Raw genomic sequence first — 72,089 nt, forward strand, 5'->3', positions numbered from 1 at the left:
TTATTTCTCTCCCTTTACTTGTTCAATCCTCTTCTCCCCCACCTTCAAATCTAATCAATGTATCAGACTAATTCTTCCTAAAATATTTTCCTTATATTAAATAGGTCTAAACCTATATTCCGTTATCCCAGCATTCTATCATGCGAAATTCTATCATTTTTTTTCAACTGGTATTTTTTTTTCTCTTGAAAGCATGCAGCCCAATATTTTCCTTGGCATCAGTGAAGGGTCAGCTCAGTAGAGGAAATGGTACTATGAACTCACAGGAGACCACGCAGAACCTTTTGTGACAGCTGAAGCAATGCATCTCGGAGTAGGTTGGGCTTCAACATGTTATTCACCCTATCCTGGGGGTGGTGAAGAATGGGGTGGAAAATGTGTGGGAGATGATTTGTTCTCCTACAGATTTCATGGACTTCATCTATGGTCAGATAAATATCATCTGCTTTCACAAAGTTTCAAAGCAAGCTTTTTTGTCCTTATATTAATTTATGCAACTTGGAAATGCACACATTCTGCCTCTCATTATATATAGTATGCAAACATCTGATATTTGAAGAATGTATTAACTTTAGTAAAAGCCAAAATCTGTTGAGATGGAGGACAATAGAAAGATACTAAAATTAAAACATTTTCTTTTAAATGTTACGGTGTACATGAATAATGTGCATGTACATGTATATTTAAATAATTCCAATTTGTTTTAATTTGAGACTCTAACTATTTTAAACTTTCAGTGATGTACCCATATTTTGTGATTTCCAACTTAAAGAGATATAGCCATATACTAATTTCTAGCAAGATAATCCAAGAATAAATTCAGAAATAATGTAAAGATACTTCAGAACAACAAAGACAATTAATAGAAATTGAATTAACAGTGAATTTCATCAGCTAAACAGCTTACTGTCATTTTATTTTTAGGTAAAACTTAAAATTTATTTTTAACACAAATCGCTTAATGAATCATGTTGGGAGAGAAAAATCAGAACAAAAAGGAAAAACCATGGGAGAAAAAAAAACAACAAAAAGAAATGAGCATACTGTAGACTTACAGTTAGGAAAACAAGTTAAAAAATCTTGACTGACATACTTGTTGATTTTGTGCCTCTAGATAAGTTACTTAAGCTCTACCTTTCTTAAATTTCCTTATCTGTAAAAGGAAGATGATATTAATTGCTTTTTGATGCATTAATATTGATAAAAATAGCTTTACAAACCTTAAAATGCAATATAAATTCTGTCTATTATTTATTACTTTTTCACCATCATGAAATCATTTTGACCTTTAAAGCTTTATAATAATTTGAACTTTGAAGGTACTATTCCATTCATACTTTTCTGTCATTATTTTCCTTATTATAGACCTACTTTTATTCTGTTATTCTGGTTCATTTCTGTTATTGTTTTGTCAAGACCTTGTAGGTTAATTGATAGAGGATGAAATGTATAAATTAATTTTTGTCATGAAAATGGGGCATGGGAGTGTAGAAACACTGAACCCCATATATATTGGTGTTTTAGGACTATCTTTACACAGGACACCAAATGTTGGGGAGAAGAAACTTGAATCCCCAAAGTATATTGAAATCTTGGGCTGGTATCATAGATTGTCTCAAAAGAATTTGTAGATTTAGATCTTCTCCAAATCAACAGGAAAAGATTCTATTATTATGCCATTGATAACTTACCATGGGGGGCTTTAATTCTAAGGCTCCTTGACAACCAAGAGGAAGGCCAGAAGCTCCAGGAGAGTCCCTCCCTTCCCTACCTCTGCATAGAAAAGCCCAGCATGCATTTCCCAGACTCCTGAGTTCTGAGGCCCTCCTTTTGCCTTCTGGGCATGGTGTTTTAGGTCAACCCAGTTGCCTGACTCCTTTCTTTGGGAACCACAGTCTTTCTTAAAAGTGTCCTGCTTTGACTCAAGTACATAAACTGTTGTACTTTCTTCTACCTAGGGATCTATCCCTTGTCATCATCATCATCATTACCACTACCATTAATCATCATTATTATTCTCAACAAGCATTTATTAATCAATTGATTAATGTTAATTAACCAGGTACTATGTGCTAAGTCCAAAGGATACAAAGAAAACCAAAAACTTGGTCCCAACCCTCCAGGGATTCATTTTCTTATGGAGGAGACAATGTACGAAAGGTTATTTGTATATGAATATTTTTTGTATCGACAGAGGAGATAAAAAGAAAGAGGGCAGGGAAGAATAGTTTAGCAAAACTAACATACCAGCCTTAATTGATAAAATATTCAATATTTTACATTTATTGTTCCCCATTTCTGCAGATAAGGGAGAAGATACATTTTTTCATCTGTTTTTTGAATATGAACTCAGTAAATATAAAGAATTCATATCCTACATATAATTTAGTCAACTTATTTATCAGAGTAATGATTGTAATATTATCATTAATTTGTTAATTCTATTACAAGATTCCAGAATAGTTAAAAAGTGTCAGATAAATTTATACATCCTGGGAAAGTAGATGGGATAATAAATTATTACTTTATTTCTCAGATGAGTAAATTGAGTCACAGAGAAAACAAGCTACTTATCATGGATCATATGCTAAACAAATATTACAACTCAGCCGTTTTCATTCAAAATATCTCCAAGTGAAATTTTATCTTTCTCCCTAAACACTCCCCTTCCCGATTATCTTCACTGGTACTCCCATTCTCCTAGTCCCCCAGGCTTGCCACAAAGGCATCATCCTCACCTTCTCATTATCTCTCCCTTTCCCTGCTCTAACGCATCTTTGCCAAGGCCTATCGATTTCACATGTTCAGCCTCTCTCAAACTTGGCACTGCCACCATCTGATGCATGACCCTATCAGCTCACACCTTTGCTATTTAAGTGTCTACTGGTAGATCTACCTGCCTCAGGTCTCTTATTATTCTATTTTATCCTCCAGATTTCAAAGTGATTGTCCTTAATGCAGGAATGAACTCATCCCTCTTCCTCTCACACTGCCTTCCTGTTACCTCTGGGGCCAAATACAAATCCTCTGGCATTCTGAGCCCTTGATGACCTATCCCCCTTTAACTTCTTACACATCACACCTTCCACCCCAACTGACTCTGATCCAGTGTTATTGACCTCTTTGCTGTTCCACAAAGAAGACATATTGACACCAGATAATCTTTCTGGCTGTCCTGCTGCCTAGGATGCTCTCCTTCCCCTGCCTTTTTCAAGTTCCAACTAAAATCAGAGCTTCTATTGGAAGGCTTCCCCCCTATCTCTTATTCTTAGAAGCTTGCTCCATTAATTATTTCCTATTTCTCCTGAATAAAGTTTAAATGTATGTTTGTTTGTTTGTTATTTCTCTTCTTGCCAAGAGATTGTGAGCTCCTTGAGGGGACATTATATCCCCTGTATATCTAGTATTTAGTATGGTGTTTATGCTAGTCACATAATAGATGCTTAATCAATCCTTACTGACTATGAGAAAAAGAGGAAAATGTTACTATTTTGGTATTTATGAATATCTTATTGCTGCCTGGACCTCTTTCAGACATATACCTAGAAGTGGTATTTTTGAATTAAGGAGTATGTATCTTTTTTTTTTTTGGCATGACTCCAAATTATTTTACAAATGAATTGAACCGATTTGTGGCTCTAACAAGCCAGTGTACTTATCTTCCTACAGGTCTTCTGTAATATAGATTATTACATTACTGTCAATAGTACTCCCATCCTTCCAGTCCCCCACGCTTGCCTCATAGGCATCATTTAAGCATGATGTAGGAATAAAGAATAGGAGAGGCTACAGATTCCATGGAGGCCTCATGTCTTTATAGAAGGAGCACTCTCCTTATTAAAATAATTGGCACATGCGGGGCACAACCCCCACCAAGGAACACTGAAAACCCTAAACTTGGTTCTATCTTATTAAATCAGGAAAGAATTTTTATTGAAGTTGGAATTGTTCCAGTTATGCAAGTATAGTCAGAGCATCAACTTGCTAAGATGAAGATCTTCATGGTAAGAAGGAAGAATGATAAAAGGGTCTATCATAAATTAAAGCAACTTGATTCTGAATTCTTTAAAGAGATAATTGCTATTCAAATGAGGAAAGGAAGAAAAAAAGTAGCATACATAGTAATTTTATCAAAAAGTTTAATCAATGTAAATTAATTGCCACATCAAGAAACCCAAAGAGTCCTAGAAAGTGCCATATTTAGCATACATTTGTCTGAGTTGTCAGATAGTGAGATGATGCCTAAAGCAGATACAAAGTGGAGTCATTTTGCTTCACATCAGATTGACAGAGAAGACAGAAAAGGAAAATGACAAACGCTGGAGAGGATATGTGAAAATGGGTTTTTCATTATCATTTTGAACTGTTCTTGCCATTCAGAAGAAGAACGTGGGACTGTGCCCACCTGTGTGTAAAACTGCTTTTATCATTTGACCCAGAAATATCACTATTAGGTCTGTGTAGAGATCAAAGAGAAAAAGAAAAGGGCTTATATGTACCAAAAATTACTTAGTTATTTTTGTCGTAGCAAAGAATGGGAAACTGAAGGAATGCCTTTCAGGCTATGACAGAATAAGTTGTTGGGTATGACACAGTCCTTTGACTAAATGGAAACTGAAGCCCAAAAGTCTGACAAGCTTATTTTAAAAGAATTTTGATTCCTAACGCAAGTAGTAAGTAGATGTTACCCACTATCTTTCTATACTACAACATACTGTAGAACTGGATTGGTGGTAGTTCTTACACTAACATTATTTTTGGAACAACCTCAATTTTTTTCTCTAAATTTTATATATTTTCTTTAAATATTGTTTTAAAATAGTGAGGAAACTCCTACTAACTGGCTGCTATTTTTCAGGTCAGAGATGACAAGAGACAACACCCCCCTGCTTGGTAGAATTCTCTAAGCTTCAAGAACAGGAAGGCAATTACAATTTACAGATGCCCCTTGAGACACTAAAGTAAGTTTACTGCATGTTTTATCCTATGCCTTAATTAAAAGGGGAAAAAGTATAAACATAATTGCCCTTTTTTGATAGTTCATTGCTAATGCAGATTTCACATGATCCATAACAGAATGGATGGATAATTTTTATAGGTTTATACTTATTTACAAAACTAGATATTTTTCTTTTTCTTTTTTTTAAAATTATTATGATTATTATTTATATATATATATATTTTTTATAATATTATCCCTTGTATTCATTTTTCCAAATTACCCCCCCCTCCCTCTATTCCCTCCCCCCGATGACAGGCAATACCATACATTTAACATGTGTTACAATATAGTCTAGGTACAATACATGTGTGCAAATATCATTTTCTTGTTGCACAATAAACATTAGAATCCGAAGGTACATGCAACCTGGGCAGACAGATATTAGTGCTAACAATTTACATTCCCCTCCCAGTGTTTCTTCTCTGGGTGTAGCTACCTCTGTCCATCATTGATCAACTGGAAGTGAGTTGGATCTTCTTTATGTTGAAGATTTCCACTTCCATCAGAATACATCCTCATACAGTATTGTTGTTGAAGTGTACATTGATCTTCTGGTTCTGCTCATTTCACTCAGCATCAGTTTATTTAAGTCTCTCCAGGCCTCTCTATATTCCTCCTGCTGGTCATTTCTTACCGAGCAATAATATTCCATAACCTTCATATACCACAATTTACCCAACCATTCTCCAACTGATGGACATCCATTCATCTTCCAGTTTCTAGCTACAACAAAAAGAGCTGCCACAAACATTTTGGCACATATATGTCTCTTTCCGCTCTTTAGTATTTCTTTGGGATATAATCCTAGTAGTAGCGCTGCTGGGTTAAAGGGTATGCACAGTTTGATAACTTTTTGGGCATAATTCCAGATTGCTCTCCAGAATGGCTGGATTCTTTCACAACTCCACCAGCAATGTATTACTGTCCCAGTTTCCCCACATCCCCTCCAACATTCATCATTATTTGTTCCTGTCATCTTAGCCAATCTGACAGGTGTGTAGTGGTATCTCAGAGTTGTCTTAATTTGCATTTCTCTGACCAGTAGTGATTTGGAACACTCTTTCATGTGAGTGGATATAGTTTCAATTTCTTCCTCTGAGAATTGTCTGTTCATATCCTTTGACCATTTATCAATTGGAGAATGGTTCGGTTTCTTATAAATTAGGGTCAGTTCTCTATATATTTTGGAAATGAGACCTTTGTCAGAACCTTTGTTTTTAAAAATATTTTCCCAATTTGTTACTTCCCTTCTAATCTTGTTTGCATTAGTATTATTTGTACAGAAACTTTTTAGTTTGATGTAATCAAAATCTTCTATTTTGTGATCAATAATGATCTCTAGTTCTCCTCTGGTCATAAATTCCTTCCTCCTCCACAAGTCTGAGAGGTAGACTATCCTCTGTTCCTCTAATCTATTTATTATCTCCCTCTTTATGCCTAAATCATGGACCCATTTTGATCTTATCTTGGTATATGGTGTTAAGTGTGGATCCATATCTAATTTCTGCCATACTAATTTCCAGTTTTCCCAACCGTTTTTTCCGAATAATGAATTTTTATCCCTAATGTTGGAATCTTTGGGTTTGTCAAAGATTAGGTTGCTATATATGTATCCTTTTTTGTCCTTTGTATCTAATCTGTTCCACTGATCTACCGGTCTATTTCGTAGCCAATACCAAATGGTTTTGGTGACTGCTGCTATATAATATAGCTTTAGATCAGGTACACTTAGACCACCTTCCTCTGACTTTTTTTTCATTAGTTCCCTTGCAATTCTTGACCTTTTATTCTTCCATATGAATTTTGTTGTTATTTTTTCTAGGTCATTAAAATAGTTTCTTGGGAGTCTGATTGGTATAGCTACTAGATATTTTTCTAATAATCTTTTTTAACGTTGCTGGAAATATTATGTTAATGTTTCTTCTAATATGTTATTTGATTTACAGGAATGTTGTCAGAAAGCACTTTTTAAACCACATGTTTTATATGAGTTTCATATATTATTAAAATATGTGTTTATATTTACTTATTTCATAATAATACAAATATATGGATAGTATACAAATAATATATTTTAATATAATTTATTTTCATATTAGTTTCATTTTTATCATCCTCTTCCACTAGGGATCTATCCCTTGTCATCATCATCATCATTACCACTATGACCAATCATCATTATTATTCTAAACAAACATTTAGTAATCAGTTAAATAATATTAATTAACCAGGTACTATGTGCTAAGTGCAAAGGATACAAAGAAAACCAAAAACTTGGACCCCCAATCCTCTGGGGATTCATTTTCTCATGGATGAGACAATGTACAAAATGTTATTTATAGATGAATATGTTTTGAATCGAAAGAGGGGAAAAAAGAACGAGGGCGGGGAAGAATACTTTAGCAAAACTAACATATCAGCCTTAATTGGCAAAATATGCAATGCTCTACACTTATTGTTCCCCATTTCTGCAAATAGGGGAGGAGATGCATTTTTTTCATTTCTTCTTTGAATATGAACTTGGTAAATATAAACACTTCTATTTCTTTTTAATTTTCCTTTTTCCCTGCAGAAGCATTTCTTTCTGTTTAAGTTGTTAGAGTTACCTTATATTTTTCTTTCATAATTCTGCTATGCTCATTTTGTATTAGTTCACATGAGTAAATTTCCCTGAATTTTTTATATTGATCACTTCTTATGACATTCTAAAAATTCCATGATATTTATGTATCACAGTTTGTTTACCTAATCAGTGCCATCCATTAAGTGTCCTCACTTCTCACTACAACAAAAACTATGGTTATGAATATTTTGATAAGGATCTTTTTTTTTTCTATTTGAGGTCTCCTTATGGTAATAGTGAGAACTCTGGGTCCAAGGATATAAACGATTTTGATACTTTCTTAGCACAATTCCAAATTATTATCCAGAATGGATAGGCCAGTTTACAGTTCTGTGTATAATATGTAAATATGCTTATCTTTTAGTAGGGTTGGGTTTTTATTTCTCATTTCTCTTAAGAATGTGAAGCTATTTGAAAGTGTAATTTTCAGAAGTATTACAAAAATGACCTTGTGAAATTTTCCAAACTGCTTTGTGATATTGGATAACAGAATATTTAAAATTGAGAAAAAAAGCAAAGAAAACTATCTTGGTAGATTTGTCAACATGTATATTAGTTTTTTTTCCTTAATCCATAACACCTTACAGGTATGTGACCTTACAATAGATGGTTTACATTATCTGTCTAGATTAATATCTTAATTTTTTTAAAGATGAGGTAAGGATGAAGTCTAAGCTTTTTTGTTTCATTAACCTGTGAAGTCAGTTCTGTGGAGGATGGTTAATTTTAGATTTGTATTATTGCACCTTTATATGTTAATAAAATGTTTTCACTTCTATTTCCTGCCATGCATGCAGCTGTGTATGTCTATTTTTTCTTCTTTACCTTTCACTTTTCTTCTTTATTGAATAGCTATTTTGTTTTCTTGCTCTTTTTCTTTGGAATGCGTTTTGTTGCTGCCTCCTACAATATTATGAATCTTGGTTCATAATTCATTAGCTATTCTATCTGATCTGATCCCTTAAATTGATTCATCACCTTCACTTCCTATTCTTGAGGGATGTGATTTAAGTCCTACTTTCGTGGTCGGATGGTTTTTCCTTACTTTCTTCAATACAAGTCTGAATTTTGTGATCTGATCCACAGACAGTTCCAGGCCTTGTTTTAACTTGTTTTTAACATAGAGCCTCTCCATGTTTGGCTACAAAGTATATAACCATTTTGGTTTCTATATTGACCATCTGGTTTAAATCCATGTCTAGGACTGCCTTTTGGGTTGTTGAAAAATGCTTATAGATTATGAGCTGTCGTGACAAAAGTTCATTAGTCTCTCCCAGGCTTCATTTTGTACTCCAAGGTTAAACTTGCCTTGCTATTCTACGGATGATAATTCTTTTTCAGATTTTCAAATGTTGAATAGTAATTATTGAAGAGTTTTTAATAAAAGCAACATTATTCACAGGTGTCTATAAAGGTATTGTTGGTGGTAGTTTTTGCTCTCTCACTTGTAGTTAGTATAAGCTTTATCTTGACAATGTTGCAAATGTGTTTTTATGTTTTATAATTTGGAGAGCTCCATTTGGCTTCCAGAAAAAGAAATTTCAATTTTGGAAATCTTTGAACAACTGAATGTTTAATGCTTTCTTTTTTCTTTTTAGGCACCTACAGTAATTCCTGATGAAGGTAAGATATTGAAATATTTTTACAAATGTCCCCTTCCCTTCTATTTTTCATTTTTTTATGTTATAAAAACAAAAACATATTTATAGGAATCCATCCCATAACTAATTCTCCCTTTCTACAATTTATAGATAAATTATTTTTTTATTAAATTGAACTTATAAGAAACTTAAGAATCAGTAAATTGCTTTGCAATTTTTTCATAGGAACCTAGCCTTATGTGCCCTCCTTTAAGTTCCGGGTCCAATTCATTGTCCATCTCTATTATCTTTCTTAAATATACATATGATTAGACAAACTCGCCAGGATATTCAGTACAATAGACAGCATTCTTTTAAAAAAATGTTTAGTATTTTATTTTTCCATAGTAACAAGTAAAAACAATTTTTAATATTAATTTTTAAAACTTTGGAATTCCAAATTTTCTGCCTTTCTCCTCATCCCATTTCATTGAAAGATGGGCAATTTAATATAGGTGATGCATATTTACTCATGAAAAAATCAATTCTTTCTTTGTGGATGGATAACATTTTTTATCATAAGCCTTTCAGTGTTGTCTTGAATGATTGTATTGCTGAGAATAGTTAAATCATCTTACAATACTGCTGTTCTTTTATACATAGTGCATTTCACTTTGTATCAGCTGATGGAAATCTTTTCAAGTTTTTCTGAGAGCATCCTGATGGTCCTTTCTTATAGCACAATAGTGTCCCATCACAATCACATACTACAATTTGTTCATCCATTACCCGCTTTCGAGGACCATCACTTCAGTTTCCAATTCTTTGCCACCAGAAAAAGCTGCTATAAATATTTTTGTACATATAGGTCCTTTTCCTTTAAAAATTTATTTTTGGATATAGACCTAATAGTGATGTTTCTAGGTCAAAGAATATGCATGGTTTTATATACCTTTGGACATAGTTCCAGATTGTTCTACAAAATGGTTTAATCAGTTCTCAACTCCACCAACCATTGATTAATTTCTCATTTTTTTCACGTTCCCTCCAATGTTTATTTTTCTTTTCTGAGTTATTAATCACTATAATAGGTAAAAGGTAGTACTGTAGAATTGTTTTAATTTGAATTTCTCCAATCAGTAGTGAGAACAGTTTTTCATATGGCTGTAGAAAACTTTGATTACTTCATTTGAAAAATGTTCATATCTTTTGATCATTTGCCAATTGGGGACTGTGTCTTATTTTTATTCATTTGATTGGTTATCTATATATTTGGGAAATGAGCTCTTTATCAGAAAAAAAAAACTTGCTTCAAATTTTTTTCAGTTACTATTGCTAAATACTACAGTATTTCCTTCCATTCTGTTTCCCCCTTTTTATTCTATTTTCTCTCCTTTCACACTTTTTCTCATCAGATGTGTTTTTTTCCTTCATCCTCCTCTCCCCTAGTCTTGTTTCTCCTTGATCATCCTCATTCCATTCCCTTTGTTTTATCTGCTTTCCCTCCTACTTTCCTGTAGGGTAAAATAGATTTCTATACCCAATTAAGTGTGAATGTTATTCTCTCTTGGAGACAGTTCTGATGAGAGTAATGTTCACTCATTCTTTCTTATTACCCCCCCCATCTGCTTCTCCAGTATAAAACAAAACAAAACAGAAACCCCCCCACAACTTTTTTTTGCCTCTTTCATGAGATATTTTACACCATTCTACCTCTCCCTTTTGCTTTTTCTTAGTTTATTTTTTTCTTAGTATATTTCTTTTTCTCCCCTCATTTTTATTGTTTTAGTTATTATCCTTTCAAATTCAACACATACATCTACTCTCTGTCTATATATACTCCTTCTAACTGCCCTAATAAAAAGGAAATTCAGGGCACCTAGGTGCCGCAGTCTCTTCTTGGCCACTACACAAAGTGCTGAATAAGAATAGATGTATTGACCACTTGGCTTTTCTACCTATGTGTCACACTTTTTTCTCTCATGGCATCAGATCTGCAGCTAAACTGGATTACTTGCTGTCCTGTATCTCTTTGCTTTTGTTCAGCCCCTTTTCTGTTCCTCGTGTGTCCATCTGGCTAAGTGGCAAGGTGAATAATAGAGTGGTGGGCCTGGAGTTAGGGGGAATCCGAGTTCACTTCCAGCCTCGGACAATCACTAGTTGTGTGACCCTGGGCAAGTCACATATTCTCTGCCTGACTCAGCCACTATAGAATGGGCGCTAATAATAGCACCTACCTTGCAGGGTTATTGTGAGGATCAAGTGAGGTAATATTTACAAAGTATACTTAGCCTTTTTCCCAAACTTTTTTTTCTAGTCTTGTTTCTTGTAAGCAGAGGCCTTCACTAAAGTCTTAATCTAATGCCTTGTTATAACATTATACAATAATCCTGACTTCTCAAAAGTTATTCCACTGAGACTTGGGCTCTAGCAGATTCTTACCAAGGCCAGAAGTCTAGGCCTAAGTGAAGGACTGTCAGAGTGTGTTCTCTCAGGACCAAGCTAAGCCAATTTAGAGAAGTTTGTCACCAGAAGCAATAAATTTAGGAGACTGCTAGTAACTCCTTAAACCTTGAGGTAAGGGAGAGTTATATTTATGTTTATATTTCACAATGTGTGGGGTACAGAGACCCTAACCCAAAATTGACTACTGGCAGACTCCTCAAAGTGAAGGTAGGAAGTTTTATTAGAATCTCGGACAAGTGGCAAGTCCAGAATGAGCAGGGCTGCCTTACAGAAGCAGAGAGCTCCCTTAAATAAGCGAGTGCTACCCAACCCTCCCAAAGAAACCCCCTGATGCAAAGCTTTTTATATGGTGGGTGTGGGGATAATGGGCTGAAGAGAGATGAGGTAACTAGCAAAAAAAATGTCTTCCACATCATGTGATTTCTAAGAAAGCAAAACAGAGGGCTAAGGCTTTCCTTACTGTTAACTCCCAGCTGCTTACCTCAGCAGGGGTCAACTGGTTTCTTACCTTCCCCAGGTCTTTGGACGTCTCTGGATCTGATTATCTCAATCAGAGAGCTACCTCTTTAGAGGTTCCTCTACAGAACACCCAAGTCACTCAAGTATGCAGCAACAGGTCTTTATTCTAACTCTTTACATAGTGTTCCCTAACGTTCCCTCTAGCCTTCCTTCTGGAGTTCTTTCTTCCTTGGAGTTCCCTTGATTTCCCACAAAACTGGTCTAAACAATCTAAATGTCACACAGACAATCAATGGAGCACCATGTTGCAATTAAAAAACTGAGTATGTAAGCTAAAGGAATGTAAAAAGTATGTAAAGTAAGTAATCTGAAAGGAATTATGAAATGCAAAATAAAAAAATATGAACCAGTAGACTTTTGACTTTGTTTTTTTGACTTTGTTCTCCCTTTTAGAGAGAGAAAATGGTTGAAAAGTTATTGTTAATTTAATTAAGTAATTATTCATTTATTTAAAATAATAATTTTCAAAATTTGCTCTTGTAAAAATTCACCTTGTCTTCCAGATTTTTTCCCTCCCTTCTCCCTAGTCCTCCCTTAGATGTCAAAGAATACATTCTTTTATAAACCCCACATAATAGATCACATCACTATGTTCACTTTTTTTCTTTTTCCTTCTCTTGGTTTTTCCCTTTCATTCTGATTTTTCACTCCCAACACGATTTATATGGAAATATTTTAAAAATTAATATATTTGTATTTTTTTCCTTTTTGATCTGATTTTTCTCATGCACCATCTTAATTTTGGAAATATGTATAGAATTTTTGAAAAGCAATCTGACAATATGGTATAATAGTTTTAAAACAATTGTGCTTCTTACCCATTGTTTTGAAAATATAAACCTTGAAATTTTTGTTTAAAACTATCAAAAATACAATTGTCAATTTTTTTTAGTCCACAAAACTGGTCTAAACAATCTAAATGTCCCACAGACAGTCAATGGAGCACCATATTGCAATTAAAAAACTAAGTATGTAAGCTAAAGGAATGTACGAAGTATGTAAGCAAAGTAATCTAAAAGGAATTATGAAATGCAAAATAAAAAAATATGAACCAGGAGATTTTTTACTTTGTTTTTTTGGCTTTGTTTTCCCTTTTAGAGACAGAAAATGGTTGAAAAGTTATTGTCAATTTAATTAACTAATTATTCATTTATTTAAAATTTAAATTGGTGCAAAACAAGGTCAATTGATGGAATCTACATTTCTTGAGAGCAGTAGTTCTGTTATCTATGTCCCCATAAGTGCTTGGTGCTTAATAGACATTTGTTGATGGACTGAATGAGTTGTATTAAGTTTACTATATAGTAAATTATTTTTAAATTGCTTTACAGTCAAATGTGGTAGTGGTAGTACATTTCATTGGTACCAGGAGAAATGAATCTGATGGATTCAATGAATTCAAATATTCTGGTGTCTCAACAGCCTCACTGCCTCCAACCTGGATCTGATGAGCTCCCAGGAAGGGTCAGGAGCAGCATCAGCTCCAGGTTGGAGGCAGTGAGGTCACAACTTAAATAGGCCTCCTTGCTCTTCCATCCAGGCTCAGAAATAAAACAAAATGCCCCTTCCCCTGCATAATGACCGGAAAAAGAAAGGGCTTTACTATGGGGGTCAAAGATACTAACAGAAAATCTAATAAAGTGATCTTTAGAAGCCGTAGTTAGACAAATTCTTTTTAATATTAGAATTGCCAGATGTAGAACCAGAAAAGTTGACTTCTCTTAGAAAGATGTAAAACTCCATAGTCCTCAAAATACTTAAATTTCAACATAGACACAATGGCACGTCTCTCTCATGTTGCATTGTTAGCTTTATGGAATTGTCCTTTAATTATAAAACACATAACTAGAACGGTATTAAAAATCTTTTCTGTCAAAGGAAAAGATGTGATTACTGTATTTAAATTCAGTAATGTTAACATGGAGGTCAAGAATAAAATTTGAGAGTAATATGGGATCATGGGAAAATTCATAAAAGATATGTTTTACTCTCTTGAGTATATCCACAGAGCTCCATGTCCACAATCAGTTTAAAAACTTAAGTATCCTAAGATATGAACCTATTAGTCCTCAAGTCCGACAAGACATAGATAATATCTGCTCCTGTTCGGAAGTCAGGAGGGGAGTGTCCTTTCTTTCTGTATATCTGAAAGCAGGCTCACCTCAAGTTTCTGTGTGCTTGATTGGAATGACTACTAAGGATAGTCATGCTTAGCCTCCAATTGAATGTTTCAGTGTAAGATTAATCTAGGTTTGGAATTCCCATTTCAACAGGCAGGTTGAAGAGGGTGGGCACAAGTTTATTACTGCTTGGAACTTTCATTTAAATAAGACATAAGGGAAAAGGAAACTCATAGCACAAAAAGTAATTAATATATAACTAATAAACCCAGTGGCCACTATAACGACATACAACATACATCATGGCCCCTCTGAGGAAAACATCAGAATTCTTTGGCTTGGAGAACTCATGGTCACAGCTATTCATAGTGGCAAGTGACAGGCATTGGCAGGCAAGTTGTCTATTACTTCCTAGCTAAATTCTCAAAGTCCCTTTCCACTAAGAGGCTTTTCTCAGCTGAGAACAAAGAAGGCACTACACTAAGGACTCTCATGTGAGATGTGACTCTTGAGATGTGGCAACATCCCAGGTACAGGATGCTCCATCACATGAGACCCCCCAAGAAGACTATTTGTTCATTCATTTAGCAGGACTGTTTTTACTCAAGGAACTGGCCAGGTTTCCAGGGTAAACACTGGCCTGCAATAAAGGATACTCACTGATTAATACACAAGAAAGGATGGCCTTCCAACTTCTTGGTGTTTTCCTTTTTTTTTCACATTGGATAACTTAAAGCATGTTCGCATATTCTCAGCAGAAAGTTATATAAAAGACAGAGCTGAGACACATTTAACCTTCCTTACATGCAGAGAAAGTAACACTCTGTAAGTGGTACAGTACCCCATATGCTTCTGTTTGTGGATAACATTGTTCTGATTGTGTCAGAATTTAGAATGCCATGGGGTCTCCTAAATGAGATCAACAATAGCTCTCAAGATTTCGGCATAAAAAAATCCATTAAAACAGTAAGGGCATGAAGAAGTCCATTTTTTAGTTTTAATATGTCATTTGATTGAACTACTTTATCAATATAAATAATTTAGATATTCTAGATGCATGCTGAACTGGTTCCAGAGGAGAAATAATTAGACAATAGACTGGATAGAATATGGGGAATTAAACAGTAATTGTTCCCTGAAATAAAAACCTTAAGAATCAGGAAGACCTGGGTTCAAGTAGGGCCTCTGACACATGCCAGGTGTGTTATCAACACAAATCGCCTCTCATCTCAGGCAACTTGTTAGTTGTTGCTGTTGCTGCTGTTGTTTTTCAACTTCAATACTATTTTACTTTTCCAATTATATATAAAGAGAGTTACCATCATTTATTAAAGGATTTCTTTTGCTCAAAGGCATCTCAGTAGGAGGTTATATTCAACTGCAAATAGAGAAGAGGGAAGGAAATTCTCTTTTTAAATCTCTTGGGTTGGGTGGTTTGTTACAAAGATTCCCATCTCTCTTCCTCTTCCAGACCTTCCCCTCTCCCAGTTTCCTGCTTTTCTTGTAATTTTAGATACATTGGTATTATTTGTACAAAAACGTTTAAATTTTCCATTTTACCTCAAATTATCCATTTCACTTTGCCTTTATTTCTGGGTTTGGGTCATAAACTCTTTCCATATCCTTATATCTGAAAAGTAATTTTTCCATTATCAAACGATTAACTTAGAATATCACCCTTTATGTCTAAATCATGACCACAATTTGAACGTAACTTGTTTTACAGTGTGAGAAGTTGATGTATATCTAATTTCTACTAGGCTACTTTTAAAGTTTCTCATCAGTTTTAATGAAATCGTGAGTTCTTGCCCTAAATGCTGGGATGCTTAGATTTATCAAAAACTGTGTTCATTTCCTTCTTGATGATATGTATCTAATCTATTCCAGTGATCAACTTCCCTATTCCTTATCCAATACCTAATTGTTTGCATGATTATAGTTTTGCAGTAGAGTTTATATCTGATACTCTTAGGTCACCTTTAATTTCTTTTCTTTTTTTATTAATTCTTTTGATATTCTTAACCTTTTATTTCTCTAGGTGCATTTTACTATGTTTTATTTCTTTATAAAGTCATTCTTTGGTAGTTTGATTAGCATTACCCTGAATTACTAAATCAATTTAGGTAATATTGTCATTTTTATTATATTAACTTGGCCTACCTATAGGCAATTAGCATTACTCCAATTATATAGAGCTCCATTTGTATGAAGAGTCTATTTTAATTTTGTTCATGTAGTTGCTGTGAGTGTTCTGATGAGTAGACTCCCATGTATTTCATAATTTTTTTAGTTATTTTATATTTAATTTCTCTTTCTATCTCTTCTGCAAGGTTTTATTAGTAACAAATAGAAAGCCTGAAGATTTATATGGAAGATTTATATCCTTCAGCTTTATTGAAGTGTTTAATTATTTTTATTACTCCTTTAGTTGACATGCTAGTAAACCATCATACCTTCTGAAAAAAATATTCTTTTCTTATTCTTTATCCTTATTCCTTCAATTCCTTCTTCTTGTCTTATTGCTATACCAAGCATTTCTAGTACAATATTGAATATTAATGGGGATTATAGACATTCTTGCTTCATCCTTGACTTTATTGGAAAGTCTTCTGGTATATCCCCATTAAAGACAATGGTAGCTCTTTGTTTAAATCAATTTTCCTTATTCTTCTAAGTAAAAGCACCATTTATTCTTGTGCTTTCTAGTGTGTTTTCTTTTAAAAAAAATCAATATTGCATTTTGTCAAAATTCTTTTCTGTATGTATTGAAATAATATCATTTTTGTTGATTTTATTGTTACATGGTTGCTTAGTTTTCCTAATATTAACCAGTCCAGTATTCCTGATATAAATGCCATTTCTTCATAGCATATGATTTTTACAATGCTATTAGCAGTCCCCTTGCTTAAATTTCATTAAAATTTTTGCATCAATATACATTGAGGAAATTCATGTATAGTTTCCCCCCCTCTGTTTTTACTCTCCTTGAATCAGGTATCAAGACCATATTGTGTCTTAAAATAAATTCAAAAGAACTTCTTTATCTGTTGTTTTTTCCAAATAGTTTATGTAATATTGGAATTAATATTCTTTAAGTTTTTGGTATAATTCCGTTGTAAATACAAGTGGTGCTGGGTTTTTTGGATAAGGAGTTCATTTATGCATTATTTCATTTTTTAAAGTGGTATTATTTCAATATTTTATTTCCTTTTTTGGTTAATCTGGACACTTTATATTCTCGGAAATATTTATCTATTTCAGTTAATTCATGAATTATATTTGAATTGACCTAACATGGACAAGCAAAAGCTCTGTTTGAGAAAAAGTCCCTCATGTGATTCCATAGCCAATACTCATTAAATATTCAAGGGCAATCTTCTGGGCAGCCCCCATCTTATTTCTTTTATATATTATTTTTCCTCTTTTATTAATTTTCTTTTGTTACTTTATATTTTTGTAAATACTAATCCATATCATTCGTATGATTATTTTTTTTGGCAAGTAATTGGGCAAAATGTTCATTTGGTTGTACATTCACCCCTTTCAATTTTGATGCTAGTAGTTTGATTTCCTTTACTATTTTTAAAATAAAATTACCCAATGGCTTATCTATTCCCCTCCCCCCCAAAAAAACCCAGCTCCTATTTTCATTTGATAGCTTGATATTTTGTTATAAACTTTATTACCATAATTTTTACTTTGGTATTTATTTATAAAGGGGTAAGTTTGTTTTTAGTGAGATACACAATATGTTGCTCTTCCTTTTTCTCTCTTTTATTTATTTATTTATTTTTTAATTATATATTTTTTATAATATTATCCCTTGTATTCATTTTTGCAAATTATCTCCCCCTCCCTTTATTCCCTTCCCCCGATGACAGGCAATCCCATACATTTTACATGTGTTACAATAAAGTCTAGGTACAATATATGTGTGTGAATATCATGTTCTTGTTGCACAATAAACATTAGAATCCGAAGGTACATGCAACCTGGGCAGACAGATATTAGTGCTAACAATTAACATTCACTTCCCAGTGTTTCTTCTCTGGGTGTAGCTACCTCTGTCCATCATTGATCAACTGGAAGTGAGTTGGATCTTCTTTATGTTGAAGATTTCCACTTCCATCAGAATACATCCTCATACAGTATTGTTGTTGAAGTGTACAGTGATCTTCTGGTTCTGCTCATTTCACTCAGCATCAGTTGATGTAAGTCTCTCTAAGCCTCTCTGTATTCCTCCTGCTGGTCATTTCTTACAGAGCCATAATATTCCATAACCTTCATATACCACAATTTACCCAACCATTCTCCAACTGATGGACATCCATTCATCTTCCAGTTTCTAGCTACAACAAAAAGAGCTGCCACAAACATTTTGGCACATATATGTCTCTTTCCGCTCTTTAGTATTTCTTTGGGATATAATCCCAGTAGTAGCGCTGCTGGGTCAAAGGGTATGCACAGTTTGACAACTTTTTGGGCATAATTCCAGATTGCTCTCCAGAATGGCTGGATTCTTTCGCAACTCCACCAGCAATGTATCAGTGTCCCAGTTTCCCCACATTCCCTCCAACATTCATCATCATTTGTTGCTGTCATCTTAGCCAATCTGACAGGTGTGTAGTGGTATCTAAGAGTGGTCTTAATTTGCATTTCTCTGATCAGTAGTGATTTGGAACACTCTTTCATGTGAGTGGATATAGTTTCAAATTCTTCCTCTGTTTTCTCTCTTTTATTGATATAACCATTTACACATATCGATTTTCTTCTGAGTATTATTTTGGCTGAATCTCAAAAAATTTGGTGTTGTCTCATTGTTATCATTATTTTTAATAAAATCTTTGGGGGTCAGCTGGGTGGCGCAGTGGATAGAGCACTAGCCCTGAAGTCAGGAGGACCTGAGTTCTAATCTGGCCTCAGACACTTTTTTTAATAAAGTCTAATGATATATAGACTTACTAAGTCTCTTTTAGAAGTTGAATCTTTTAACTTTTTGATTGAGCAGCATTAAGATATTATTTTACATGAATTTACATGAATGTCATTCATAAAGTATTTACCTTATTCCAAGACTGAAATGGATTTGAGATCTTAATTCTAGAGTTCTTCCAGGGATGCAGATTACAAGCCCTTCATGTTTATCTCCTCTATATAACTCTTGTCTATATATTTCCATACATTTACCATGGATGTCTACGTGGATGTGCTGGAGACTTTCTTTACTTTCACTTTACATGGTTAAAAAAAAACCAGTCATTATTCATTTGTTTATCACTTGTTCTTTCTATGTAACTAGTACTTTTTTTTCTGTGTATCATAAAATTCCTTATGTTATCTTTTACTCCTAATCTTTGAAGTGATGCACTGATTGCACCTAGCAGCCTTCATGTACTTTCATAATCATTGTGCACCTGTCCATTGTCTTCTGTGTGATACTTATTTTTAATTCTTCAGAGGCAATTGTATTTCCTGACTACCACTGTTATACAATGGACAAATTGAGAAAAAAGGTATATGATACCAGCTCAAAACTGAGTCAGAGGCTTCTCTTTATCATAGGTCATCTGAATAGCTAAATAAACCTGAAGTTTGATGGAATAAGTTGATGGTCAAGGAAAGTAAATATGTTACAATTTTCTGTATTCAAAGAAGCAAGTAAAATGAGATGATTAAGTGTGTTCCTAGAAGATATTGAAAATATGATTACATTTCAATATGCCAACCTCAATTATCAATTGCATAGCATATGCCAGATACATCACTTAGTGCGGTGGATAACAATTAAAAAGCAAACAGGCCTGTCCTCAAGGAACTTGGGTTTCATGGTGTTCATTTTTGTGAGAGAATGAAACAAGAAAACTTTGTCTTTTCTGTTGTAATTATCTTCAACTATACCTTATTTTGAAAACATATTTACTTAACTTTATATGTTATCCAGAAGCAATAGAAAACTTATTATAGTAGAAATTTGATGTTTTGCTTCCATTCAAACAATTTTGGTTTGGGTTTACGGTTTTTAATTGAAAAGATTATCCTTCATGAACTAATTTATGTTGTTTCCTAACATAGGAACTCAAATATATGATGCAAAATAGGCAGAGATATTCTAGAATCAATTTTAACTTGCTCTTGAGAGCCATTTGTTAAATTTTGTATGAGTATCAAAGCCTCAGAAATCACCAGACACTACAAATCAAGGATTTATTTATCCTGATTAGGCTTAAAGAAACAATGGAGGAAATATTAGTAATGCAGATTAAACTGAAAAATGTCTTGCATATATTTTTGCCCAGAGGGTTAATTTTAAAATAGGGGCATTACTTGCATACTCCTGCAAATATCATAGAAAGGTAATTAAGATAAAAAAATCCCAACAACATTAAACTCTTGATTTGTTACTTAATCAGAAGTGTAAGCATAATTTAACCAGAACCTCAAACATTCTGTTTATTGAATTATGTTCATGGTCAAGACTGAATATACTTGTATACTAAGTCAGCAAATGTTAAATTAAATGATATGGCTTTGATTTATTTCTTCTCAGAAGAGTATAATTCAAGCAAAGTAATATAAAATAAAAGTGATAATAGATATTTAGATTTTTTTTCAACTAGTATTTTTTTTTCTCTTGAAAGCATGCAGCCCAATATTTTCCTTGGCATCAGTGAAGGGTCAGCTCAGTAGAGGAAATGGTACTATGAACTCACGGTCGACCACACAGAACCTTTTGTGACAGCTGAAGCAATGCATCTTGGAGTAGGTTGGGCTTCAACAGGTTATTCACCCTATCCTGGGGGTGGTGAAGAATGGGGTGGAAAATGTATGGGAGATGATTTGTTCTCCTACAGATTTCATGGACTTTATCTATGGTCAAGTAAATATCGTATGGTTTCACAAAGTTTGAAAGGAAGCTTTTTTGTCCTTATATTAATTTATGCAACTTGGAAATGCACACATTCTACCTCTCGTTATATATAGTATGCAAACATCTGATATTTGAAGAATGTATTAACTTTAGTAAAAGCCAAAATTTGTTCAGATGGAGGACAATAGAAAGATACTAAAAATAAAACATTTTATTTTAAATGTTACGGTGTACATGAATAATGGGCATGTACATGTATATTTAAATAATTCCAATTTGTTTTAATTTGAGACTCTAACTATTTTAAACTTTCAGTGATGTACCCACATTTTGTGATTTCCAACTTAAAGAGATATAGCTATATACTAATTTCTAGCAAGATAATCCAAGAATAAATTCAGAAATAATGTAAAGATACTTCAGAACAACAAAGATAATTAATAGAAATTGAATTAACAGTGAATTTCATCAGCTAAACAGCTTACTGTTATTTTATTTTTAGGTAAACTTAAAAATTTATTTTTAACACAAATCGCTTAATGAATCATGTTGGGAGAGAAAAATCAGAACAAAAAGGAAAAACCATGGGAGAAAAAAAAACAACAAAAAGAAATGAGCATACTGTAGACTTACAGTTAGGAAAACAAGTTAAAAAATCTTGACTGACATACTTGTTGATTTTGTGCCTCTAGATAAGTTACTTAAGCTCTACCTTCCTTAAATTTCCTCATCTGTAAAAAAAAAGATGATATTAATTATTTTTGATGCAATAATATTGATAAAATAGCTTTACAAACCTTAAAATACAATATAAATTCTGTCTATTATTTATTACTTTTTCACCATCATGAAGTCATTTTGACCTTTAAAGCTTTATAATAATTTGAACTTTGAAGGTACTATTCCATTCATACTTTTCTGTCATTATTTTCCTTAATATACACCTACTTTTATTCTGTTATTCTGGTTCATTTCTGTTATTATTTTGTCAAGATCTTGTAGGTTAATTGATAGAGGATGAAATGTATAAATTAATTTTTGTCATGAAAATGGGGTATGGGAGTGTAGAAACACTGAACCCCATATATATTGGAGTTTTAGGACTATCTTTACACAGGACACCAAATGTTGGGGAAAAGAAACTTGAATCCCCAAAGTATATTGAAATCTTGCTCTGGTATCACAGATTTTCTCAAAAGAATTTGTAGATTTAGATCTTCTCCAAATCAACAGGAAAAGATTCTATTATTATGCCATTGATAACTTGCTATGCGGGGCTTTAATTCTAAGGCTCCTTGACAACCAAGAGGAAGGCTAGAAGCTCCAGGAGAGTCCCTCCCTTCCCTACCTCTGCACAGAAAAGCCCAGCATGCATTTCCCAGATTCCTGAGTTCTGAGGCCCTCCTTTTGGGAGCCAAGGGCTTTGGCCCAGGTGTCTCTCCACCCTAAGTGGGCCTGCCCAGGTGTCTCTCCCCCCTAAGTGGGCCTTACCCTTAGACAAATTGTTCTGAGAATCAGGCCGACCACAGGTGGGCATGATCCTTCCAAGAATCAGCCGACCATAGAATGTTCCAACATTGTGTATGTTCCAACATACATTGTGTATGTTCCTAACTGCAAAATGTTCCTGTTCATTGAACCAGCCATTCCCATGTTCCTTTCCCAGGCCCAACCCTACTTCTCTTTCTCATACTTTTTGCTATATAGGCTGTACCCCAAGAGCAATAAACTGAGACCTTGACAAGAATCTGCTTGGTCTCGCTCTTCTTTCTCGCCCGTTTCTCTTTCAGGCTGGGTCCCCCTCGACTCCCCGAATAACTGAGCCCCAGTAGACTGGACAGGTGGCGCCCAATGCGGGGCTCGAGGTACAGACCCTTGCCGGATGGACCCCCTCCCAGAGAAGTCATCGTGACCCCCATTTGAAGGACCACTTTCACCTCTCATGAGAGTTCCAGTCCTTGGTAAGTTTTGAATGGTCCGTCTTATAAGAAATGGATACTAAGTTATTTAAAGTGCAGGTTTTTATAAAGGACCTTTAAGCATGCCTCAGGGAAAGAGGAGTTAGAGTAAAGAAAAAAGATTTGGTATAAGTTATCTAAAGAGCAGGTTTTTATAAAGGACCTTAAAGCATCCCTCAGAGAAAGAGGGGTTAGAGTAAAGAAAAAAGATTTAGTTAGGTAGTTTCTTTTGATAAATGAAACTTGTCCTTGGTTTTGGATGAGAACGGACCAGAGATTCATCCCCAGAAGTGGCAGAAAGTATGCAGAGACCTAAATGATAAATAACAGAAGGAAGGGCCGAATGCTGTTCCCACAACTGCCTTCTCTTACTGGGGCTTGATTCATGATATTGTACAATGGGCATCTAATGACCCTGACAAACAGCAACTCTTATCAGTGGCGGAATTGCCTCCTCCCTTTTGGCCCCCCTCTGTTATCATAGAGATGACTGCCATTCAAAGAGAATCCCTTTATCCTCCCCTGCCTCAGGAAGCCCTGTCATCAGGTAATCTGCTAAATTGCTCAGCTCTCCACTGAACTTTCTTCCTTGCAAAATTCACTTACAAAGACCATACTCCTCCAGGCTTCAAGTCCAGCTGCCGGTCCTCCTTCACTGCCTTACAAGAAGGGCCCTCTTAGCAAATCAAAAAACCTGAAATTGGCCTTTTTACGTCTGCTGGAACTCTGCCTAGACTTCCTCTGGGACTTATTAGGTTTTCAATTACACTTGGCTGATCATTAATGAAGCTGGAGATGTTGCTAACTCCTTCTCTACAATCTCTGCCACTATCCCGTGGCTATCCCTAGGGGATTTAAAAAAATTGTCATTGACCTAAAAGATGTGTTTTTTCTCCATCCCTCTTCACCCAGAAGATTGCAAAGGCTTTGCTTTTAGCCTTCCCATAGTTAATTGTGTGGGCCCCTCCCCTCACTTTCAATGGAGGGTCTTCCCTCAGGGTATGGCTAATAGCCCAACCCTCTGTCAAAAATACTTGGCTCAGACTATGGATCCATTCAGGCTGTGTCATCCTGATGTGTATATCATCCACTACATGGATGACATTCTCTTAGCAGGACCCAATGAGCCACACCTCTCTCAGATTTGCCAGCTCCTTGTCTCTGCCCTCCAGACCCGGGGCCTCTTGATCTCTCCCAAAAAGATTCAAACCCAACCTCCTCAGCTGTTCTTAGGTTTTGAGCTATTTTCCAACAAAGTCCTTTCCCAAAAACTTCAATGGCGGACGGACTGTCTGCACACTCTCAATGATTTTCAGAAACTCTGTTTATTCACTTTAAGAAGCAATCACAACTGTGAAGCAGATATACAGAGTAGTCTCTAGAGAAGCACTTCTGTGATTTAAGATTTCTTAATTTCAGCTTTCTCTTGGAGAACTCAGGGAAATAATAGTAAATGTTCTGCTGCCCAACTTCATCTCTACTCTCCAGATAAATGATCAGATTAGAACATAGTGGTATTCTTTCCTTGTCATGGATTTAAGCTGGAACCATTTTTGTCATTGAAAAATTGGAAATGAATTTTAATTTAGCTGCATAACAGACAAATCCTAGTGATTAAAAAGGGCATGGGGAAAAGAGGAATACAATTTGAGGGAGGAGGGATGGTGACTTTATTGGTCGGAATTCTCCATGCTAGAGAAATACAGCATCAGATATGTTGGCTACTAATGTGGCTGTCCTAACTCACTGTACTTGGGACTGGAGCTCTCTCTACAAACTTGGTGGTTATTGTTTGTCCTTCATTTTCAAAGAGGACCATGACAACAGAGATGGGATATCATGACCTGCAAGCGAATTGGATTTAAGTAAGGGGGGCTGGGGAAGGTCACCTGCTGCCCTTTCCCGTCCAGAGCCCTCTGGGTCCAATGGTCCTCTATAGATCAGGAGGACTGGAGATGGCCCTGGATGTGTAATTACTGGTGCCATTGGAAAGGCTAGATATATGTTCATGTTAGTATAATGGAGCTTCTGGAGTCTCTCCAATCATATCTGGATGATGGACCAAAGAAGTGATGTGTTGAAAACCCCTTCTACCTCTACCTTTTCTGGGATATAGAGTATCAGGTAGGGGCTGATTACTTCATAAAGTATTTTCTTTCATTGTGATCCTTGCATTTTTCTGTGTGAAGATTCAAAATCCATAGAAAATTGTGGTTCAATTGTCATGCAATTTCCATTGATCTCTTTAGTAAGATGTTACTTGTGTTGTTCATAGTTGACAGAAGTTACAAGTAGGAAGCACTTTAGAAATATTTTGGTAGACCTCATATTACAGATAAGGAGACTGAAATCTAAGTAGTTAAGTCATTCAGATATTAAGACTGAAGTAAGATTCAAATCCAAATTTTTGGAATCCTAAATCTATTGTTCTTTACATCAAAGCATGGGACCTTCCACCATAGGATCTTTGTCACACTTGTCTTGCTTAAAAACTTTAGTAGATCTGCGGCTCAGAGTCTAAAAAAAAACTATCTTGAAATCTCTTGTACAAGACACATAATGCTGATGAACATTAGTCTTTCCTGATTCCTGAAAGTTTTGGAAATAGCTAGGAAAGGGCATTATCTCAAAATCGAGCACTTCAGGACGGGTTTTTACGAATAGTCTCCATCTAGATGAACATGAATAGTAGAAGAAAATAACATGACCAGTTATTTGAATTGGCTGGGCAAGCTCTCTGCTGGTAAGTGCTAGAATTTTGTAAATTGGATCATTCTTTTACCTCTCCAAGTTCACCCTGAAATCTCATCTATTAAACTGTTTTATGTTTTGAAGTCTACACCATGTATGAATATCACCAAGTATGTACAAGTCTTGTGCTAGGTTTTTGTGGGGGAGAGAGGTAAGATAATGTGGAGATCAGTTACTGTCCTCAAACATGTAATCTACTGGGAGAAGATTTTGAGATTATCAAGGGTTTTGAACGTCTGTTCATATCCTTTGACCATTTATCAATTGGAGAATGGTTTGATTTCTTATAAATTAGGGTCAGTTCTCTATATATTTTGGAAATAAGACCTTTGCAAATGTTCACTTTCTGAATGTTTCTTCTTTACTTTGTCCCTGAAATAACTAGGGTTCATTCGATTTGCAAGCCTTTGAAAAAAAAGAAAGAAATGCAGGGATTACTCTAGGAGGTTTCCAGGGCTCAGAATCATTACATTGCTTTAATTCAGGCTTACTTCCCAACACATCTTGACAGTTGGATTAAAATTTTTGCTTCAAGTGAAAATATCATAGTTAATTTGGGAACATGAAGAACAGTAGAGGGCACATGAGTGAAACTCCAAGATGGATCACATTAGGACACCAGGAAGATTTACCAAGAGACGAGAGAAAAATGCTCAGGGATCATGAAGATGTCAAAGACAAACTTTACCTCAGGCTCCCCTCCACAGTGCAATGGAACTAGACTGTCCATTAGATGATCTCTATACATAATTCTAGCCACCCTCTCAGCCTTTTCCATCTTTACATTGTTTGGTACCTAGTAATACTAAAATTATTCTAGGTAAAGTAGACTTCTCTGAATTGGGCCTGCAAACCTAGTTTCCGTTCCTAGCAGTATTTCTATGAGAACATTGATTCTTTTCAAAAAATCGATTTGTAACAATTAACACAAACCATTTGTAAGGTGAGGAACTATCTATGAATAGAATTTGACCAGTTTCTTATAAATTGCTTCCATCTCTGTTTTACCAAAAAAGGAAGGGAGAAGAAGGAGGAAATGGCTGCTAAGAGATTCATCTGAATACTTCACAATAAAAATAGACATGGTAGCTGATGGATATTAGGAGATCTTGCCAGAAATAGAGATGAATTCCTATGAAAAAAAGATCTACAACTAACAGAATTTAAAATGTCTTACTATAGAATCTCTAAAAGGCAAAACTATTTAACCACAATTTTAATTTCAGAAGTTAGGTGCTAAGAGATAAAGGTAGGGTAGGATTTGAGATATTACAAAATAATCTACAAAATCTTTTTTTAAAAAAAGGTTTTTACCCTCAAAACATATGCATGGATAATCTCTCAACATTGACTCCTGCAGAGCTTCCCTTGCCAGATTTTCCCCTCCTTTTCCCCACCCAGATGGCAAGCGATCCAGTACATGTTAAACATGTCAAAATATGTGTCCAATCCAATATGTGCTAACGTATTTGCACAATTCTCTTCCTGCACAAGAAAAAATGAGATCAAAATAGAAAGAAAATGAGTCAGAAAACCAAAAGAAAACGAACAACAACAAAAAGTGAGGGTGCAAAATCTTCTTTCTATGGCAAAACAAACATTTAATAAACAGACAGAGTACATTGTTATAACTAGCATTGTTATTCATAGATGTTCAAGAACCATTGAGATTGATTCTACTTCTTCTTTCATTGCAGAATTATTGGAAGTGTCCTTCCTGTGACAAAATAAATCCTCCACTTCCACCCCATTGCCACAGATGTTGGACTTTGTGAGAAAATTGGCTTCCAATGGAGAAAGGTGAGATTTTGGATAAAGGCACACAAGGGGAAAAAGGGGGCTTTGATGTTCCAGATTATAAGAACAATAAAATCAATGACTCATGTGTTGAGGAAAGTGATGAAAGGATACTACAGACATCAGACTCCCAAAGAGAATGAGGATTATTCCCAGGTATCAACATCTAAAATTATCATGTGTAGTAGTCAGGAAGATGCTGGAGAATTTGAGAGAAAAGAAGCACAAAGCAAAGAAAAAGTATGGGATCTTTTCTTCCCTCTAGCACAGTAGAACCCTGTGTCATCTGTCAGAACCAACCTCAAAATAGTTGCATTGTCCATGGAAGGACAGGACATCTTATGGCATGTTTTACATGTGCTAAGAAATCAAAAAGGAGAAATGAGCCTTGTCTAGTGTGCAGGCGGCCAATTCAAATGATTGTGTTAACTTATTTTCTCTAAATGTGTTGTACTAAAAGTGGAACTGTAGAAACCTGTACATGAAACATTCTTAAGAATGTTCACACATGGCTGTGAAATTTATTAAAAATTTTATTTTTGTGCTTTTTTTTTCTGAGAAAATGAGTATTTTAGTTATCTCTAGTTCAGATTGCTTTTTGGAAAGAATTTTTTTATTCTTTTCCATGAAGAAAAAAAATGTGGTTACTAGGTTTTCCCATTTTTGCATTATTTTTATTAGTAGTCATTTGTATTACTTATAGAAACAGCAGGGTATAGTGGATAGAATACTAGTCTGGAAAGATCTAGGTTCAGATAACACATTGGACACTTGAAACTAATTTGACTCAGGATAAATCACTCAATCAATCGATTCTTAAGATTTATTTTCTAAGTCAGATAATTTGAGAGTAAGTCATAAACACTTATATTGGGTTTGGGGAAACTATAGCTCATTTACTGTGTGCGTCATTAAGAATTACGAGTTTGAAGACTGACTATTTTTATTTGTTAAATCGTCCTCTTCTGGAGTTTGGGAGTGTCAGGATTTTTGAACAATTTGTGTAAATGATTTAATAAATATTATTGAAGTTTAATATTGTTGGGGAAAATGAGTGTTTTTGAGTTGCAAATAAGATACTCTTCAGATTTCTGATTCTTTGAAGTTTTATCTGGTCTGAGTTCCAAAAATATAGAAAATATCTGCTGATAAAAACCTGTTAGTTTATTTTCTACCTCAAGCTCCTTTGCTGTTGTGTATGTAAACACAATCTTTTGTGGAGTCCATTGTAATTCTTTCTTTTTCCATTCCTTTGCACCAGGAAGGACCACAGTAAGCAGATCTTTTTAAGGCCTCCAGTGCTATTTAGCATTGACCTTTTGACTGAATACTAGCATATCCCAGACCTCCCTTAAAGTTCAGTTTTGAGTTGGAAAGTGTTTTTTTTTCCTGCTAAGTTGAAAGTAATTCAGATATTTCTGAATGAATATATTATTTTGGTCTGGGAGTTGGAAAGTGTTTTTTTTTCTACCAAGTTGAAAGTAATTCAGATATGACTAAATGAATATATTATTTTGGTCTCTTACAAGGCCTTGCGGAGGTGTCTTTGAGTTTTAATGTAAACTTAAATTGCAAGTTGCAGACATGAAAGCAAATTCTTATAGAATCTCCCCCCACCCCCAATTAAATATTTATTAGATTTATATTGTTGTTAAACCGTTTGCCATATATTTGATTTCAATGTGTTAATATTAGGGGGTGTCAGTCTTGTTTATTTAAAATAGATAATTAATGTGAATTTCTACTTTTCCATGCCATTGAAGGTGAGCTTTTTTTTTTTTATTATAGCATTTTATTGACAGAACAAAATCATGGGTAATTTTTACACCATTGTTCCTTGCACTCACTTCTGTTACACCTTTTTCCATCCCTCCCTCCACCCCCGCCCCTAGATGGCAGGTAGTCATATACATGTTAAACATGTTGAAGTATTTCCTAGATACAATATGTGTGTGCAGATCCGTACAGTTCTCTTGTTGCACAAGAAAAATTGGATTCAGAAGATAAAAATAACAGTTTACACTCATTTCCCAGTGTTCCTTTTCTGGATGTAGCTGATTCTGTCCATCATTGATCAATTGGAATTGGATTACCTCTTCTCTAAGTTGAAGATATCAACTTCCATCAGAATACATCCTCATACAGTATCATTGTTGAAGTGTATAGTGATCTTCTGGTTCTGCTCATTTCACTCAGCATCAGTTGATGTAAGTCTCTCCAAGCCTCTCTGTAGTCCTCCTATTGGTCATTTCTTACAGAACAATAATATTCCATAACATTCATATACCATAATTTGCCCAACCATTCTCCAACTGATGGACATCCATTCATTTTCCAGCTTCTAGCCAGTATGAAAAGGGCTGCCACAAACATTTTGGTACATACAGGTCCCTTTCCCTTCTTTAGTATTTTCTTGGGGTATAAGCCCAGTAGTAGCACTGCTGGGTCAAAGGGTATGCACATTTTGATAACTTTTTGGGCATAATTCCAGATTGCTCTCCAGAATGGTTGGATTCTTTCACAACTCCACCAACAATGCATCAGTGTCCCAGTTGTCCCACAGCCCCTCCAACATTCATCGTTATTTGTTCCTGTCATCTTAGCCAATCTGACAGGTGTGTAATGATATCTCAGAGTTGTCTTAATTTGTATTTCTCTGACCAGTAGTGATTTGGAACACTCTTTCATATGAGTGGAAATAGTTTCAAATTCATCATCTGAGAATTGTCTGTTCATATCCTTTGACCATTTATCAATTGGAGAATGGTTTGGTTTCCTATAAATTAGGGTCAGTTCTCTATATGTTTTGGAAATGAGACCTTTGTCAGAACCTTTACTTTTAAAAATATTTTCCCAATTTGTTACTTCCCTTCTAATCTTGTTTGCATTAGTATTGTTTGTACAGAAACTTTTAAGTTTGATGTAATCAAAATCTTCTATTTTGTGATCAATAATGATCTCTAGTTCTCCTCTGGTCATAAATTCCTTCCTCCTCCACAGGTCTGAGAGGTAGACTATTCTCTGTTCCTCTAATCTATTTATGATCTCATTCTTTATGCCTAAATCATGGACCCATTTTGATCTTATCTTGGTATATGGTGTTAAGTGTGGATCCATATCTAATTTCTGCCATACTAATTTCCAGTTTTCCCAACAGTTTTTTCCAATTAATGAATTTTTGTCCCTAATGTTGGTATCTTTGGGTTTGTCAAAGATTAGATTGCTATAGATGTATCCTTTTTTGTCCTTTGTATCTAATCTGTTCCACTGATCTACCGGTCTATTTCTTAGCCAATACCAAATGGTTTTGGTGACTGCTGCTATATAATATAGCTTTAGATCAGGTACACTTGGGCCACCTTCCTCTGACATTTTTTTCATTAGTTCCCTTGCAATTCTCGACCTTTTATTCTTCCATATGAATTTTGTTGTTATTTTTTCTAGGTCATTAAAATAGTTTCTTGGGAGTCTGATTGGTATAGCACTAAACAAATAGATTAGTTTGGGGAGTATTGTCATCTTTATTATATTCGCTCGGCCTATCCAAGAGCACTGAATGTCTTTCCAATTATTTAAATCTGACTTTATTTTTGTGGCAAGTGTTTTGTAATTTTTCTCATATAATTCCTGACTATTCTTTGGTAGATGGATTCCCAAATACTTTATATTCTCAACATTTGTTTGGAATGGAATTTCTCTTTGTATCTCTTGCTGTTGCATTTTGTTAGTAGAGCAGGTACATTTAGACCACCTTCCTCTGAGTTTTTTTTTCATTAGTTCCCTTGCAATTCTCGACCTTTTATTCTTCCATATGAATTTTGTTGTTATTTTTTCTAGGTCATTAAAATAGTTTCTTGGGAGTCTGATTGGTATAGCACTAAACAAATAGATTAGTTTGGGGAGTATTGTCATCTTTATTATATTCGCTCGGCCTATCCAAGAGCACTGAATGTCTTTCCAATTATTTAAATCTGACTTTATTTTTGTGGCAAGTGTTTTGTAATTTTTCTCATATAATTCCTGACTATTCTTTGGTAGATGGATTCCCAAATACTTTATACTCTCAACATTTGTTTAGAATGGAATTTCTCTTTGTATCTCTTGCTGATGCATTTTGTTGGTGATATATAAAAATACTGAGGATTTATGTGGATTTATTTTGTATCTTGCCACTTTGCTAAAATTCTGAATTATTTCTAATAGCTTTTTAGCAGAGTCTTTGGGGTTCTCTAAGTATACCATCATGTCATCTGCAAAGAGTGATAGTTTGATTTCCTCATTTCCTACTCTAATTCCTTGAATCTCTTTCTCGGCCCTTATTGCCAAGGCTAGCGTTTCTAGTACTATATTGAATAGTAATGGTGATAGTGGGCAACCTTGTTTCACTCCTGATCTCACTGGGAAAGGTTGCAGTTTATTTCTATTGCATATTATACTTACTGAAGGTCTTAAATATATGCTCCTGATTATTCTAAGGAATAGTCCATTTATTCCTATACTTTCAAGAGTTTTTAGTAGGAATGGATGTTGGATTTTGTCAAATGCTTTTTCTTCATCTATTGAGATGATCATATGGTTTTTATTAATTTGATTATTAATATGGTCAATTATACTAATACTTTTCCTAATATTAAACCAGGCCTGCATTCCTGGTATAAATCCTACTTGATCATAGTGTTATCCTGGAGATGATTTTCTGAAGTCTTTTTGCTAATATCTTATTTAAGATTTTAGCATCAATATTCATTAAGGAGATTGGTCTATAATTTTCTCAGTCTTCGATCGACCTGGTTTAGGTATCAGTACCATGTCTGTGTCATAAAAGGAGTTTTGTAGGACTCCTTCATCCCCTATTTTTTCAAATAGTTTATATAGCATTGGAGTTAGTTGTTCTTTAAATGTTTGGTAGAATTCACCTGTAAATCCATCTGGTCCTGGGGACTTTTTCCTGGGGAGTTGATTAATAGCTTGTTCTATTTCTTTTTCTGAAATGGGACTATTTAAGCAATTTATCCCCTCTGTTAATCTAGGAAGCCTATATTTTTGGAGGAAGTCATCCATTTCACTTAAGTTATCAAATTTATTGGTATAAAGTTGGGTAAAGTAACTCCTTATCATTTCTCTAATTTCCTCTTCATTGGTGGAAAGATCCCCCTTTTTATTTGTAAGACTAACAATTTGATTTTCCTCTTTCTTTTTTCTGATCAGATTTACCTAAGGTTTATCTATTTTATTGGCTTTTTCATAAAACCAACTCTTACTTTTATTTATTAATTCAATAGTATTTTTACTTTCAATATTATTGATTTCTCTTTTTAATTTTTGTATTTCAAGTTTAATTTTTGGTTGGGGGTTTTTACTTTGGTCTTTTTCTAGCTTTTTAAGTTGCAGGCCCAATTCGTTAATCTTCTCTTTCTCTATTTTCTTCAAATAAGACTCTAAAGATATACAATTTCCCCTTATTACTGCTTTAGCTACATCCCACAGATTTTGGTATGATGTCTCATCATTGTCATTATCTTGGGTGAAATTATTAATTGTTTCTATAATGTGCTGTTTCCCCAAGTCATTCTTTAAGATGAGATTATTTTTTCTTGTAATTTTAGATGCTTTGTTATTATTTGTACAAAAAGTTTAAATTTTCCATTTTACCTCAAATTATCCATTTCACTTTGCCTTTATTTCTGGGTTTTGGTCATAAACTCCATATCCTTATATCTGAAAAGTAATTTTTCCATTATCAAACGATTAACTTAGACTATACCCTTTATGTCTAAATCATGACCACAATTTGAACTTAACTTGTTTTACAGTGTGAGAAGTTGATGTATATCTAATTTCTACTAGGCTACTTTTAAAGTTTCTCATCAGTTTTTTCTCACGATATATAGACTTACTAAGTCTCTTTTAGAAGTTGAATCTTTTAACTTTTTGATTGAGCAGCATTAAGATATTATTTTACATGAATTTACATGAATGTCATTCATAAAGTATTTACCTTATTCCAAGACTGAAATGGATTTGTGATCTTAATTCTAGAGTTCTTCCAGTGATGCAGATTACAACGCCTTCATGTTTATTTACTCTATAAAACTCTTGTCTATATATTTCCATACATTTACCATGGATGTCTACCTAGATGTGCTGGAGACTTTCTTTACTTTCACTTTACATGGTTAAAAAAAAAACAGTCATTATTCATTTGTTTATCACTTGTTCTTTCTATGTAACTAATACTTTTTTCTCCGTATCATAAAATTCCTTATGTTATCTTTTACACCTAATTTTGAAGTGAGTCACTGATTGCACCTAGCAGCCTTCATGTACTTTCATAATCATTGTGCACCTGTCCATTGTCTTCTGTGTGATACTTATTTTTAATTCTTCAGAGGCAATTCAATTTTGGGTTAGGGTCTCCCTACCCCACACATCGTGAAATATAAACATAAATATAACTCTCCCTTACCTCAAGGTTTAATGAGTTACTAGTAGTCTCCCAAATTTATCGCTTCTGGTGACAAACTTCTCTAAATTGGCTTAGCTTGGTCCTGAGAGAACACACACTGACAGTCCTTCACTTGGGCCTAGACTTCTCGCCTTAGTAAGAATCTGCTAGAGCCCAAGTCTCAGTGGAATAATTATTGAGAAGTCAGGAACATTGTATAATGTTATAACAAGGCATTAGATTAAGACTTTAGTGAAGGCCTCTGCTTACAAGAAACAAGACTAGAAAAAAAAGTTTGGGTAAAAGGCTAAGTATACTTTGTAAATATTACCTCACTTGATCCTCACAATAACCGTGCAAGGTAGGTGCTATTATTAGCGCCCATTCTATAGTGGCTGAGTCAGGCAGAGAATATGTGACTTGCCCAGGGTCACACAACTAGCGATTGTCCGAGGCTGGAAGTGAACTCGGATCCCCCTAACTCCAGGCCCACCACTCTATTATTCACCTTACCACTTAGCCAGATGGACACACTAGGAGCAGAAAAGGGCCTGAACAAAAGCAAAGAGATACAAGACAGCAAGTAACCCAGTTTAGCTGGAGCACTGACACCATGAGAGAAAAAAAGTGTGACACACTGGTAGAAAAGCCAAGTGGTCAATACATCTATTCCTATTCAGCACTTTGTGTAGTGGCCAAGAAGAGACTGCTTAGTCATCAAATTGTAGTATGTAAATGTAGCATGATAGTATTGCCCTATAAGAAATAGTTAACTTTGTGAATAACTTGGGAAGAACTGCATGAAATGATGTAAAGATACATAGAACCATATATAAGACAACAACGGAAATTAAAAGAACAAGACAAACCTGAACCTCGATTCCCTGACAAACCAATATGGTTCAGTCTGAAGAGAGGCAGGGAATTAGGAAAGGATGATGCAAACAAATGGATAAGCTAAAAGCAAAATTCTCTGACCAACAGAGTTCAGAGATGAGACGAGAGATGTCAAATCCATATCTCGGGGACACACCACACTCCCAAGGACTCCCTAGACCAGATTAAAAAGTAACTGGGAAACGTTACAAAATAAAGAAATGCAGTAAAGCAGATACCATTAACTAAGTCAATATGTAGCCCACAGAAATCCTGATGTACAGCTCAGTGACCCTTTTTCAGTTTGACATAAAAGGACCACCAAAAACCCAAACTGATTACTCTAAAACACATCATCTACACACAACTAAGCCTGCATGGAGTCTACAAGGCTTTCTTGCAATATTAAAATGAAATCAAAAAGTTATAAAATTATTTTCACTAAGTTCTTTTAAAATTATAAAAGTATGTAATATACAAGTTTCTGTGAGCAGGATGAGATAAAAATACTGATTATGTCCTTCCTAGATCATGTACTTCAAAATAGATTAGGGACTTCAAGATATTTGTATACAGGACGTTATCTGAAACTTTTCAATCAACTTGACCTCAATATATCAATATTAAGAAGTCAGCTGAACTTTCAATTGTTTTATTTTCCAACATTACAATGAAATTAAAACAAATCTTTCCAAGGCATACATTATGATTGTGTTTTTATCATTTCCAAATAGATCTGTGATCTCAATGATTTGGACATACGTTTTAACAGGAATACACATCACAAATTCATTGAAGTCTCCTCAACTGGCTTGCCCACGCCCTTCCCTAAGTTCACCATGGAGGTCTACCTGCTTTAGAAGCTTCCTGGCACAAGGATTCTAACTGAATCTTGAGTCATCCTCCTACACAGCCTGTACTCCCCAGAGTGATCTAGTCACCCAAGGAAGCACAGATCGCTCTACAGTGTATATCATCTCTTCTCATATTTAGCATGACAAAATCTACTTTCCTACTAATTTATTCTTTTTTTTATTCATTTTTCCAAATTATCCCCCCCTCCCTGCACCCCCTCCCCCTGATGACATGTAATCCCATACATTTTACATGTGTTACCATATAACCTAGATACAATATATGTATGTAAATACCATTTTCTTGTTGCACATTAATTATTAGCTTCCGAAGGTATAAGTAACCTGGGTAGATAGACAGTAGTGCTAACAATTTACATTCACTTCCCAGTGTTTCTTCTCTGGGTGTAGCTACCTCTGTTCATCATTGATCAACTGGAAGTGAGTTGGCTCTTCTTTCTGTTGAAGATTTCCACTTCCATCAGAATACATCCTCATACAGTATTGTTGTTGAAGTGTACAGTGATCTCCTGATTCTGCTCATTTCACTCAGCATCAGTTGATTTAAGTCTCTCCAGGCCTCTCTGTATTCCTCCTGCTGGTCATTTCTTACAGAGCAATAATATTCCATAACCTTCATATACCATAATTTACCCAACCATTCTCCAATGGATGGGCATCCATTCATCTTCCAGTTTCTAGCTACAACAAAAAGAGCTGCCACAAACATTTTGGCACATATATGTCTCTTTCCGCTCTTTAGTATTTCTTTGGGATATAATCCCAGTAGTAGCGCTGCTGGGTCAAAGGGTATGAACAGTCTGATAACTTTTTGGGCATAATTCCAGATTGCTCTCCAGAATGGCTGGATTCTTTCACAACTCCACCAGCAATGTATTAGTGTCCCAGTTTTCCCACATCCCCTCCAACATTCATCATTATTTGTTCCTGTCATCTTAGCCAATCTGACAGGTGTGTAGTGGTATCTCAGAGTTGTCTTAATTTGGATATCTCTGATCAGTAGTGATTTGGAACACTCTTTCATGTGAGTGGATATAGTTTCAATTTCATCATCTGAGAATTGTCTGTTCATATCCTTTGACCATTTATCAATTGGAGAATGGCTTGATTTCTTATAAATTAGGGTCAGTTTTCTATATATTTTGGAAATCAGACCTTTGTCAGAACCTTTGCTTTTAAAAATATTTTCCCAATTTGTTACTTCCCTTCTAATCTTGTTTGCATTAGTATTGTTTGTACAGAAACTTTTTAGTTTGATGTAATCAAAATCTTCTATTTTGTGATCAATAATGATCTCTAGTTCTCCTCTGGTCATAAATTCCTTCCTCCTCCACAAGTCTGAGAGGTAGACTATCCTCTGTTCCTCTAATCTATTTATTATCTCCCTCTTTATGCCTAAATCATGGACCCATTTTGATCTTATCCTGGTATATGGTGTTAAGCGTGGATCCATATCTAATTTCTGCCATATTAAGTTCCAGAAAAACAATTTTTAATATTAATTTTTAAAACTTTGGAATTCCAAATTTTCTCCCTTTCTCCTCATCCCATTTCATTGAAAGATGGGCAGTTTAATATAGGTGATGCATATTTACTCATGATATCATCAATTCTTCCTTTGTGGATGGATAACATTTTTTATCATAAGCCTTTCAGAGTTGTCTTGAATGATTGTTATTGCTGAGAATAGTTAAATCATCTTTCAATACTGCTGTTCTTTTATACATAGTGCATTTCACTTTGTATCAGCTGATGGTTTTTCTGAGAGCATCCTGATGGTCCTTTCTTATAGCACAATAGTGTTCCATCACAATCACATACTACAATTTGTTCATCCATTACCCGCTTTTGAGGACCATCACTTCAGTTTCCAATTCTTTGCCACCAGAAAAAGCTGCTATAAATATTTTGTTCATATAGGTCCTTTTCCTTTAAAAGTTATTTTTGGATATAGACCTAATAGTGATGTTTCTAGGTCAAAGAATATGCATGGTTTTATATACCTTTGGACATATTTCCAGATGGCTCTACAGAATGGTTTAATCAGTTCTCAACTCCATCAACCATTGATTAATTTCTCATTTTTTCATGTTCCCTCCAATGTTTATTTTTCTTTTCTGAGTTATTAATCATTATAATAGGTAAAAGGTAGTACTCCAGAATTGTTTTAATTTGCGTTTCTCCAATCAGTAGTGAGAATAGTTTTTCATATGGCTGTAGAAAACTGATTACTTCATTTGAAAAATGTTCATATCTTTTGATCATTTGTCAATTGTCTATATATACTCCTTCTAACTGCCCTAATAAAAAGAAAATTCAGGGCACCTAGGTGCCGCAGTGGATAGAGCTCCAGCCCTGAAGTCTGAGTTCAAATGTGACCTCAGACACTTAATAGTTTCTAACTGTGTGACCCTGGGCAAGTCACTTAACCCCAATTGCCTCAGCAAAAAAAAAAAAATTAAACAAAGAGAAAATTTTATGAATTGCAAATATAATCCTTCCATGAGGAATGGAACCTGCCTTTTGAATGACCAGTGCATATCGAACTTGGGTAGATAGGAAGACTTATTCTCAACAATAGGAACCACATAACCAACAATCCACTCTGGAGAACAGGAGTAAAGAATGTCATCAAAGTATTTTATGGCAGAAGGGGAATAAAATCTATTTATATTTCATAACAGCAAGGGACAAAAGGGAGAGGATTCTACTGATACCTTCAGAGTATCAAAAAATGTGGAAGCCTTCTCTCATGTTAGGTAGATCCAATTGGTGAACTTTTTGCAAGAGTTTCACAGAATGAGCAGGGATAAATGATTGGCTTCTCCATCTTTGGAGGGAACTACTAAATTTATGACATTAAACATTTATTTAGTTTTGAAAGAGAACCTTTGAAACATTTAGTTAAAACAAACCACATTATAGTGGTTTTTTTCCAATAGTAGAACTCTTCATCTATTATCATTGAAGAAGGATAAAAATAATTAAATCTGGGGCAGTCATACTTCTTTTGCCCTTAAATTCTAGGATATACAGCCAACAGAAGTGCCATTGACTAAAGGTAGCCAAAATCTCGCCCACATCCAAGCAAACGACATATGGCAGGGCTACTTGGACTCAACATATTCTCATGTCTTTGAGGTATTAATTTACTACAATCTACTAAGATTTTAAACATATGACATATTTATCAAATAATATTTCTATTATTTTTCTAATCCTTGGACACTCATTTTTTTGTGTTTTTTAGTTATACATATACACTCATTAAAAAACACATTATGAATTATAATAAATAAATGGGTATTCGTTAACTAAATGAATAAGATTTTGTGTAATATTTATTACCCTTCTTAGTTTGGTTTTAAAGATATATAAAGAGCTATAAAGAATAGAAAATCTTAAATAATTTTACATATACTTTAATTTCTGAAGAGGGAAAAATCTTGATGTGGTGGTGATATTAACATTGGATAGATATGTATGGTACAATATGTACCAAATTTATCTTTTGCTTCTTAGCTCCTTCCAAAATATCTTCTTATAGGGGAGTCATCTATGATAGAATGTCAGTTTTAGTGCAGATGGAATTATGAAGTATAGACCAGATTTGATCATAATATGCAAATAAGAAAAATATATTTGGAGTTAAAGGATTTTATGTATTTTGCAACATTGTGTAGATTTGTTTCTAATCATTTCAGGTTGGCTTTAGTCAGATGAAAAAAATACTGAGTTCTCAAGGATCCCAAACTTGGCGATATTTGGATTGTTGGTAGTCAGTAAATTGGAGAGTAAAAGAGCATTCCATATTTAACTTAGTTTGCCAAAATATTTTTCTAAAACTTTTTTCCTGTATGCTTTTTAGATCAGTGTTTGAAAACTGTTGGGTTTTTAATTTAAAATAAACACTACAAGTATTTCCTTTTCCTGAAATATGTATATTTGAGAGGGTAATATCCAAATCTTTAAATATTGATCTTCTTCATAAAATGATTAAAATTTAAATGGTTCTACAGTGAAGAACTGGAATTACTACAGTGGTTTATTATGTCATTCAAAGAAATTATTTTGTGATTTAACTGATGAGGTAATATCTGGAATTTTCTTTGGCTTTTATTTTTTTACTGTGACACTAAAGGGATAATGGAGTTGTCGATAAATAATCATGTGATTGAAAAAAGAAAACAAAATAGAAGTATTTCCTGAGGTTATTTGCTGAATAAGGCTTAAGGCAAAACGGGAACAAAAAATTATGGCTATATAAAACAGGTTCTTTTGAAAAGATTTTATGATGGTTAATATCTAAAAACAAGATGATGAATATGGATGAATTAGTTATTTTGACTTTAAAACCTTAACTTTTTTTTGGAGGGGCAGGATACTTCCCTCTCAATAAAATACAGCAAGTATATAGTATCAGACTAAAGGTAGACATGTAATAATTTTTTAATGTCTGTCACTGAAAGAGTCTTTTAGAAAATTAAGTACTAATAAGCATAATACAAATTAAAATCAATAGAAAAATTAGAATTTGGAACATTATAAAAGTTACAGTTTTGCAAATATGTATTTTTATATATATATATATATCCCAGGAGTATTAGTGTCAGAATTGCTCTCACTTTCTTCTTCTGTGGCCCTTTTGCACCACCCCAGATGTGTGCTGCTAGATTTCCAAGGGTCACCCCTCTAGCCCCGAGATTAGGTCACATTACTCAGGGAAAGTTCTTGGAGCATATGCGCACTTTTGAAGGGAGACAGAACCGTGAATTAGCAAAAAGGAAGAGAATGTCATGTATGTAAAGAGATGAAGGAAGTAATCATCGGCGTGTTACCTTTGCTGAATCACACATCCTTTGGGGACAAAGTGAGGATTCAAGATAAAAAGAGGCAGTTGGAAGAATGACCTTGAGAACCAGTCTATAAGGAATTGAGACTCAAATACCGACCTGCTCCTCTTGGGGTTTTCCTGCGTTATATCTTCTCTCAGGCAGATCCAAACTCTTTGGTAAGTCACATTATCTCAGATCAAATGCCTAAGTATAGCTGACATGTTATTGGACACTGAAGAGAATCATATTGGTTTCTCTATTTTAGGGGAGTTGTAGATTATCAAGATAGACTGGTGTAAGTTTACATACATAGAGACAACCCAAAAAAACATACAGAGCTTGAGAGTAAGTGATTTTTGATGCATACCTTGAAGAACTTAACTATTACTTAAGATAGAGAATGAGGAAAAAGTCCATCGCCCAAGGAAATTGTCCCCTCTTGTCTAGTAAGTACTAGAAGGCTTCCTGAAAGAGATGGTATTTTTAGATTTTTTTTGAATGCATAGGTAAAGACATTTAAGTGGGCTGAGGTTGAAGGGGGATATTTTAGATGTACTATGGCATTTGGAGACTTGGCAGGGAATAAACAATAGCTTTGCTTTGAGAAGGGATGTCTGAAAGTAGAAGTGACAAAGTGTATAAAGGGGAGGAAGCCATAAGAGAAAATTGCTTTGCACTCTGCCTGCCAGTTGGAGAAAGCAAATAGAATGAAGTTTAGAATGTGCTTTCTCTATTATGGTTTATTTGTTTCCCACGCACCAACCCCGGGTCTGTCACTAAGCAAATTCCATTTTCTTTGGGGTTGGAGGTAAATTAAATATTAGTTAAGAAACAATAATCACCAGTCCTGAAGTCAGGAGGATCTGAATTCAAATCTGAATTTGAAACAAGCAGGAAGGACAAAGAAAAAAAACCTATTAATTTTGAGGCTCTTTAATCTCAGGATGATCCAATATAATCTTTAAAATGATGCAGGTAGTAGCCCCCCTTTACTTGGAGGCCTTTTTCTGTTGTTGATTTTTAAATATATTAATGTATCAATTTGCCTGTCATTCACTCATTTTAAGAATGAACAAAAATATGATGGATAAACCAAATGAAAACAAATTCTACCTAATCTGTCCACCTGCATCCTCCTTATTGGGTTAAATTGTATCTTAACGTGTATAAAAATGGTCATTGGGAAAGTGGAGACAAGTTTTTTCATCCATTCATACCTCCATCCCTGTGACCAATAGTCTTGTTAATTATTGTTCTCTGGGCACTGGTTCCCAAACCCTGGCAGTGAATGGAATAGCTGAAGATGACTATCCCATGTTGAAAGTTCTTATTAAATGTTTCCTCCTTTTTTGCCACCCTGGACACCTTGAAGATGTTATTTCATTGCTTCCTGGATTGGAGAGTAGCTTAAGTCTGGGGACTAAAAAAAGCAATTTGGGGCACTTACCTTGGGGTAGTAAACTTGGGTTAGTGGAGACACATTTTTAGTTGGGTAAAGAATAATGAAGAATTTCAGGCCACAGGAATGGACTTCATGTTTGTAATGTGGTGTATTTCTCAAATACTGGAGAAAGACGGGTATCGTTTATTTTAAACAGTTGTTCAAGAATAAAGTGTTGCCTTTGAATTCCTGCGTGATGAAAAATTTTCTCCTAAGATTGAAAGCAAAAAAGTCTTTTGAGTATTTCTAGTATTAATTAATTTCAGGAGGACCCGAGTTCAAATGTGGCCTCAGACACTTAACACTTCCTGGCTGTGTGACCCTGGGCAAGTCACTTAACCCCAGCCTCAGGGAAAAAAAGGTGAAGATAAAAAAAAGAAAGGTGAAAATAAAAAAAAATTAATTTAGATCTAGAAGTTGAAAGGCAGATGATGATCACATATCTTGGCTAAGATGTTTAAAAAAAACATTAAAACTCTAACCTATTGCATTATATTGGTCTGGAGAACTTACTGAATAAATATATCCACAGGAGCATGAGATTTAGAGGTAATACATTTTAAAGCATAATGCTAACCCAGCAGGAGTTCTTAACTTGGGGTTCTTGAACTTGTTTGGAAAAAAATATTTTTGTAATTGTATTTCAATATAATTGGACTCCTATGTAAATTCTGTGTATTCTATTTTATACACTGGAAAACATTCTGGGAAGGAGGTCCACAGACTTTACCAGACTTTCTTTCCCCAAAAGGTCCATGACACACAAAAAGTTCAGAATGCCTGGTCCGTATGAAAAGGTGATGATTTGGAATCAGTTTGGATTCAAATTCCTACCCTGCTATTTTTTATCAGTGATTTAAACTCTCTGGCCTCAGTTTGCTCATTTTACAGATAAGGGTACTGAGGCCCAGAATTTATGATTTGAATCCTGCTCCCCTGACTTTTAATCCATTCTTCTTTAAACTAGATCATTCAGTGATAAATCATTGTATCAATAGGTATCGATAGATCCTATAGTGTTTCTTACATGAAAAACATCTGTATTCAAACAATTGCAGAAATTTCTAAGGATTGTACTTCCTCTCATCACCAAAGAAAATTATCACCTAGGAAGCCAGCCTAGTGTAGAAATGAACCATACCTGACTCCTTTCCTGTGAAAGGTATACTTAGCACTGAGTCAAACAGCTGCAAACTCTGGCAACAAGTGAGTCTATGGGATCACCTTCACTTCACCTTCAGTCATCAATGTTACACATTAAAGACCCCCAGAGAAAGATCTGGAGCATACTGGGTGGACCTTCTAGAGCAGAGGCTCTCAGTACTTCCTTACTGCTTAAAAATGATTGAGGACCCTTTTCCCTTTCCCTCCTCCCCGCGACTTTTGTTCATGTGCATTTTATCTGTCTATAGTTGATATTAAGAATTAAAATATCTTATTGTGACCTTGCTGAATTCCTGAAGGGCCTTTGGGAATCTGGGGGACTTTCTAGCACACTTAGAGAACCATTGTCTTATAGAATACTTGCTATAGACCAGAACTGCAAGTTGAGAAGTCCTGGATGGAGGGAGTGCCCACATCCATAAAAGCATGGATCCATTAAAGTGGTTCTTTTGTAGTAATCTTGGATCTCCTCATGCTAGGAAGTATTGAGGAACTAAAACTGTGTGCATTACTGATTGTTGTGGGGGAGGTTATTCTTAAGGCTTTTTTTTAAAATAGCATTTTTTTTAATTTTTTTTTATTTTATTTTATAATTATAACATTTTTTGACAGTACATATGCATGGGTAATTTTTTACAACATTATCCCTTGCACTTACTTCTATTCAGATTTTTTCCTTTCCTCCCCCAACCCCCTCCCCCAGATGGCAAGCAGTCCTATATATGTTAAATATATTACAGTATAATTTAGATACAATATATGTGTGTAGAACCGAATTTTTTGTTGCACATGAAGAATTGGATTCAGAATGTAAAAATAACAGTTTACATTCATTTCCCAGTGTTCCTTTTCTGGATGTAGCTGATTCTGTCCATCATTAATCAATTGGAATTGGATTAGCTCTTCTCTATGTTGAAGAAATCCACTTCCATCAGCATACATCCTCGTACAATATCATTGTTGAAGTGTATAATGATCTTCTGGTTCTGCTCGTTTCACTCAGCATCAGTTGATGTAAGTCTCTCCAAGCCTCTCTGTATTTCTCCTGTTGGTCATTTCTTATAGAACAATAATATTCCATAACATTCATATACCATAGTTTACCCAACCATTCTCCAATTGATGGACATCCATTCATCTTCCAGCTTCTAGCCAGTATGAAAAGGGCTGCCACAAACATTTTGGCACATACAGGACCCTTTCCCTTCTCTAGTAGTTCCTTGGGGTATAAGCCCAGTAGTAGTATGGCTGGGTCAAAGGGTATGCACATTTTGATAACTTTTTGGGCATAATTCCAGATTGCTCTCCAGAATGGTTGGATTCTTTCACAACTCCACCAACAATGCATCAGTGTCCCAGTTTTCCCACAGCCCCTCCAACATTCATCATTATTTGTTCCTGTCATCTTAGCCAATCTGACAGGTGTGTAATGATACCTCAGAGTTGTCTTAATTTGCATTTGTCTGATCAATAGTGATTTGGAACACTCTTTCATATGAGTGGAAATAGTTTTAATTTCATCATCTGAAAATTGTCTGTTCATATCCTTTGACCATTTATCAATTGGAGAATGGCTTGATTTCTTATAAATTAAAGTCAATTCTCTGTATATTTTGGAGATGAGGCCTTTATCAGAACCCTTAACTGTAAAAATGTTTTCCCAATTTGTTACTTCCCTTCTAATCTTGTTTGCATTAGTTTTGTTTGTGCAGAAACTTTTTAATTTGGTGTAATCAAAATGTTCTATTTTGTGATCAATAATGGTCTCTAGTTCTCCCTTGGACACAAACTCCTTCCTCCTCCACAAGTCTGAGAGGTAAACCATCCCATGTTCCTCCAATTTATTTATGATTTCTTTCTTTATGCCTAAATCTTGGACCCATTTTGATCTAATCTTAGTATGTGGTGTTAAATGTGGGTCCATGCCTAGTTTCTGCCATACTAATTTCCAGTTTTCCCAGCAGTTTTTGTCAAATAATGAATTCTTATCCCAAAATTTGGGATCTTTGAGTTTGTCAAAGATGAGATTGCTATTTTTATTCACTATCTTGTCCTGTGAACCTAACCTATGCCACTGATCAACTAGTCTATTTCTTAGCCAATACCAAATGGTTTTGGTGACTGTTGCTTTATAATATAGCTTTAAATCAGGTACACTTAGACCACCTTCCTCTGACTTTTTTTTCATTAGTTCCCTTGCAATTCTCGACCTTTTATTCTTCCATATGAATTTTGTTGTTATTTTTTCTAGGTCATTAAAATAGTTTCTTGGGAGTCTGATTGGTATAGCACTAAATAAATAGATTAGTTTGGGGAGTATTGTCATCTTTATTATATTCGCTCGGCCTATCCAAGAACATTGAATGTCTTTCCAATTATTTAAATCTGACTTTATTTTTGTGGCAAGTGTTTTGTAATTTTGCTCATATAATTCCTGACTCTCCTTTGGTAGATATATTCCCAAATATTTGATACTATCGACTGTTATTTTGAATGGAATTTCTCTTTGTATCTCTTGCTGTTGGATTGTGTTGGTAATGTATAAAAATCCTGAGGATTTATGTGGATTTATTTTGTATCCTGCGACTTTGCTAAAATTCTGAATTATTTCTAATAGCTTTTTAGCAGAGTCTTTGGGGTTCTCTAAGTATACCATCATGTCATCGCATTTTATTTTTTCAAATACATGCAAGTACATGTTTTCAACATTCTTTTTAAAAATCAATTTATTTATTAGTTAATAAGAAATTTTAAAAACATAATAATAAATACATGATAATATAACATCAAGAAATGAATAAATATGTATTAAGTGCACACTATGCCAGACAGGATACCGTGGAAACAACATTCAATTTGGATTGAGAAGACTCAGGTTTAAATCTGGTTCTTTTACTCTTTAAATCTGGCTCTTTAAGTCATGTTTTCAACATTCACCTTTGCAAAACCTTGTATCCCAAATTTTTCTCCCTCCCTCCTCTTTGAGACAGGTGAAACATGTGCAATTCAATTCCTAAGGCTTTAAGAAACATTAACTGAGTTATTAGAAATGACATGCACAGAGTGGCATAAAATGCATCAGAGAACCACGATTTAAAAAAAAAAAAAAACCAACAATAGGTAGACTTGTCAATTAGTAAGAGTGAAAGTTTAATCTTTGAGGGCTGCCCTGATACTTCTGAACAATAAGACTTTTTTTTGTTGAGTAGATTCTCCTGTGGAGGATTTCTGGGGGAACAAGAATCAAAAGATGAAATGAACGCATTACTAGCTGCATAGTTAGAAAACAGAACTCCCGGAGGCTTGTAAATGTACAATCTTTTAATAATTTATTAAGTACTGTGCCAAGGGTTAGCTATACAAAAAGACACAAAAGTCAGTCTTGTTTACCTGCCCTCAAGAAGTTCACAATCTGATAGGGAAGCCAGTAAGCAAATATGTATAAACTATATATAAGGTAAATAGCAAATAATTGGGAGGTAAAATAGTGGAATTAAAAGGTTGAGAAAGACTTTTGGTAGAAAAACAGTTTTAAATTCAAATGGAATTGGCTTCTAGTAACCATAAGGGTCCCTTCAGGATGTGTATTGACTTAATTTTAAAATTAATATTGTTGTAGATAGAGTACCAGCCCTGAAGTCAGGAGGACCTAAATTCAAATCTGGTCTCAGACACTTAACACTTCCTAGCTATGTGGCTCTGGGCTAGTCACTTAACCCCAATTGCCTCAGCCCCCCCCCCAAAAAAAAAAAGTAATATTGTCCCTTTTATTGTATTTTTATTTTTTTTTCTAAACATTTTCCAGTTAAATTTTAATCTGATTCAGGCTATACTGAGGTGTGTTTTGGATCCCGTATTTGGCCTCCTTAGTTGGGATTTGAAAGGAAGCACATTCTAGAGATGAGGCAACCAGAGAAAATGGATAGGGAGATGGAGTGCCTTGTTCTTAAAACAGTAAGAAGGCCAATGTCGCTGAGTAGAAGAATTAGAATTATGTCTGACTGTCCAGCATGAAATGATTTGCTAGGAAATTCCAAGGAGATTGTTCCTGTCCCTTGGAGGAAGAGATTGTGAAGAGGTCTTTACCTTTTTTATTTGCCTTTCTTTGTATCCTCTGCAGTTAGTACAGTGCCCGGTACATTGTAAATAAATAATTTTTAGTGCCTGGCACATTGTAAACAGAGTTTTTTATTTTATTTTTGTAAATACAGAAACATGTATTTGTAAGCAAATCAGTGCTTGTTTGACTATTTTGACAAAATACATAGTAGGCTCTTCTTTGTTTATTGAATAAAACAGCTTCTGTATGATTGCTTCAGAACTACTCTGAATAAAAATAATCAAATTCCTCCCATTATTTAGATTCTGTTACACTAAAGAGACTTGCAATATTAATTCATTCTTTTTTTTTTTTTTTGGATCTTTTCTCTTTGCTGCTATAATCTTCTCCCCCAGATTTATCTCTCTCTTAGTTTGACCTTGCAATCCATACAGTTATTAGGTCATTTCTTAAGCACAACTCTGGATTCCTCAGACCCAGTTACAACAATCTCTATCGGCTATTAGCTGCTTTCCAAATAAAATCTTAAACTCTCATTTGGCATTCAAGGCCTTCCAAAGATCAGCTCAGAAATGTGCCTCTCAGTTACTCAAGCAACTCTTGCTTGGGCATAATCTTTGGTCAGTGAGATAGCTAGCACAGTAGAATGGAAGAAGTCCTGGAAGGGGAAGGCAGACCCAGATTCTCTCTGTAATTACGCCATTTTATAGACACCCAAATATTTTATTTTGTCTACAGGTATTTTAAATGGAATTTCTCTTCTTATCACTTGCTGCTGGGGTTTGTCAGTAGTATATAGAAATGCTGATTATTTGTGTGGGTTTATTTTATATCCTACAATGTTGCTAAAGTTGTTGATGGTTTTCCAGTAGGGTTTTGGATGATTTTCTAGGATTCTCTAAGCATATCATCGTATCATCTGCAAAAAGTGATAGTTTAATTCCTCATTGTCTATTCTAATTACTTTAGTTTCTTTTTCTTTTGTTAATGCTAAAGTCTGCATTTCTAGTACAATGTTGAATAACGGTTGTTATACTGGATATCCCTGTTTCATCCTTGATCTTATTGGGAATGAATCCTGCTTCTCTCCATTATAAGTAATGCTTGTTGTTGAAAACACAAGCAAGACCAAACATACTCAAGAGATCTGCTGGGCCCTTCCATTTCTTTGCCACAAGCAGCCTTCACACCAATCCCTATGGATACTTGTCAAGTATGGAAAAACTCCTAAGATTTTGCATTTCTTTAAGCGAATGTTTCTCTAGGACAATTTTTCTAGTTAGTGGCTTCATTTACTATTAAACTACATTTAAAAATGTTAATGTATAAAACAGGGGCATCTGGCTGGCACAGTACATAGAGCACCAACCCTGAAGTCAGGAGGACCTGAGTTCAAATTTGCCCTCAGACACTTAACCCTTCCTGCCTGTGTGACCCTGGGCAAGTCACTTCACCCAATTGCCTCAGCCAAAAAAAATAATAAATAATAATAAATGTATAAAATAAACATGTATCCAACTGTCACCTTCTTTATAGACATTAAAGTTATATTAGATTGTTATTTTTTTAAAAATTACTTATTAATTATAGCTATGTGGAAACTTTTAAAAGCACATAGCAATAACTCTAAAACTTGAGGGAGTGTAGAATATGTCATGTGACTTAAGGTACATTTGTTTCAGAGAAATATAGATCAAGGAGCCTGAACTTGCATAGTAGTCGCTAGTGAGGTGAAATTTTCCTTGAAATTAACTTGTCCATTTTTTCATCTTACTTGCCTTTGGGTTCTTTCATTGAGCAATAAAACAAATAAAGTCCAAAATATTGTTTTCAGGTGACATATTTATGGCATGCCTGTCAAACATAAATGATTTTGTTTTAATAGTTTTAGTTTAAGAAAGATAATACTAGCTGTTTCCCACAAATTACAAGTGGCAAGTTATCAGGGTTCCATAACACTAAATGCTAGGGTCTCATGGCTTCTGAGATTTTTTGTTTAAAAGAATAGGGAAAGGCTCAAACATTATTAAGAATTCTGCTTTTATCAATTTTGTGACAGTCAGCAGTGCCCCATATCCTTAGTATAGTGTGTGTTTATAGCCTGAGATAGCCTAGAGGAGACTGAATATACAGACTTATGCAAATGCATACACAGAACAGAAAGTGGTCTCATAAGTATCTTGATTTCCCAGACTTACATTGCTTTATAGTAATGCAGCCTCCCATGTTTCTTTTGCTTTCTCTCTTATAAGGAGAGTATATTGCTTTACAGTGAGAACTAGTTTAAACCGCCATCCAAAGAGACCTGAATTCTGGCTGCTTTTATAGTCTATTAGTAGATTATATCCGAATTTGAGAGAGACTGAAGCTATTTGAGTAACTTTTACCTTTTTGTTAAAGTTTACTTTCTTGTTTAGTAACACAGAACAGGTTTTATTGATCACATCGAATCTTGGCTTTCTTTCTAGAGGAAAGAAGTTAATTGTGATATATAAGGGAAATATATGTGGAAAGTGGTGTTATACCAGAGGATCTTCAGGCATATTCCTGATGCTATGTGATATAAATAGTTAATACTGCCATCATTTTCCCCTCCTTCCCTCCACCCCCTCCCCTAGATGGCAGGCAGTCACATACTGTCAAATACATTACAGTATGTCCCAGATACAGTCTATGTGAGCAGAACTGAATTTCTTGTTGCACAGGAAGAATTGGATTCAGAAGGTAAAAATAATCTGGGAAGAAAAACAAAAAATGCAAACAGTTTACACTCATTTCCCAGTGTTCCTTCTCTGGGTGTAGCTACTTCTGTCCATGATTGATCAGTTGGAACTGAATTAGATCTTCTCTTTGTTGAAGATATCCACTTTTATCAGAATACGTCTTCATACAGTATCGTTGTTGAAGTGTATAATGATCTCCTGGTTCTGCTCATTTCACTCAGCATTAGATCATGTCAGTCTTTCCAAGCCTCTCTGTATTAATCCTGCTGGTCATTTCTTACAGAACAATGATATTCCATAACCTTCATATACCATAATTTACCCAACCATTCTTTAATTGATGGGCATCCATTCATTTTCCAGTTTCTAGCCACTACACTCCATCTAGATGAACATGAATAGTAGAATAAAATAACATGACCAGTTATTTGAATTGGCTGGTCTAGCTCTCTGCTGGTAAGTGTAAGAATTTTGTAAATTGGGTCATTCTTTTACCTCTCCAAGTTCACCCTGAAATCTCATCTATTAAACTGTTTGTGTTTTGAAGTCTACACCAGAAGATGATGAGGTAGATTTTTTTTAATCTACCTGCTTAAGGAATTGGGTAAATGTTTTCTATGTTGAGTGCTTTTATACCACAATTTGAACTTTTTTTTTTTTTTTTTTCATACAAAAATTATTTATCTGGTTATTTATTCCTTTGTTTTTTTTTTTTTTTTTTAATTTTTTTTTTATTATATATATATATATTTTATAATATTATCCCTTGTATTCATTTTTCCAAATTACCCCCCCTCCCTTATTCCCTCCCCCCGACGACAGGCAATACCATACATTTTACATGTGTTACAATATAGTCTAAGTACAATACATGTGTGTGAATATCATTTTCTTGTTGCACAATAAACATTAGAATCCGAAGGTACATGCAACCTGGGCAGACAGATATTAGTGCTAACAATTTACATTCCCCTCCCAGTGTTTCTTCTCTGGGTGTATCTACCTCTGTCCATCATTGATCAACTGGAAGTGAGTTGGATCTTCTTTATGTTGAAGATTTCCACTTCCATCAGAATACATCCTCATACAGTATCGTTGTTGAAGTATACAGTGATCTTCTGGTTCTGCTCATTTCACTCAGCATCAGTTGATTTAAGTCTCTCCAACCCTCTCTGTATTCCTCCTGCTGGTCATTTCTTACTGAGCAATAATATTCCATAACTTTCATATACCACAATTTACCCAACCATTCTCCAACTGATGGACATCCATTCATCTTCCAGTTTCTAGCTACAACAAAAAGAGCTGCCACAAACATTTTGGCACATATATGTCTCTTTCCGCTCTTTAGTATTTCTTTGGGATATAATCCCAGTAGTAGCGCTGCTGGGTCAAAGGGTATGCACAGTTTGATAACTTTTTGGGCATAATTCCAGATTGCTCTCCAGAATGGCTGGATTCTTTCACAACTCCACCAGCAATGTATTAGTGTCCCAATTTCCCCACATCCCCTCCAACATTTGTCATTATTTGTTCCTGTCATCTTAGCCAATCTGACAGGTGTGTAGTGGTATCTCAGAGTGGTCTTAATTTGCATTTCTCTGATCAGTAGTGATTTGGAACACTCTTTCATGTGAGTGGATATAGTTTCAATTTCTTCCTCTGAGAATTGTCTGTTCATATCCTTTGACCATTTATCAATTGGAGAATGGTTCGGTTTCTTATAAATTATGGTCAGTTCTCTATATATTTTGGAAATGAGACCTTTGTCAGAACCTTTGTTTTTAAAAATATTTTCCCAATTTGTTACTTCCCTTCTAATCTTGTTTGCATTAGTATTATTTGTACAGAAACTTTTTAGTTTGATGTAATCAAAATCTTCTATTTTGTGATCAATAATGATCTCTAGTTCTCCTCTGGTCATAAATTCCTTCCTCCTCCACAAGTCTGAGAGGTAGATTATCCTCTGTTCCTCTAATCTATTTATTATCTCCCTCTTTATGCCTAAATCATGGACCCATTTTGATCTTATCTTGGTATATGGTGTTAAGTGTGGATCCATATCTAATTTCTGCCATACTAATTTCCAGTTTTCCCAACAGTTTTTTCCGAATAATGAATTTTTATCCCTAATGTTGGAATCTTTGGGTTTGTCAAAGATTAGATTGCTATAGATGTACCCTTTTTTGTCCTTTGTATCTAATCTGTTCCACTGATCTACCGGTCTATTTCTTAGCCAATACCAAATGGTTTTGGTGACTGCTGCTATATAATATAGCTTTAGATCAGGTACACTTAGACCACCTTCCTCTGAGTTTTTTTTCATTAGTTCCCTTGCAATTCTTGACCTTTTATTCTTCCATATGAATTTTGTTGTTATTTTTTCTAGGTCATTAAAATAGTTTCTTGGGAGTCTGATTGGTATAGCACTAAATAAATAGATTAGTTTGGGGAGTATTGTCATCTTTATTATATTCGCTCGGCCTATCCAAGAGCACTGAATGTCTTTCCAATTATTTAAATCTGATTTTATTTTTGTGGCAAGTGTTTTGTAATTTTTCTCATATAATTCCTGACTTTTCTTTGGTAGATGGATTCCCAAATATTTTATACTCTCAACATTTGTTTGGAATGGAATTTCTCTTTGTATCTCTTGCTGTTGCATTTTGTTAGTGATATATAAAAATGCCGAGGATTTATGTGGATTTATTTTGTATCCTGCCACTTTGCTGAAATTTTCAATTATTTCTAGTAGCTTTTTAGCAGAGTCTTTGGGGTTCTCTAAGTATACCATCATGTCATCTGCAAAAAGTGATAGTTTAATTTCCTCATTTCCTACTCTAATTCCTTGAATCTCTTTCTCGGCTCTTATTGCCGAGGCTAGCGTTTCTAGTACTATATTGAATAGTAATGGTGATAGTGGGCAACCTTGTTTCACTCCTGATCTTACTGGGAAAGGTTGCAGTTTATTTCTATTGCATATTATGCTTACTGACGGTCTTAAATATATACTCCTGATTATTCTAAGGAATAATCCATTTATTCCTATACTCTCAAGAGTTTTTAGTAGGAATGGATGTTGGATTTTGTCAAATGCTTTTTCTGCATCTATTGAGATGATCATATGGTTCTTATTAATTTGATTATTAATATGGTCAATTATATTAATAGTTTTCCTAATATTAAACCAGCCCTGCATTCCTGGAATAAATCCTACTTGATCATAGTGTATTATCTTGGAGATGATTTTCTGAAGTCTTTTTGCTAATATCTTATTTAAGATTTTAGCATCAATATTCATTAAGGAGATTGGTCTATAATTTTCTTTCTCAGTTTTCGATCTACCAGGTTTAGGTATCAGTACCATGTCTGTGTCATAAAAGGAATTTGGTAGGACTCCTTCATCCCCTATTTTTTCAAATAATTTATATAACATTGGGGCTAATTGTTCTTTAAATGTTTGGTAGAATTCACATGTGAATCCATCTGGCCCTGGGGATTTTTTCCTGGGGAGTTGATTAATAGCTTGTTCTATTTCTTTTTCTGAAATGGGACTATTTAAGCAATTTATCTCCTCCTCTGTTAATCTAGGGAGCCTATATTTTTGGAGGAAGTCATCCATTTCACTTAAGTTATCAAATTTATTGGCATAAAGTTGGGCAAAGTAACTCCTTATTATTTCTCTAATTTCCTCTTCATTGGTGGAAAGATCCCCCTTTTCATTTGTAAGACTATCAATTTGATTTTCCTCTTTCTTTTTTTTGATCAAATTTACCAAAGGTTTATCTATTTTATTGGCTTTTTCATAAAACCAACTCTTGGTTTTATTTATTAATTCAATAGTTTTTTTACTTTCAATTTTATTGATTTCTCCTTTTAATTTTTGTATTTCGAGTTTAATTTTTGGTTGGGGGTTTATAATTTGGTCTTTTTCTAGCCTTTTAAGTTGTAAGCCCAATTCGTTAATCTTCTCTTTCTCAATTTTCTTCAAATAAGCCTCTAAAGATATAAAATTTCCCCTTATTACCGCTTTAGCTGCATCCCAAAGATTTTGATATGATGTCTCATCATTATCATTATCTTGGGTGAAATTGTTAATTGTTTCTATAATTTGCTCTTTCACCCAGTCATTCTTTAAGATGAGATTATTCAGTTTCCAATTACTTTTTGGTCTATTTACCCCTAACTTTTTACTGAATGTAGCTTTTATTGCATTGTGATCTGAGAAGAAGGCATTTATTATTTCTGCCTTCCTATATTTAATTTTGAGATCTTTATGTCCTAGTATATGGTCAATTTTTGTATAGGATCCATGAACTGCTGAGAAGAAAGTATATTCCTTCCTATTGCCATTCAGTTTTCTCCAAAGGTCTATCATACCTAGTTTTTCTAATGTTCTATTTACTTTTTTAATTTCTTTCTTGTTTGTTTTGTGGTTTGATTTGTCTAAATCTGAGAGTGCAAGGTTGAGATCTCCCACTATTATAGTTTTACTGTCTATTTCTTCTTGCAGTTCTCTTAACTTTTCCTTTAGAAAGTTAGATGCTATACCACTTGGTGCATATATGTTTAGTATTGATATGGCTTCATTATTTATGCTACCTTTCAGCAGGATATAGTTTCCTTCCTTATCTTTTTTAACGAGATCTACTTCTGCTTTTGCTTGATCTGAGATAAGGATAGCTACCCCTGCTTTTTTGGCTTTACCTGAAGCATAATAGGCTCTGTTCCAACCTTTTACCTTTACTCTGTATGTATCTCCCTGCTTTAAGTGTGTTTCCTGTAGGCAACATATTGTAGGGTTCTGCTTTTTGATCCAATCTACTATCCGTCTCCGTTTGATGGGATCGTTCATCCCATTTACATTTACAGTTAAAATTACTAATTCTGTATTTCACAATTTGAACTTTTAATACGAACTTAAATGTAATGTCATTTAAAATCCCTTAAATTTCTTCTGTTTATCTCTGTTACCCTCATGAGTAGAAGAAAACCTCACGTTGATTGTATTTGAAAGCATACAGTCTGTTTCCCTTGGAACTGAGAAGTAGATAACACAAGCATTTAATGAACACAATCTTTCTCCACATCAGTTAATGAATGAAGATGCAATCTTATAAGTACATAATATAAAAATGAACATTTAAGAAAAAATTGTAACTGTGCTCCAATAAACCAACATGTATATAGCAAGAAAAGACAGCTTTAAGTCATTAATATGTATTATAATGTTAAAAATTAAGCACATTATGCAAATTTCTTACCTCTTAAAAAAGAGTAGAAACATTTTTTCTAATTCTAACTCTAAATTCATACCTCATCTCCAATTTTGGGGGGACTATCACAGAAAAGGAAAAGTTTATACTTAGGGCTAAAGGGTATTTTAGGTTCTTCATCAGATGAGTCGGCATCACTTTCTTCTACCTGCTGTATCTGGCATATCTAAAATAAGGTCCATTGATACCAATTCATAACTTCATTTTTATCCAGACAAGTTTTTTAGATTTAATACAAATTGTGTTCTGACTATGAAGAACTGACCCTCAACCAAACAGAAAAGTGGCATGGGAGCAGAGCAGGGAGTCCTGACCAGCTCTGCTACTTGAATCTGTGAGGAGACGGCAAGCAATTTCACCTTTTTAAACTTTACCTATAAAATGGGCACGACAATGCTTGTGTTATCTACTTCTCAGTTCCAAGGGAAACAGACTGTATGCTTTCAAATACAATCAGCATGAGGTTTTCTTCTACTCATGAGGGTAACAGAGATAAACAGAAGAAATTTAAGGGATTTTAAATGACATTACATTTAAGTTCGAATTAAAAGTTCAATTTGTGGTACAAAAGCACTCAACATAGAAAACATTTAACCAATTCCTTAAGCAGGTAGATTAAAAAAATCTACCTCATCTTCATCTGAGAGTTCTTATTCTTCTCCAATGTGACTACAATCTTCTGAATCATTAGATTCAACTTCAAGCTCAACACTGAATTGGTCTGCAACTGAATCGTCTGAATCTTCATTTAATATTACCAGTATCAATATCCTAAACAAAAGAAAATAAATTTAACTCAAGCCAAAAAATGATCTAGAACTTCCTTATTTCTCTCCCTTTACTTGTTCAATCCTCTTCTCCCCCACCTTCAAATCTAATCAGTGTATCAGACTAATTCTTCCTAAAATATTTTCCTTATATTAAATAGGTCTAAACCTATATTCCGTTATCCCAGCATTCTATCATGCGAAATTCTATCATTTTTTTTCAACTGGTATTTTTTTTTCTCTTGAAAGCATGCAGCCCAATATTTTCCTTGGCATCAGTGAAGGGTCAGCTCAGTAGAGGAAATGGTACTATGAACTCACGGTACACCACACAGAACCTTTTGTGACAGCTGAAGCAATGCATCTCGGAGTAGGTTGGGCTTCAACAGGTTATTCACCCTATCCTGGGGGTGGTGAAGAATGGGGTGGAAAATGTGTGGGAGATGATTTGTTCTCCTACAGATTCCATGGACTTCATCTATGGTCAGGTAAATATCATCTGCTTTCACAAAGTTTGAAAGGAAGCTTTTTTGTCCTTATATTAATTTATGCAACTTGGAAATGCACACATTCTGCCTCTCATTATATATAGTATGCAAACATCTGATATTTGAAGAATGTATTAACTTTAGTAAAAGCCAAAATCTGTTGAGATGGAGGACAATAGAAAGATACTAAAATTAAAACATTTTCTTTTAAATGTTACGGTGTACATGAATAATGGGCATGTACATGTATATTTAAATAATTCCAATTTGTTTTAATTTGAGACTCTATTTTAAACTTTCAGTGATGTACCCATATTTTGTGATTTCCAACTTAAAGAGATATAGCCATATACTAATTTCTAGCAAGATAATCCAAGAATAAATTCAGAAATAATGTAAAGATACTTCAGAACAACAAAGATAATTAATAGAAATTGAATTAACAGTGAATTTCATCAGCTAAACAGCTTACTGTTATTTTATTTTTAGGTAAAGCTTAAAAATTTATTTTAACACAAATCGCTTAATGAATCATGTTGGGAGAGAAAAATCAGAACAAAAAGGAAAAACCATGGGAGAAAAAAAAACAACAAAAAGAAATGAGCATACTGTAGACTTATAGTTAGGAAAACAAGTTAAAAAATCTTGTCTGACATACTTGTTGATTTTGTGCCTCTAGATAAGTTATTTAAGCTCTACCTTCCTTAAATTTCCTCATCTGTAAAAGGAAGATGATATTAATTGCTTTTTGATGCATTAATATTGATAAAAATAGCTTTACAAACCTTAAAATGCAATATAAATTCTGTCTATTATTTATTACTTTTTCACCATCATGAAATCATTTTGACCTTTAAAGCTTTATAATAATTTGAACTTTGAAGGTACTATTCCATTCATACTTTTCTGTCATTATTTTCCTTATTATAGACCTACTTTTATTCTGTTATTCTGGTTCATTTCTGTTATTGTTTTGTCAAGACCTTGTAGGTTAATTGATAGAGGATGAAATGTATAAATTAATTTTTGTCATGAAAATGGGGTATGGGAGTGTAGAAACACTGAACCCCATATATATTGGTGTTTTAGGACTATCTTTCCACAGGACACCAAATGTTGGGGAAAAGAAATTTGAATCCCCAAAGTATATTGAAATCTTGGGCTCGTATCACAGATTGTCTCAAAAGAATTTGTAGATTTAGATCTTCTCCAAATCAACAGGAAAAGATTCTATTATTATGCCATTGATAACTTACTATGGGGGGCTTTAATTCTAAGGCTCCTTGACAAACAAGAGGAAGGCCAGAAGCTCCAGGAGAGTCCCTCCCTTCCCTACCTCTGCATAGAAAAGCCCAGCATGCATTTCCCAGACTCCTGAGTTCTGAGGCCCTCCTTTTGCCTTCTGGGCATGGTGTTTTAGGTCAACCCAGTTGCCTGACTCCTTTCTTTGGGAACCACAGTCTTTCTTAAAAGTGTCCTGCTTTGCCTCAAGTACAGAAACTGTTGTACTTTCTTCTACCTAGGGATCTATCCCTTGTCATCATCATCATCATTACCACTACCATTAATCATCATTATTATTCTCAACAAGCATTTATTAATCAATTGATTAATGTTAATTAACCAGGTACTATGTGCTAAGTCCAAAGGATACAAAGAAAACCAAAAACTTGGTCCCAACCCTCCAGGGATTCATTTTCTTATGGAGGAGACAATGTACGAAAGGTTATTTGTATATGAATATTTTTTGTATCGACAGAGGAGATAAAAAGAAAGAGGGCAGGGAAGAATAGTTTAGCAAAACTAACATACCAGCCTTAATTGATGAAATATTCAATATTTTACATTTATTGTTCCCCATTTCTGCAGATAAGGGAGAAGATACATTTTTTCATCTGTTTTTTGAATATGAACTCAGTAAATATAAAGAATTCATATCCTACATATAATTTAGTCAACTTATTTATCAGAGTAATGATTGTAATATTATCATTAATTTGTTAATTCTATTACAAGATTCCAGAATAGTTAAAAAGTATCAAACACATTTATACATCCTGGGAAACTAGATGGGAGAATAAATTATTACTTTATTTCTCAGATGAGTAAATTGAGTCACAGAGAAAGCAAGCTACTTATCATGGATCATATGCTAAGCAAATATTATAACTCAGCCGTTTTCATTCAAAATATCTCCAAGTGAAATTTTATCTTTCTCCCTAAACACTCCCCTTCCCGATTATCTTCACTGGTACTCCCATTCTCCTAGTCCCCCAGGCTTGCCACAAAGGCATCATCCTCACCTTCTCATTATCTCTCCCTTTCCCTGCTCTAACGCATCTTTGCCAAGGCCTATTGATTTCACGTGTTCAGCGTCTCTCAAACTTGGCACTGCCACCATCTGATGCACGACCCTATCACCTCACACCTTTGCTATTTAAGTGTCTACTGGTAGATCTACCTGCCTCAGTTCTCTTATTATTCTATTTTATCCTCCAGATTTCAAAGTGATTGTCCTTAATACAGGTCTGAACTCATCCCTCTTCCTCTCAGACTGCCTTCCTGTTACCTCTGGGGCCAAATACAAATCCTCTGGCATTCTGAGCCCTTGATGACCTATCCCCCTTTATCTTCTTACACATCACACCTTCCACCCCAACTGACTCTGATCCAGTGTTATTGACCTCTTTGCTGTTCCACAAATAAGACATATTGACACCAGATAATCTTTCTGGCTGTTCTGCTGCCTAGGATGCTCTCCTTCCCCTGCCTTTTTCAAGTTCCAACTAAAATCAGAGCTTCTATTGGAAGGCTTCCCCCCTATCTCTTATTCTTAGAAGCTTGCTCCATTAATTATTTCCTATTTCTCCTGAATAAAGTTTAAATGTATGTTTGTTTGTTTGTTATTTCTCTTCTTGCCAATAGATTGTGAGCTCCTTGAGGGGACATTATATCCCCTGTATATCTAGTATTTAGTATGTATTTATGCTAGTCACATAATAGATGCTTAATCAATCCTTATTGACTATGAGAAAAAGAGGAAAATGTTACTATTTTGGTATTTATGAATATCTTATTGCTGCCTTGACCCCTTTCAGACATCTACCTAGAAGTGGTAGTTTTGAATTAAGGAGTATGTATCTCTTTTTTTTTGGCATGACTCCAAATTATTTTACAAATGAATTGAACCGATTTGTGCCTCTAACAAGCATGCATCAGTGTACTTATCTTCCTACAGGTCTTCTGTAATATAGATTATTACATTACTGTCAATAGTACTCCCATCCTTCCAGCCCCCACACTTGCCTCATAGGCATCATTTAAGCATGATTTAGGAATAAAGAATAGCAGAGGCCACAAATTCCATGGAAGCCACATGTCTTTATAGAAGGAGCACTCTCCTTATTAAAATAATTGGCACATGCGGGGCACAACCCCCACCAAGGAACACTGAAAACCCTAAACTTGGTTCTATCTTATTAAATCAGGAAAGAATTTTTATTGAAGTTGGAATTGTTCCAGTTATGCAAGTATAGTCAGAGCATCAACTTTCTAAGGTGAAGGTCTTCATGGTAAGAAGGAAGAATGATAAAAGGGTTTATCATAAATTAAAGCAACTTGATTCTGAATTCTTTAAAGAGATAATTGCTATTCAAATGAGGAAAGGAAGAAAAATAATAAAAAAGTAGCATACATAGTAATTTTATCAAAAAGTTTAATCAATGTAAATTAATTGCCACATCAAGAAACCCAAAGAGTCCTAGAAAGTGCCATGTTTAGCATATATTTGACTGAGTTGTCAGATAGTGAGATGATGCCTAAAGCAGATACAAAGTGGAGTCATTTTGCTTCACATCAGATTGACACAAAAGACAGAAAAGGAAAATGACAAACGCTGGAGAGGATATGTGAAAATGGGTTTTTCATTATCATTTTGAACTGTTCTTGCCATTCGGAAGAAGAACGTGGGACTGTGCCCACCTGTGTGTAAAACTGCTTTTATCATTTGACCCAGAAATATCACTATTAGGTCTGTGTAGAGATCAAAGAGAAAAAGAAAAGGGCTTATATGTACCAAAAATTACTTAGTTATTTTTGTCGTAGCAAAGAATGGGAAACTGAAGGAATGCCTTTCAGGCTATGACAGAATAAGTTGTTGGGCATGAAACAGTCCTTTGACTAAATGGAAACTGAAGCCGAAAAGTCTGACAAGCTTACTTTAAAAGAATTTTGATTCCTAACGCAAGTAGTAAGTAGACGTTACCCACTATCTTTCTGTACTAAAACATACTGTAGAACGGGATTGGTGGTAGTTCTTACACTAACATTATTTTTGGAACAACCTAAATTTTTTTCTCTAAATTTTATATATTTTCTTTAAATATTGCTTTAAAATAGTGAGGAAACTTCTACTATCGGGCTGCTATTTTCCAGGTCAGAGATGACAAGAGACAACACCCCCCTGCTTGGTAGAATTCTCTAAGCTTCAAGAACAGGAAGGCAGTTACAATTTACAGATGCCCCTTGAGACACTAAAATAAGTTTACTGCATGTTTTATCCTATGCCTTAATTAAAAGGGGAAAAAGTATAAACAGAATTGCCCTTTTTTGATAGTTCATTGCTAATGCAGATTTCACATGATCCATAACAGAATGGATGGATAATTTTTATAAGTTTATACTTATTTACAAAACTAGATATTTTTCTAATAATCTTTTTTAACGTTTCTGGAAATATTATGTTAATGTTTCTTCTAATATGTTATTTGATTTACAAGAATGTTGTCAGAAAGCACTTTTTAAACCACATGTTTTATGTGAGTTTCATATATTATTAAAATATGTGTTTATATTTACTTATTTCATAATAATACAAATATATGGATAGTATACAAATAATATATTTTAATATAATTTATTTTCATAGTAGTTTCATTTTTATCATCCTCTTCCACTAGGGATCTATCCCTTGTCATCATCATCATCATTATTACCACTATGACCAATCATCATTATTATTCTAAACAAACATTTAGTAATCAGTTAAATAATGTTAATTAACCAGGTACTATGTGCTAAGTGCAAAGGATACAAAGAAAACCAAAAACTTGGTCCCCCAATCCTCTGGGGATTCATTTTCTCATGGATGAGACAATGTACAAAATGTTATTTATAGATGAATATGTTTTGAATCGAAAGAGGGGAAAAAAGAACTAGGGCGGAGAAGAATACTTTAGCAGAACTAACATATCAGCCTTAATTGGCAAAATATGCAATGCTCTACACTTATTGTTCCCCATTTCTGCAAATAGGGGAGGAGATGCATTTTTTCATTTCTTCTTTGAATATGAACTTGGTAAATATAAAAAATTCTATTTCTTTTTAATTTTCCTTTTTCCCTGCAGAAGCATTTCTTTCTGTTTAAGTTGTTAGAGTTACCTTATATTTTTCTTTCATAATTCTGCTATGCTCATTTTGTATTAGTTCACATGAGTAAATTTCCCTGAATTTTTTATATTGATCACTTCTTATGACATTCTAAAAATTCCATGATATTTATGTATCACAGTTTGTTTACCTAATCAGTGCCATCCATTAAGTGTCCTCACTTCTCACTACAACAAAAACTATGGTTATGAATATTTTGATAAGGATCTTTTTTTTTTCTATTTGAGGTCTCCTTATGGTAATAGTGAGAACTCTGGGTCCAAGAATATAAACGATTTTGATACTTTCTTAGCACAATTCCAAATTATTATCCAGAATGGATAGGCCAGTTTGCAGTTCTGTGTATAATATGTCAATATGCTTATCTTTTAGTAGGGTTGGGTTTTATTTCTCATTTCTCTTAAGAATGTGAAGCTATTTGAAAGTGTAATTTTCAGAAGTATTACAAAAATGACCTTGTGAAATTTTCCAAACTGCTTTGTGATATTGGATAACAGAATATTTAAAATTGAGAAAAAAAAGCAAAGAAAACTATCTTGGTAGATTTGTCAACATGTATATTAGTTTTTTTTTCCTTTATCCATAACACCTTACAGGTATGTGACCTTACAATAGATGGCTTACATTATCTGTCTAGATTAATATCTTAATTTTTTTTAAGATGAGGTAAGGATGAAGTCTAAGCTTTTTTGTTTCATTAACCTGTGAAGTCAGTTCTGTGGAGGATGGTTAATTTTAGATTTGTATTATTGCACCTTTATATGTTAATAAAATGTTTTCACTTCTCTTTCCTGCCCTGCATGCAGCTGTATATTTCTATTTTTTCTCCTTTACCTTTCACTTTTCTTCTTTATTGAATAGCTATTTTGTTTTCTTGCTCTTTTTCTTTGGAATGCGTTTTGTTGCTGCCTCCTACAATATTATGAACCTTGGTTCATAATTCATTGGGTATTCTATCTGATCTGATCCCTTAAATTGATTCATCACCTTCACTTCCTATTCTTGAGGGATGTGATTTAAGTCCTACTTTCGTGGTCTGATGGTTTATCCTTACTCTCTTCAATACAAGTCTGAATTTTGTGATCTGATCCACAGACAGTTCCAGGCCTTGTTTTAACTTGTTTTTAACATAGAGCCTCTCCATGTTTGGCTACAAAGTATATAACCATTTTGGTTTCTATATTGACCATCTGGTTCAAACCCATGTCTAGGACTGCCTTTTGGGTTGTTGAAAAATGCTTATAAATTATGAGCTGTCGTGACAAAAGTTCATTAGTCTCTCCCAGGCTTCATTTTGTACTCCAAGGTTAAACTTGCCTTGTTATTCTACTGATGATAATTCTTTTTCAGATTTTCAAATGTTGAATAGTAATTATTGAAGAGTTTTTAATAAAAGCAACATTATTCACAGGTATCTATAAATGTATTGTTTGTGGTAGTTTTTGCTCTCTCACTTGTAGTTAGTATAAGCTTTATCTTGACAATGTTGCAAATGTGTTTTTATGTTTTATAATTTGGAGAGCTCCATTTGGCTTCCAGAAAAAGAAATTTTAATTTTGGAAATCTTTGAACAACTGAATGTTTAATGCTTTCTTTTTTCTTTTTAGGCACCTACAGCAATTCCTGATGAAGGTAAGATATTGAAATATTTTTACAAATGTCCCCTTCCTTTCTATTTTTCATTTTTTTTTATTTTATAAAAACAAAAACATATTTATAGGAATCCATCCCATAACTAATTCTCCCTTTCTACAATTTATAGATAAATTATTTTTTTATTAAATTGAACTTATAAGAAACTTAAGAATCAGTAAATTGCTTTGCAATTTTTTCATAGGAACCTAGCCTTATGTGCCCTCCTTTAAGTTCCGGGTCCAATTCATTGTCCATCTCTATTATCTTTCTTAAATATACATATGATTAGACAAACTCGCCAGGATATTCAGTACAATAGACAGCATTCTTTTAAAAAATGTTTAGTATTTTATTTTTCCATAGTAACAAGTAAAAACAATTTTTAATATTAATTTTTAAAACTTTGGAATTCCAAATTTTCTGCCTTTCTCCTCATCCCATTTCATTGAAAGATGGGCAATTTAATATAGGTGATGCATATTTACTCATGAAATCATCAATTCTTTCTTTGTGGATGGATAACATTTTTTATCATAAGCCTTTCAGAGTTGTCTTGAATGATTGTATTGCTGAGAATAGTTAAATCATCTTACAATACTGCTGTTCTTTTATACATAGTGCATTTCACTTTGTATCAGCTCATGGAAATCTTTTCAGGTTTTTCTGAGAGCATCCTGATGGTCCTTTCTTATAGCACAATAGTGTCCCATCACAATCACATACTACAATTTGTTCATCCATTTCCCGCTTTTGAGGACCATCACTTCAGTTTCCAATTCTTTGCCACCAGAAAAAGCTGCTATAAATATTTTTGTACATATAGGTCCTTTTCCTTTAAAAATTTATTTTTGGATATAGACCTAATAGTGATGTTTCTAGGTCAAAGAATATGCATGGTTTTATATACCTTTGGACATAGTTCCAGATTGTTCTACAGAATGGTTTAATCAGTTCTCAACTCCACCAACCATTGCTTAATTTCTCATTTTTTTCACGTTCCCTCCAATGTTTATTTTTCTTTTCTGAGTTATTAATCACTATAATAGGTAAAAGGTAGTATTGTAGAATTGTTTTAATTTGCATTTCTCCAATCAGTAGTGAGAACAGTTTTTCATATGGCTGTAGAAAACTTTGATTACTTCATTTGAAAAATGTTCATATCTTTTGATCATTTGCCAATTGGGGACTGTATCTTATTTTTATTCATTTGATTGGTTATCTATATATTTGGGAAATGAGCTCTTTATCAGAAAAAAAAAAACTTGCTTCAAATTTTTTTCAGTTACTATTTCTAAATACTACAGTATTTCCTTCCATTCTGTTTCCCCCTTTTTATTCTATTTTCTCTCCTTTCACACTTTTTCTCATCAGATGTGTTTTTTTCCTTCATCCTCCTCACCGCTAGTCTTGTTTCTCCTTGATCATCCTCATTCCATTCCCTTTGTTTTATCTGCTTTCCCTCCTACTTTCCTGTAGGGTAAAATAGATTTCTATACCCAATTAAGTGTGAATGTTATTCCCTCTTGGAGACAGTTCTGAAGAGCGTAATGTTCACTCATTCTTTCTTATTACCCCCCATCTGCTTCTCCAGTATAAAACAAAACAAAACAGAAAACCCCCCACAACTTTTTTTTGCCTCTTTCATGAGATATTTTACACCATTCTACCTCTCCCTTTTGCTTTTTCTTACTATATTTCTTTTTCTCCCCTCATTTTTATTGTTTTAGTTATTATCCTTTCAAATTCAACACATACATCTACTCTCTGTCTATATATACTCCTTCTAACTGCCCTAATAAAAAGGAAATTCAGGGCACCTAGGTGCCGCAGTCTCTTCTTGGCCACTACACAAAGTGCTGAATAGGAATAGATGTATTGACCACTTGGCTTTTCTACCTATGTGTCACACTTTTTTCTCTCATGGCATCAGATCTGCAGCTAAACTGGATTACTTGCTGTCCTGTATCTCTTTGCTTTTGTTCAGCCCCTTTTCTGTTCCTCGTGTGTCCATCTGGCTAAGTGGTAAGGTGAATAATAGAGTGGTGGGCCTGGAGTTAGGGGGATCCGAGTTCACTTCCAGCCTCGGACAATCCCTAGTTGTGTGACCCTGGGCAAGTCACATATTCTCTGCCTGACTCAGCCACTATAGAATGGGCGCTAATAATAGCACCTACCTTGCAGAGTTATTGTGAGGATCAAGTGAGGTAATATTTACAAAGTATATTTAGCCTTTTACCCAAACTTTTTTTTCTAGTCTTGTTTCTTGTAAGCAGAGGCCTTCACTAAAGTCTTAATCTAATGCCTTGTTATAACATTATACAATGATCCTGACTTCTCAAAAGTTATTCCACTGAGACTTGGGCTCTAGCAGATTCTTACCAAGGCCAGAAGTCTTGGCCCAAGTGAAGGACTGTCAGTGTGTGTTCTCTCAAGACCAAGCTAAGCCAATTTAGAGAAGTTTGTCACCAGAAGCAATAAATTTAGGAGACTGCTAGTAACTCCTTAAACCTTGAGGTAAGGGAGAGTTATATTTATGTTTATATTTCATGATGTGTGGGGTACAGAGACCCTAACCCAAAATTGACTACTGGCAGACTCCTCAAAGTGAAGGTAGGAAGTTTTATTAGAATCTCGGACAAGTGGCAAGTCCAGAATGAGCAGGGCTGCCTTACAGAAGCAGAGAGCTCCCTTAAATAAGCGAGTGCTACCCAGCCCTCCCAAAGAAACCCCCTGATGCAAAGCTTTTTATATGGTGCGTGTGGGGATAATGGGCTGAAGAGAGATGAGGTAACTAGCAAAAAAAATGTCTTCCACATCATGTGATTTCTAAGAAAGCAAAACAGAGGGCTAAGGCTTCCCTTACTGTTAACTCCCAGCTGCTTACCTCAGCAGGGGTCAACTGGTTTCTTACATTCCCCAGATCTTCAGACATCTCTGGATCTGATTATCTCAATCAGAGAGCTACCTCTTTAGAGGTTCCTCTACAGAACACCCAAGTCACTCAAGTATGCAGCAACAGGTCTTTATTCTAACTCTTTACATAGTGTTCCCTAATGTTCCCTCTAGCCTTCCTTCTGGAGTTCTTTCTTCCTCAGAGTTCCCTTGAATTCCCTTCTGGAGTTCCCTCTCACCTACTGCAACCCCCTTTATAGTCCTCAGGTCATATGATTGAGAGTGCACAAGTTTGAGCATGATCAGCAAGAGCAAAGAGGCTTTTCCTCGTTAATGAGGTTTACTCAATACCTTGAATGCCCTTTTACCAGGCTCAGGCAGAATAAGCCTCCAGGTTCCTCTTATACTCTGCCCTTGAGATCTGACCCTGCCTCTCATGCCTTACTTTAGTGCACAGTCTCTAAGAAACCACATGGCCTGGCCCACACAGAGAGATTATGCTACATGGGTGAAATCATAGATCTCTGAAGTATAAGAAACATTCAAGTTAAGCCTAGTGTTCAACAGGAAGAGAAGACATTGCTGACTGTTGCTTATCCCGCTAGTGTAGGTAGAGCTCAGCAGTTGATAAACTTACAGACAAGCAACTGTTTAGCAGCCCCTGAACCTATTCTAAAATATTTGCTCTTCCAAATGTTCACTTTCTGAATGTTTCTACTTCACTTAGTCCCTGAAATAACTAGGGTTCATTCGATTTGCAAGCCTTTGAAAAAAAAGAAAGAAATGCAGGGATGACTCTAGGAGGTTTCCAGGGCTCAGAATCATTACATTGCTTTAATTCAGGCATTCTTCCTAACACATCTTGACAGTTGGATTAAAAGTTTTGCTTCAAGTGAAAATATCATAGTTAATTTGGGACCATGAAGAACAGTAGAGGGCACATATGAGTGAAACTCCAAGATGGATCACATTAGGACACCAGGAAGATTTACCAAGAGATGAGAGAAAAACGCTCAGGGATCATGAAGAAGATGTCAAAGACAAGCTTTACCTCAGGCTCCCCTCCACAGTGCAATGGAACTAGACTGTCCATTAGATGATCTCTACACATAATTCTAGCCACCCTCTCAGCCTTTTCCATCTTTACATTGTTTGGTACCTAGTAATACTAAAATTATTCTAGGTAAAGTAGACTTCTCTGAATTGGGCCTGCAAACCTAGTTTCCGTTCCTAGCAGTATTTCTATGAGAACATTGATTCTTTTCAAAAAATCGATTTGTACCAACACAAACCATTTGTAAGGTGAGGAACTATCTATGAATAGAATTTGACCAGTTTCTTATAAATTGCTTCCATCTCTGTTTTACCAAAAAAGGAAGGGAGAAGAAGGAGGAAATGGCTGCTAAGAGATTCATCTAAATACTTCACAATAAAAAGATATGGTAGCTGATGGATATTAGGAGATCTTGCCAGAAATAGAGATGAATTCCTATGAAAAAAAGATCTACAACTAACAGAATTTAAAATGTCTTACTATAGAATCTCTAAAAGGCAAAACTATTTAACCACAATTTTAATTTCAGAAGTTAGTTGCTAAGAGATAAAGGTAGGGTAGGACTTGAGATATTGCAAAATAATCTACAAAATCTTTTTTTAAAAAAAGGTTTTTACCCTCAAAACATATGCATGGATAATCTCTCAACATTGACTCCTGCAGAGCTTCCCTTGCCAGACTTTCCCCTACTTTTCCCCACCCAGATGGCAAGCGATCCTGTACATGTTAAACAATTCAAAATATATGTCCAATCCAATATGTGCTAACGTATTTGCACAATTCTCTTCCTGCGCAAGAAAAATGAGATCAAAAAAGAAAGAAAATGAGTCAGAAAACAAAACGAAAAAGAACAACAAAAAGTGAGGGTGCAAAATCTTCTTTCTATGGCAAAACAAACATTTCTTAATAAACAGACAGAGTACATTGTTATAACTAGCATTGTTATTCATAGATGTTCAAGAACCATTGAGACTGATTCTACTTCTTCTTTCATTGCAGAATTATTGGAAGTGTCCTTCCTGTGACAAAATAAATCCTCCACTTCCACCCCATTGCCACAGATGTTGGACTTTGGGAGAAAATTGGCTTCCAGAGGAGAAAGGTGAAATTTTGGATAAAGGCACATTAGAAAATCCCACACAAGGGGAAAAAGGGGGCTTTGATGTTCCAGATTATAAGAACAATAAAATCAAGGACTCATGTGTTGAGGAAAGTGAAGAAAAGTTAGTACAGAAATCAGACTCCCAAGAGAATGAGGATTATTTCCAGCCATCAGCATCTAAAAGTATCATGTGTAGTAGTCAGGAACATACTGGAGAATTTGAGAGAAAAGAAGCACAAAGCAAAGAAAAAATATGGGATCTTTTCTTCCCTGTAGCACAGTAGAGCCCTGTGTTGTCTGTCAGAACCAACCTCAAAATGGTTGCATTGTCCATGGAAGGACAGGACATCTTATGGCATGTTTTACATGTGTTAAGGAATCAAAAAAGAGAAATAAGCCTTGTCTAGTGTGCAGGCGGCCAATTCAAATGATTGTGTTAACTTATTTTCTCTAAATGTGTTGTAGTAAAACTGGAACTGTAGAAACCTGTACATGAAACATTCTTAAGAACGTTCACACATGGCTGTGAAATTTATTTAAAATTTTATTTTTTTCCTTTTTTTCTGAGAAAGTGAGTATTTTAGTTATCTCTAGTTCAGTTTGCTTTTTGGAAAGAATTTTTTTATTCTTTTCCTTGAGGAAAAAAATGTAGTTACTAGGTTTTCCCATTTTTGCATTATTTTTATTAGTATTCATTTGTATTACTTTTAGAGACAGCAGGGTATAGTGGATAGAATACTAGCCTGGACAGATCTAGGTTCAGATAACACATTGGACACTTGAAAGTAATTTGACTTAGGATGAATCACTCAATCAATGGATTCTTAAGATTTATTTTCTAAGTCAGATAATTTGAGAGTAAGTCATAAACACTTATATTGGGTTTGGGGAAACTATAGCTCATTTACTGTGTGCATCATTAAGAGCATGTTTAATATGCATTGTTTATATTATTAAAATATCTTTATCTTTACATATTATATAATAATATAAATATATGGATAATATAAAATATTGTATTGTAATATAATTAATTTTTATATTAGTTTCATTTACATCATCCTCTTCTACCTAGGGATCTATCCCTTGTCATCATAATCATCATTACCACTACTACCAATCATCATTATGTTTTTCAACAAACATTTAGTAATCAGTTTAGTAATTAATTAACCAGGTATTATGTGTTAATTTCAAAGGACACAAAGAAAAGCAAAAATTTGGTCCCAGTCCTCTGGGGGTTAATTTTCTCATGGAGGAGACAATGTACAAAATTTTATTTATAGATGAATATGTTTTGTATCGAAAGAGGGGAAAAAAAAGAGGGCCCGGAATGATAGTTTAGCAAAACCAACATATCAGCTTTAATTGGCAAAATATGCAATATTATATACTTATTGTTCCCCATTTCTGCAAACAGGGGAGGAGATACATTTTTTTCACCTCTTCTTTTAATATGAACTTGGTAAATATAAAGAATTCTATTTCTTTTTAATTTTCTTTCTTCCCTACAGAAGCATTTCTTTCTATTTATGTTGTTATAGTTATCATACATTTTTCTTTCATAATTCTGCTATCCTCATTTTGTATTAGTTCACATGAGTAAATTGTCCTGAATTGTTTATATTGATCAATTCTTTTTTTTAAAATTATTTTTATAATTATAACTTTTTTTTGACAGTGCATATGCATTGGTAATTTTTTACAACATTATCCCTTGCATTCCCTTCTGTTCTGAATTTTCCCCTCCTTCCCTCAACCCCCTCCCCTAGATGGTAGGCATTCCCATACATATTAAATATCTTATAGTATATCCTAGGTAGAATATATATGTGCAGAACCGAATTTTATTGTTGTTGTTGTCGCAAGGTAAAAATAATCTGGGAAGAGAAACAAAACAAAACGAAACAAAAAACCCCCCCACCCAAAAAAAAACACAATGCTCTGAGTTTACACTCATTTCCCATATATTATATATATATATATCCCATATATATTTATATATATATACCATATATATATATATTTTATACATATATCCAATATATATATATATATCTCAGTTTACACTCATTTCCCTTATATTTTAGTCTCTTGAGTATATCCACAGAGCTCCATGTCCACAATCAGTTTAAAAACTTAAGTATCCTAAGATGTGAACCTATTAGTTCTCAAGTCCGACAAGACATAGATAATATCTGCTCCTGTTTGGAAGTCAGGAGGGGAGTGTCCTTTCTTTCTGTATATCTGAAAGCAGGCTCACCTCAAGTTTCTGTGTGCTTGATTGGAATGACTACTAAGGATAGTCATGCTTAGCCTCCAGTTGAATGTTTCAGTGTAAGATTAATCTAGGTTTGGAATTCCCATTTCAACAGGCCGGTTGAAGAGGGTGAGCACAAGTTTATTACTGCTTGGAACTTTCATTTAAATAAGACAGGAAAATAAAAAAGGAAACTCATAGCACAAAAGTAATTAATATACAACTGATAAACCCAGTGGCCACTATAACGACATACAACATACATCATGGCCACTCTGAGGAAAACATCAGAATTCCCCTGCTGAGAGAATTCATGGTCACAGCTATTCATAGTGGCAAGTGACAGGCATTGGTAGGCAAGTTTTCTATTACTTCCTAGCTAAATTCTCAAAGTCCCTTTGCACTAAGAGGCTTTTCTCAGCTGAGAACAATGAAGCCACTACACTAAGGACTCTCATGTGAGATGTGACTCTTGAGATGTAGCAGCATCCCAGGTACAGGGTGCTCCATCACATGAGACCCCCCAAGAAGACTATTTGTTCATTCCTTTAGCAGGACTCTTTTTACTCAAGGAACTGGCCAGGTTTCCAGGGTAAACACTGGCCTGCAATAAAGGATACTCACTGATTGATACACAAGACAGGATGGCCTTCCAACTTCTTGGTGTTTTCCTTTTTTTTTCACATTGGATAACTTAAAGCACGTTCTCCTGTTCTCAGCAGAAAGTTATATAAAAGACAGAGCTGAGATGCATTTAACCTTCCTTACACCCAGAGAAAGTACAAATACCTGTCACTCTGTAAGTGGTACAGTACCCCATATGCTTCTGTTTGTGGATAACATTGTTCTGATTGTGTCACAATTTAGAATGCCATGGGGTCTCCTAAATGAGATCAACAATAGCTCTCAAGATTTCGGCATAAAAAAATCCATTAAAACAGTAAGGGCACGAAAAAGTCCATTTTTTGTTTTAATATGTCATTTGATTGAACTACTTTATCAATATAAATAATTTAGATATTCTAGATGGATGCCGAACTGGTTCCAGAGGAGAAATAATTAGA

The 72,089-nt window shown here is 34.6% G+C and overlaps 1 long non-coding RNA gene and 1 pseudogene across 2 annotated transcripts; both read left to right on the forward strand.

The window, feature by feature from the left end:
* The first annotated feature begins 20,631 nt into the window (after nucleotides 1-20,631).
* Nucleotides 20,632-30,288, forward strand: LOC141548508 (uncharacterized). 2 transcript variants are annotated; one of them, XR_012483987.1, is made up of 4 exons: nucleotides 20,632-21,073; nucleotides 22,969-23,139; nucleotides 27,585-27,687; nucleotides 29,719-30,288. It is a non-coding gene; the product is annotated as an uncharacterized LOC141548508 (long non-coding RNA). The 2 variants fall into 2 exon arrangements; XR_012483986.1 differs by having other exon boundaries at nucleotides 20,632-21,069.
* Nucleotides 30,289-56,613: 26,325 nt separating this feature from the next.
* Nucleotides 56,614-69,219, forward strand: LOC141549029 (E3 ubiquitin-protein ligase Mdm2 pseudogene; annotated as a pseudogene).
* The last annotated feature ends 2,870 nt before the right edge of the window (nucleotides 69,220-72,089 follow it).

The sequence above is a fragment of the Sminthopsis crassicaudata genome, chromosome X (genome assembly GCF_048593235.1).
Source record: "Sminthopsis crassicaudata isolate SCR6 chromosome X, ASM4859323v1, whole genome shotgun sequence".
Taxonomy (NCBI): Eukaryota; Metazoa; Chordata; class Mammalia; order Dasyuromorphia; family Dasyuridae; genus Sminthopsis; species Sminthopsis crassicaudata.